This window comes from Rhinopithecus roxellana, chromosome 11 (genome assembly GCF_007565055.1).
Source record: "Rhinopithecus roxellana isolate Shanxi Qingling chromosome 11, ASM756505v1, whole genome shotgun sequence".
Taxonomy (NCBI): Eukaryota; Metazoa; Chordata; class Mammalia; order Primates; family Cercopithecidae; genus Rhinopithecus; species Rhinopithecus roxellana.
In genome coordinates, this window is record NC_044559.1 from 37,372,412 (window position 1) to 37,444,500 (window position 72,089).

At 35.8% G+C, this 72,089-nt stretch overlaps 1 protein-coding gene across 1 annotated transcript; it reads left to right on the top strand.

Moving 5' to 3' along the window:
- Positions 1 to 611: 611 nt before the first annotated feature.
- On the top strand, positions 612 to 60,055 carry CCDC172 (coiled-coil domain containing 172). The gene is made up of 9 exons (XM_010388904.2): positions 612 to 799; positions 1,134 to 1,277; positions 1,489 to 1,574; positions 17,507 to 17,623; positions 19,134 to 19,299; positions 35,162 to 35,263; positions 35,925 to 36,027; positions 58,434 to 58,521; positions 59,337 to 60,055. Exons 2-9 carry the CDS (start codon positions 1,199 to 1,201, stop codon positions 59,370 to 59,372), a joined length of 777 nt encoding a protein of 258 aa, XP_010387206.1. The 5' UTR covers positions 612 to 799; positions 1,134 to 1,198; the 3' UTR covers positions 59,373 to 60,055.
- Positions 60,056 to 72,089: the final 12,034 nt, after the last annotated feature.

Sequence of the window (72,089 nt, forward strand, 5' to 3'; positions counted from 1 at the left end):
GTTCAACCAATGTCAATTTTACCTTCAGAAATAAAGTCAAATGTTTATTTTATTTAATTTTAAATACATTCTAATAACAAGTTCAACCAATGCCAATTTTACATTCAGAAATAAAGTCAAATGTTTATTATAATGTCAATATTTCAACCTACTAAAACTAAAAATATTTTAATTTTTGATTTAAAAAATCCCACGCAAAAGTCCCAAAGGTGCCTTTCATGTTTAAGCTTTAATTAGCAACCACTTTGGTCTCTGACACATATTGCGCAGATATTGAAGCGTTAATATTACTGCAGCTTGATTACAAAAGGCAATGATTAATTTTAAAGCAGACAAAAAAGATATGCCCTGATTACAAAGGAATGATTAAGGCGGAATGTCAGACATTGCACATTTATAGCAGTCTTTGCCATCGTCAAAGGATAAGACTTTGTAAAAGTTTATATTTAGAATCACAGTTACTTTGTACTTTATAATATTCAGTGTTTGTGCCTTGGATACTGGGCATCCCAACTCCAATTGGGCCTAAGACCTTTGGGGTTCACATGCCCAGGGCAAACCTGCCCACCACAGAATGGTCCCAATGAGCCGCCGTAGTTTAAGTTCTCACAGGTAAGACCCGACCTGAAGCACTGCCTCTAGCCGTAGGGAAGGTTTTGGCCCTGGATTTTCTTGGCACGTACCATTTTGTTGAAAGACAGAGAGCACCCTGAGGACATTATCCCTAAAATGAGAGCGGACTGGGATTGAAAGGCTAACTACAGAAATGGCTGCTGCCCAGACGCCCTCAAAAGCCAAGGCCTTGGCCGCCATTTTTATTTGCCGCCGAAGCAAAAAACAAACCCACGGAGGGACAGAGGCCTGGGTCAGGGGTTCCGCCAGGGAAAAAGGCAGACCTTGAAGCTGCCGTTTTAGGGCGTGAAGGAGAAAAGCCCGGTTTGTAAACTGTAACGGGAACCAAAGGCTGAGGGCAGAAACGGGCAGCAGCGGCCAGCGTTCCTAGACCCTCAGACCCCTCAAACCCCGTCCGGCGTCGGCCTCCATCTTCTCGCTGGACTGGCGACAGAGGGTTAGAAACAGGTCTAGCTGGGAATAGTTCTAGAAGAAGCCGTCTTCTTTATTCCGCTTTCCAGGATCCTCAGGGTTGGTTATAAAACACTTAAGGGCGAGAAAAGGATCGCAGGAGCCAGGCCCTGAGATGAGCTTGGAGTCCCTGTTTCAGCACATCATCTTCACCGAGCATCAGGCGGAGGAGAGTCGCCGTTTGATGCGAGAAGGTCGGGGCATTTCTGTCCTTTGCATGGGGCTTTTGTCTTCTGGTGCTGGGTGCTTGGGGGAGAAGGAAATCCCGAAGGCAGTGGTCAGAGCCGTTAGGGGAGCTTGCTTGCCGTGCTGAGGGAAAGACAGCTGAAAGGTGGCTTGTCAGACGCCACCAAAATGGGGACTTTAGAAAGATTGATGTGTTTAAAGATTTAATTTTTATTACAGTGAGGTCGGAAATAACCAGATGTCGTGAAAAAATTAAGAAAGCAACGGAGGAGCTGAATGAAGAGAAAATCAAGCTGGAATCTAAGGTATTGAAATGTAGAGCATACTAATTATCACTTGAAAAAGCCTGCCTTAACTTGACTTTTGGGGGATATTTCACTGTTTAACCAGTTGTCTTTCAAGTAGGAAGCACATTACTCTGTGCTGGCTGTTTTGGTTCCATGGTGCCTGGTGATGTTTAAAGTTCTGAATCCAGTGACACCTTCAGTTCTAATATGAATTTGCCCTAAATAAACTAAGGTAATGAAGAATTCATTGTCCATTTTGTGGGATGGTTAAGGTTTTAAAAGAGCACAATGTCATTAGAAGAATCATTATTGTACTTATTTATTAAGTAGTTGGTGCAGTATATACATTTTGAATGATAAATAATTTGTGTGCTATGTTGATAGGACAATTGCATGTAAATTTCAAACAAGCCCCTGCCTTTCGTGTTAAAATTCTCTACCACGTTTTAGACATGCCTTGCGTCCGAAGTATACCTTTTCCATTAGCGTTTCTTTTTCCTGCAGCGTTTGTAATTTTCTGTTATTGTAAAAAGAAGCAGGAGAGTCTGATGGCTTCTTGAAGGATGGGTAGAATTTTGAAGAGGCAAACAGAAGGAAGTAGTAGGAGAAAAGTATTCCAGACAGAGGGAGGAGGCAAATATGTGCAGCGCATATTGGGAAAGGAATCTAGTCAAAGCCGAGGGCTGATATCTGAGAATAGCAGAAAACCATTGCAAGTTTCTGATCAGGGAGCAGTAAAAGTGGGTTTAGGTAGCCTAGCATGGTGGCACATGCTTGTAGTTCCAGTTACTCAGGAGGCTAAGGTGAGAAGACAGTTGTTCAGTTTAATGCCAGCCTGGGCAACATAGCGAGACCCTGTCTTAAAAAAAAAAAAAAGGTAGTTTTAGGAGGATCTTTCTGAGCTCTGATTGGGAAGATGGGAATAGACAATTAGGAAGCTAAGAACGTTATTTAAGTGTACCACAATGAAGGCCTCGCTATGGGTGGGGACAGAGTTATTCAGAAATATTTATTAAGTACCCAATGATGGACTCAACAAACACCATGTAATATGAAGTCTGTTTGAGGAAGTCTGTTTGCTTCAAATGTGTCTATTTTAACTTATCACTGTGAGGAATTTTCAGTTTTGGGGAATGAAACAGAGAACATTTCTCCATCCGGCAAATTTCAGCTCTTCTTTCGAGGTGTTGCTAAAACATCACCAATAAAGCCTTCCCATAGACATCTTGGTAAAATTTTAAAATTAAACAATGATACATACTTGTATTTGTGTTTGTATGCCCCACTATTTTGTGAGCAACATATCTGGAATTTTTTCCTTATCCATCTTTTATTCCCACTGCCTGTTATCTAACAGTATATAGTATACAGTAGTGTGTTGAATGAATTAATGAGTACTAATAGTTTGATAGATAATAAGGAGAGTCTTTTAAAATAGGATTCGTAATTTGTTCAGTGAGATCCTACCTCCTGTTTTGCCTGTGAATAGCAGGTAAACTAGCTGCTACCAGCAATGCTGAAAGCTGCTGGTATGGGCAAAACACTAAGAATGTTATGGTGCAACTTTCTTTTTCTTGAAAAAGAATTAAGACACTTTCAGGATTGGTACCTAGAAGCTAATAGAAGTAATGGGCAAAATATGAACACTTACTGTATGCAGGGGCACTGTTCTAAATGCTTCTCCTGTTAACTCCTTTAATCCTAACAGCAATCTTGTGATGAGACCCCATCATTATTCCCTTTTTATGAGTGAGGAAACTGAGAGGTAAATGACTTGTCCACGATATATAATTCAGAAACAAACTACCATAATGAAAGTAACAATAACAGCATATTTTATTAAAGTCGATTTCTTAAGCTCATTTTAAATATTTTTCTTCATGATATTCATGTATAATAATATATCTGAAGTTTTGTATCTTGTTTAGGTTAATATTTTTAAAATGTTGCTTGTACAAGTTTTTGTACAAAATGCACTTTTCCTGGATTGGTGAGGATGTTGACCTGATATAACGTATTTTTTAATGTTACTCTGTAGTATTTTCTTTGTTAGCAAAGTTTTGTCTGCAAATGGAAATATAATTCGTTGATATATACACATACATTAAAAAATGTTGATTCAGTTGTTTTTGCTAGAAAGAAGACAGAGAAAAGTCCTACCATTGTTTAGAAACATTTGTTGAACTTACTAATTAATATAGTTTCATAAGCATGCATTGCTTTTTAACCAGCTCGTATATGTGGGTAATAATACATTTGTATCTTACTAATAAAATTAACATATGAGGGTCACTGTTCATAAAATACTGATTTATGATTGAAATAGTTTGATTTATATTATAGTCAAGATGGTATGTATATATGCATAGAGATTTTTTTTTTTTTTTTTTTTTTTGAGACGGAGTCTTGCTCTGCCGCCCAGGCTGGAGTGCAGTGGCCGGCTCTCAGCTCACTGCAAGCTCCGCCTCCCGGGTTCACGCCATTCTCCTGTCTCAGCCTCCCGAGTAGCTGGGACTACAGGCGCCCGCCTCGTCGCCCGGCTAGTTTTTTGTATTTTTTAGTAGAGACGGGGTTTCACCGTATTAGCCAGGATGGTCTCGATCTCCTGACCTCGTGATCCACCCGTCTCGGCCTCCCAAAGTGCTGGGATTACAGGCTTGAGCCACCGCGCCCGGCCGCATAGAGATTTTAAAAGTGGAATTCACAATTATAATGCAAATGACTAATGGGAAGAACTGAAGAACTAATCCTAAATTGATTTCTTGTTTCTCTTATTCTGAGTTAATTATATGTCTGCCAATAACAATGAAAATATATTTACTTGAATATTTGACTTGGCATTTATTGACCTATTTATCAAACAGTAGCAGCACAAGGAGAAGCTATTAATAGAACATAATTTGAATAGAGTAGTGCTTGTGCTATTGTACAGTGATATATTCAGAAAATTTGGGGGGCATTTATTTTGGATGTTGCTTCTGGTCAATAAATGCGTTTGGGAAGGACAGTATTCATTTTTTTCTTTTATGTAAAACCTGGATAGCATGTAATTAGAACTTGAATGATAGCCTTTGCCTTTCAGGGCTCAATGAGTCTTTTAAAATATATGGTTGCAAAAATCTCAGGTTATATAGTATGAGTACTTTATGAATTGGACAGCTACACTATGCCTGGTTAGGTTTGGTAATATGAAAACAAAAAAATGAGAACATGCCCTGGATTTGCGTTCGTGCTTACCAATACACATAAAACTTCTGATAGTTAAGGAGAAGTTGTATAGTATTGATGACAGGGCAGACCAAAATTAAGGACTCACAGAACATTGGTAGTTTCTTTTAAACGCCTAAAAGAGGTTCTTCTAGTTTTAAAAATGGCGTATAATTAAAATTTTGACATTTAATTTTTATAAACGTATTACATAAAACTCAATATAATGCCATATTCCCTTGACAGGGAGTAAATGGAGAAAAATCTGAGGTTATTTTGTGAGTATTTTATTTACTTTTTCTGGTTCCAATTTTAACTTGTGTAAATACCATAACAATAATAAAAGGATATTTCATGAAATTTTAAAGGAAAATTATATTGAAATTAAAAAGTAACTTAAGCTGGCCCCATTTACTTCTACTTCTTTACCTCAATATGTATGTGTTCTTTTTTTTTAATTGGTAAAAGTTAGGAAACCTCCAGAACAGCAGGCAAAGTCATATCCTTTAGTACCGTATTTCCTAGAGAAAGAGCAAAATCACAGAGTATTATCATTTATAATATTGAAATGGAGTTTTGTAATTGAAGTACTTTTTTCTTTCTTTAAACTTAATAAAAAAACTTAGATTCCTACCTAAATTTAATTTTGTTGTTGGCAGTTACTCATTCAACAGACATTCATTGAGCAACTGCTAAATCACAGTATGAATACTTGGCAAATAAATTATATAACATCTTTCTTCCTGAATTACAGGATTAACATCAAGCAACTTCAACTATATAAACCTAACTGTAAACTCAAAATTTTTGATGTTCTCATTTAAAGAAAAAACTTGTTTCCATTTCTCTATGAAATTCTGTAGAGAAAACCTTATCACATTTGTCATGAGTAATTATCCAAAACTTGGAAGTAGGCAAAAAAGGTCACTGAGTGTCCTTTGACTATTGTATTAGGCATTGTCCAGTAGCTCACCTTCCTGAGGACAGTAAGGTTTATAGGGGTGTGAACCTTGGTACTGGGCTGTTTATTTCTTGAATATGCCAATCGTTCTTTGATCCCAAGGCCTTTGCACTAGCTGTTTCGTCTGCTTGAAATGCTGATTCCCTTAGCTGTTACTCTGTCATGCACACTCACTTCATTTAGATCTTCCCGGTAGAATCATGTGGAACTTTTAGTGCTAACATTAGGACAGCCCCATGCAAATCTTGATGGTTGGTTAGCCTAAGTCTCTGCTCAGTTGTCACCTTAGAGTATTATTCTTAAAATGTGATCTCTGAGTTTTAAGGGGTCCCCAAGACACTTTCAGGGAGTTTGTAAGGTCAAGCTATTTTTATGATAATACTGTACAAAGGTACCATTTGCCATTTTCACTGTGCTAATGCACACATTGACAGTGCAAAAACTGCAGTGAGTAAAACTGTTAGTGCCTTAACACAAATCGAGGCAGTGGCACCAAACAGTACTAGTAGTCATTGTATTCTTCACTGCCGTGCATCCTCAGTAAGAAAACAAAAACCGCTAGTTTTACTTAATGCTTTGATTGAATTGTCAAAGATATTTTATTGAAACTGATCATTGAGTATATTCATTTTCAATATTGTATACAATTACATGGGAAGTATACCTAAAGTACTTTTGTATTCCAAAGTGCTACGATTGTCTCAAGGGAGAGCATGTGTGCGGTTGTTTGCGATGCAGTATGAGCTAGCTATTCTTTTTCTGAAACATCATTTTTACTTAGATAATTGACAGTCAAGTTGTAGTTATTTAGATTTGGGTGTTTGGCAAAAATTTTCTCAAAAATAAATGAAGTAAGCCTAAAATGTCAAGGCAAACATCTGATGTTCTTCTTCTTATTTTGCCAATGATAATATGCAAGCTTTCAAACAAAAATTATAATTTTGGAGGATTCCTATCTATCTGTCACCATAAGCTTGGCAGCTTCCTGGTACTTAAAAGATTTTTCTGGTGAGTTGGTTAGTGATATTAATGAATGTAAATGTTACTTTTGAAACAGTATGTTTCAAAATGTTTCAGAATGTTACTTTTGAACGCATATTATGAAATATATCAACATTTGGAGGATCTGCATAATTCAGGGAAGCAGTAAGTAATGTATAAAGTTACAAAACTGTGCACGGAGAAAATGTAGATTCAAAGTGCAATCTAGACCAATGGATTTTATTATAACATAGAATGAAAAGTTCATTGAAATGGTTTCAGATTCCACATTGCAACTAACCTTTAAGGAGCCGCCACATGGTGAATTTTGATATAGTATCAAAGAAGAATATGCACAATCATTTCCAACTATGTATCTGTGCACTCCCTATTCTCCAATTGAAAAACATACTACAAAAGATTGAGTAGAAGTAGATATGAGAGTCCAGCTGTCTTCTTTTTTAATTTTTAATTTGTTTTTATTTATTTATTTTTAAGAGACAGAGTGTCACTCTGTCACCCAGATTGGAGCTCCGTGGCACAATAGCAGTTCACTGCAACCTCAAACTCCTGGTCTCAAGTGATCCTTCTGCTTCAGCCTCCTGAGTAGCTGGGACTACAGGCCTCTGCCACCCTACCTCGCTAATTTAAAAAAAAATTTGTTTTCTAGAGACAGGGTCTTGCTATTTTGCCCAGTCTTGTCTTGCACTCTTGGCCTCAAGTGATCCTCCCACTTCGGTCTCTCAAAGTTCTGAAATTACAGGCATGAACCACCAAACCTGGTCCCAGCTGTCTTCTATTAAGCCGGATGTTAATGAGATTTGTAAAAAATCTACATGCAACTCCTTTTCCTAATTTGCTTTTGTTTTGGAAAGTAATTTTTAAATACAAATGTGGTGTTTAAAATGCAATAGGATTATTATTATTCTTAAATTAATGTTTAAAAATTTTTCAATTTTAATTTTGATACAGAAAATATTTCTAGATATAATTCATGAAAACAATCAAACAAAAAGAAATTCTCAATAATTTTTTAGACTATGAAGAGGTCAAAAGACCCAAAAATTTGAGTCCCCCTCTCTGTAGAGGCCCTTCCCTGAACTTCCTATATAAAATAGCATTACCATCTCTCCCTCTCTCTATGCTGTGTAGTACGTACCACCTCTTGGCATGTTTTATATTGATCTGCTTATTATTTGTCTCCCTCCAGTGGAATGTAAGCTCCACAAGGGATAGAAATTAATCTATTTTGTTCACTGCTGTTATTCCCAGCATCTAGAACAGTGCCTGAATGATAGTAGGTATTAAACAGACATTTAGTGAATGAATAAATTAATTTAAAATTTTTCTCATAGAATTCTATTTTCTGTTTTCCTCTGCCTTGAATTCTACTTGTTTGATTTGATGCCTTTCTTACATGGTGGTAGACTTTCTTATTAACTTTAAGAATTTATTGATTTTATTTTATTGAACCTATCTTTAGAATAACTTATCTTTCCTGGCTGTTCAACATACTCCTTGATAGAAAAGATGTCCCTAAGAAGCAGTTTCACCCCTGCTGCCAGGGCCTCACAGGTTTTCCCTGTTAAGGACCAGTTTTTATGTTAAATTCTGAGCTCAGGATTTCTGCACTGTATGGATAAGAGATTTTGAATCTTACACCCATCCACAGATTAGGCTCAGGGTTCAGATTCACAGGATATGAGTCCTTTTCCACTCACGGCTCAATGGGATATAGCTCACTTACACGCTGCATCTCTAGGGCAACAGGTGGAGTTTGTTATCCATCTTTTGTAACTGGCATAGATATTTCTCAATTCCTGACAGTACAGTGAGTCCAACCCTGTCTCTCTTTGCCTGTGATTTTTGTTCTTATGTGGGCATTTAAAGCCTAATCCCTAATGCCTGTATCCTTTCTAAAAGATGCTCCTGTGAGCTTGAATTTTAACACACCATCCTTACCCTGAGCTGTCTTTTTGTTTCTTGCATGAAGATTTCCCTCTCTTCCTTTCTGCTTAGCTTTGTAAATAATATTTTAAACGTAGTTAGATTTTATCTAGCATTTCTCTGTGTTTGGGGTAAAAAGTAAGTCCTTTCTACTTTTGCTTTTACTGCCACATTAACCATAATTCTGCACTATAAAATTCTTCAGTGCCTCACATTGTCATTCTTGGGTTCTTATTTTTTATGTGTTTTTTGATGAGTCTGTGTAATTGTTTAAGTAATTTTGTAGGAGGAATTTGTGAATAATAGATCTTCTAAGGTATTAATATCTGAAATTTCTGTTATCCTCACACTTGCATGATTTACTGAGTCAAACCTTTTTTTACAACATTTTGTGGATCTAGCACTATCATATTCTGAAATTTATTAATGCAGAAGTATTGAAGTCAACCTCGTTTTTAAAAATCCTTTTTTAAGGTAACCTGTTAGGTTTTGTTTTCTTCCCTGATTGCTTTTATGATTTTAAACAATCTGTAATTCCAACTTTGGTACAGATATATCTATTTTTTTTTTTCTGGTACAAGGGTGAGCCTTCCATTTTAACCTCAGCTATTATTTCATAGAGTTTGTTTTCCTTTTTTATTTGTTTGTTTTTCTGAGACGAAGTCTTGCTCTGTCACCCAGGCTGGAGTGCAGTGGTGCGATCTTGGCTCACTGCAAGTTCTGCCTCCCAGGTTCACACCATTCTGCCTCAGCCTCGCAAGTAGCTGGAGCTACAGGCACCGACCACCGTGCCCAGCTAATATTTTTGTATTTTTAGTAGAGATGGGGTTTCACCGTGTTAGCCAGGATGGTCTCGATCTCCTGACTTCGTGATCTGCCCGCCTCGGCCTCCCAAAGTGCTGGGATTACAGACATGAGCCACCGCGCCCGGCCACATAGAGTTTGTTTTCAATACACCCATTTCTTATAATTTGGAAGGTCTTTTTTCTCTTTACTCTGAGTTGAGTCCTCAGAAGTCTGGGAAAACTTTGTATACTTTACATCCCTGATTCTATCTTTTACAGTATTAGTTTAGTTATTTAATGCTCTCTGCAAATTTAAATCATGTGTTGTCTTCTCTTTTTTTAACACTTTAATTTTTTGCCTTTTTAAAAGTCTCAGCTTGTTTTGTTTTATCTTTTTCTGCTATGTCCTTCCTTGCTCTTGTTTACTAGTGGACATGTCTTTGTTTGCATCCTCTTAAGAATAGTAAGTAATTGATTATAATTTTTTTCATCCTGTGCTCTTCACTGTAATCTTTTGGATAATTCTCTTTTATCTCTTCTATTAACAGTATTTTTCATAGGGTTCATGTTGTTATTCTGTGAGATTTGTTCAGGACTGCAATTTGCCCATAAATGCAATGTATAAATTGTTTTTCGTCCTGTTTTCATTTTCTTGAATACTGGAAGAATCAACTACTTTCTTAGAGCTAAAGCTGATTGACAAGCTGATGTGAGTACCCCAGGGCCAGTTTCTAATGTTGTTGTAGTATAGCTTTACTTGACTGAGATATGATTATTTCTTGCATATGTGCCAGGTTTTCTTATTTGTTGAGGAAGATGTATGTTTTAAAGAATGTGCAACATTTTATAGTTCTTCCATGAAAAGAAGTGCATGAATAAACATGTTCTACCTCAGCATCCCTTTGTTTTATATCCTAAAATTTGTGGTGATAGGTAAGGTAAGGTACTGCCACCTGAGTTGCCAAATACACAGAAGTTATGTTACTTTAAAGTTGCTCCCCAGGAAGAGTCTTTCAGATTAAAAAGTATTACAAAATGTTCTTGACCGGTCAGTATTTGTGCTTTGCTCATCTTTCCCTAATCAGATTACTATTTCACTGAAATGGGCAGCTTTGGAGGAATAGGAGTTTTATTTGAGGAAAAGAGGAATAATAATTTTTGCAGTTTAGGGGTTATTTTGAAAAGAGTTGACTTTGGACTTTGGAACAAGAGGTGAGTTCTGAAAAGGTGAGTGGAAAGGATCAAAGGCAGCTGGCGACTTACAGTTGTGCCTGTGAACTCATGCTGATAGGAAGACTTTCTCATGTAGGCTTTGCTGTATATATGGTCTCATGGATTGTTATTGCCTGAATTAATATTTCAAGATAAGTTGAAAGGCTGTATACCTCAGTTTCCTTTGTTCAGATGAGTTCCATGATTTCAAATATAGTCTAATTTCTTCTGGTTAAAAATTCCTCCCAAAAGACACAGGGGAAGGAAAGGGAGAGATGTGACCACCACAGTGAGCAAATGGATCAGATTATTACTCTAAAATATTCCTTTAATTCTGAGGTCCTGCTTCTTCCCATCTTTACTGAGATTTCTTGCTTATGTTCCTACTGGAAGACTGGGTTTTATTCCTGGGAAATTCTGAGACCTTGTACCATTATATTTGGTGAACATGCAGTAGACTACTTTTCAAAATTAAAATAGTTTTATTGTTTTAACTCTTTATAAAAGTAGTGTTTATTTATTGCAAATTATTCCAAAAATAGAAATTGGCAAAAAGCAGAGTGAAAATCACCTATAATTCCACCACACAGTTAACATTTTCATAGGCTTTCTTTCAAAATTGTTTTAATGCATTTATATTTTTCTTAAATAATTTGCTTTTTTCTATTTACTGTAACCTAGACATTTGAGCAAATATATATATAAGCAATTTTAATTGCTGCATAATATTCCATTATATGTTATACTATATTTTATTTAATTTCCTAGTGATAATTATTTACTATTGTATTAATAAATTACTGTTTCTTTCTATCATCATTGCAGTGATAATTGTATACGTACATCTTTGTGCACTTATCCTAGCTTTTTAGGGTGAAGCCTTAGAAATCAAATTGCTCTGTCAATGGGTCTATAATTTTTAAGGCTTTGATTATTTTTAAATTGTCCTCCAGAAAAGTTGTTCCAGTGTTATTCTCACAGTTTTACTACTCATACACTAGAAATTAATATGTTTTACAAATATAAAAATGACATCTTTTTAGTTTTAATTTGAATTTTTTAACTTAGTATTTTAAATTTGTATGTGTATTTACCTATTTCTATCCTGTTCTAGTCTTTTCTGGTTGGCATCTAGCTTTTTATTACAGATATTCTTTCTTTATCATTTGTTGCAGACTTTATTATTTGTATCTTGGCTTTTTATGACATGATTTCTAGTAAAAGTTTAGAGTTTTGTGTTGCTAGAATTTTTAATGTTTTAGTTTGTTTCTGAATCCATTCTAGGCTTGGGAAAGCCTGTCCCATTCCAAGATTTTAAACAATATCTTTTTCTAATACTTTTATAGTGGTTTTCTTTTTTTAAATATTTTAAAGAAAAATGTCACCTGAGTAAATGTCACATGTTCCCCATTGATCAGACATACACTCATACACTGTCTTTATGATACAGTGGTGTGCATGTGCATGTGTATGTCTATACTTGTATCTGTGTTGTATATTCTATACTACTTTATTAATCTGTTTTGGCACCAGTGTATTATTGGCTTAAATATATTAGCTTTAAAATATCTTTGACTCTCTGGAAGGGTAATTTCTTTTTCAGATTTTTCCTGATTCTTTTCGTGGTTTATATTTCTGGATAAATTTGAAAATAATTTTGTCAAATTAAAAAAGAACCAAAATCATAGGAATTTTCATTAAGATTGCACTAATTAAGATTGTTGTAATTTATGAAGAATTGATGTCTTTATAAGTCTGAGTCACATTTAAGAATATAACATATTTTTCTGTTTATTCAGATTTTCTTTTATGTTCCTCAGTAGAAGTTTTTCATACAGGTCTCAGATATTTCTTATTTGTGTATTTTGTTTGTCTTGGTTTTGCTGTCACGAATGGGATATTTTCCATGCTTTTTTCTGTTTGTTGTTGTTAGCTAGAATAGATTTTGGTATTTATTTTGTTAATAGCTTCTTTACTAAACCCTTTTTTTTATTTCTTCACAGTTTATCTATACATTTTCTTGGATTAATATATAATAATGGGGCCAGGTGTGGTGGCTAACACCTGTAATCCCAGCACTTTGAGAAGCCTAGGCGGGTAGATTACCTGAGGTCCGGAGTTTGAGACCAGCCTGGCCAACATGGTGAAACCCTGTCTCTACTAAAAATACAAAAATTAGCCAGGCATGGTGGTGTGCCCCTGTAATCCCAGCTACCCTGGAGTTTGAGGCAGGAGAATTGCTTGAATCCATGAGGCAGAGGTTGCAGTGAGCCAAGATCGTGCCACTGCACTCCAGCCTGAATGACAGAGTAAGACTCCATTTCAACAACAACAAAAATATTTATTTGTATATAATATTTAATATGTATAAATATATGTATTATAGTTTATATAATAGTATGTAGTATATATTGTATGTGATATTATATATATTATATATGATACATATGTAATAATAATAAGGCCACTGTGGCTGGAATGGGGCAAGTGAGGAGGTGACTGATAGGAGAGGTGGCTGGAGGGGGAGTGAGGAGGTGAAAATCAGGTAAAGCCTTATAAACCATTGTCAGGCGGTTATTTCCTTCCTTGCTAACTATATTAGGATTACTATGTCATAGTAAGTTATTCTTTAAGCATTGCCTCTGTGATTTGGAAAAGTATAAAGAGAGATCTTTTTTATAAAAACCTTAATGTCTGCTATCAATACAATATTCATTAATGTACCTTAGTATTTAAATGTCTTTTATCATATAGTCATAATAATGATATATTTTCCCCAATTGTTATGATTTTAGGAATGTGAAATTTTCTACATAACTCTTGGTTTTTTTAAAATGTAAAGTTGCCTATTATGCTATGGGGCAGAGTATTTAATCAGCAAAATGTCAGTTCCTCAAGGCTGAGGTTATTTTTAACAACAGCAACCACAACAAAGAGGACCTATGTACTTTGCTAGCTTGGACCCTAACATTAATTTTAAATCCTATGTCATTTTCAAATTTTAAGTTCTCCTGGCAGAAAAATACCTAAAGGCACCCAGGCAGCAAGAGTAGTGAAAAGTCACAAATCATGGCTTTGCTGGAAACTGACCTAGTTGACCAGATAAGTCAGCTCACTGGGAAAACTATAAGTTCCATTAAAAAATCAAATATCCCAAGAGGAATAAAACAAGGAAAGGAAAAACAGTTTTTATTGCTGAGAGAAGCAGAATTAACCAGGGAGTTGGCACTACTGTAAATTAGAATTTTCCAAAACAGTAATATTTTCTGACAAAGCGTGGCTATTTGATTCCAGATTCTAGAATATAACTTTTTTTTTTTTTTTTTTTTTTGAGACTGTTTCACTCTCATTGCCCAGGCTGGAGTGCAATGCCACAATCTTGGCTCACTGCACCCTCTGCCTCCTGGGTTCAAGAGATTCTCCTGCCTCAGCCTCCTGAGTAGCCGGGATTACGGGTGCCCCCACCGACCTGGCTGATTTGTAGAGGGGGGGTTTCACCATGTTGGCCAGGCTGGTCTCAAAACTCCTGACCAGGTGATCCGCCGGTCTCAGGCTCCCAAAGTGCTGGGATTAGAGGTGTGAGCCACCGCACCCGGCCTATCACTTTAAGGCTATATGCAAATGTATTTTTTCATTTCTAGTAGGAGATCAGATAGAAATGAAAAAGAGAAAATTTTATCACTGCCATTAGGAACTTCTCACCCTTTTCTTTATACTGTCTGTATTCTTTTGGGATCTTAGTGGATAACTTAGGACACAGAAGCAATGGATTTTTAAGTTTTTATTTACTATAAAATAAATGGTTCAAGCTACATAGACATAAAATATGCCTCAGTTCAAACCTGACTCAGATATGTTTAGAAATATTTTTATATCGCACTCTAACATTTTATGTATTATCTCCCCAACTCTGATCTCCACCCATTACCTTTGTAACAAAAAAGAGGTAAGAGGATTTTCTGATGATTATTTATTCATCTTTTGATCCTATCAATACATTCAGGGTTATATTTGGAATATTTACTTAAATTTTACCTATCAGTAGATTTAGTTTTCAAACACAGGAACAGAAAAAATAAATCAGTTGGGACAACAATAAGAACAAAAAGAACGATCTGAAACATTCTACGAACAGGAGACTATGAAAAGCTCTTTTATTTCTGAAGAGTTAGTAACTTACACTTAACAAAGAGGAACTGGGCAGATTCAAAAGTTTTTTTTTTTTTGTTTTCTTAGTTCCACTAAAATATAAAGTCAATATATTAACAATATAGGCCTTATCTAGCTTCTGCAACCTTGATCTATTGATGTCCTTAACAATGTGAAGCAGTATATTATAGGCCTCTATTCTTGTCCTTCCTGACTTTAACTTTCCCAAACTCCTGCCGCTTTCTCCATCATTCTACTTCTCATACTTACCAAGACTTTTTGTATTAACCTTTTTTAACCATAGATCCTATGTAAATTTGAAGATTAATGTACCATAATCTTTCTGTAGTTATTGACTCTCTGGGCCTCTTTAGATCTGGATTAAAAGAGGCAAATATGGAAGTAAATGATAAAGACGGAAGGTAAGACAAAAAGGGAATGAAGAGGAGATTAATACTAAAAATAAAAACAAAGAAGCAGAGAACTTAAAATGGATGATTTACATAAAATTTTAGGGAAGAGGAAAATTATGGATATGCCTTTTTTATAAATCTTTAGAACAGCTGTCTACTTTTTAGTTTTTGGTATATAGATTTCATTTTTTAGGTAATGGTAAAATATTCTGGTTAAGTGCCAATATGTCGCCTAGCTCTTCTTAATACTGGTTATTCTCCCTTTTAAGAAAGAAGACATGGGCTCAGTGGTAATTTAAGCTCTTAATCATTGATAGCTGAAACATAGCACCTTAATTTCTGAGTCCTTAACATAAGGCTTTTCTGAATTTGAATAATAGATTTGCTTAAGTCTGATTTAGAAATTTCTTAGTTTAGTAAGTAATATTTTCCTCATTTTTGAGTTCTGGGCTTGACGTAGGTCTTTTACAACAGACCAGTGGTATACATGGACTTACAATTCATAAATTGTGTTTCTAAAGGGTACCATACTTGAAATAACCTTAGTAGATTAAACCCACATTTATCCAGCTCATTATTTGGTCTTTAAAGCATTTTTTGTGGACATTCCTGGGCAATGTCCACAACAGTAACTCAGAGTTAGGTATATACTGCGAACACCCTTCTCAGTAAGCTCGGGTGGATCTAGGATTTGGTAATTTCCTTAAATGTTTATTAAACTTATATATTTCAACTCATTATCACACCTTAAAGTCCCTTTTTAGCTCTAGAATTACCTTTTCATTACTTTGAAATAGTTCTGACATTTCCATGTGAACATCAGGATTTAGAAGAAAGAAAGGCAGAAGACCTGGATTTTAATCCTGGATTTGCCTCTAATTAGTTATACAGCCTTTATAAGGTGTTTAACTTCTCTGGACCTCATTTTATTCTCATTTACTTAATAAGTATTAAATAGTCACGAAATATATTTTATTCTAAATAAATGTGGTGGATTTCAAGATCATACTGTAGTTTACCCTTGTTACAAATTTCTACGTTATTTTGTAGATTTGGCCACATGTTTTCTAATTTCTGTCTTCTGAGACAGAAAATACTAACCACCCTATTATTCCTTCCCCCAGTCTTTAAAATGTGACCTCAGTTCCTTTGATTATGTGAATTGCACCTCTTTAATCTTTCTCTGTTGATGCCTTTCTTAAAATCGGGTTGATGAAAACAGTACCAAGTACTGAAGATATGGGCAGATGGGCTACGATTTTACATAAATGTAAGATCATATTTTCTATTTTATTTCAGCTACTTTTTAAATGTCAATATTTCTAGGACGTTTTAGCCATAATATTTCAAACTTGTCTCTTAAGCCAACCCTTTTGCCTCTGGACTAGACTATTTCTAAGCTCTTTACTATTCAATATCTTCTGGGACAGAGATTTCACAACCTGTCTCTCACCTTGAGGAAGTTCTTATAACTACCATAAATCTTGCTTTCTGCAATTTAAATTGAATTTATATCCTTTTTCTTTTCTCTGTAGAGGTGGGAACAGCCCCAAACTGGAAATGATGCTTTCTTATGAGGGCTAGTACTGAACATAGTAGAAAAATTACAGTATTTCCAGTCCAGCATCATTTTTAGCTTTTATATATTAAAGCTTCCTGACTTCGTTTCAATATTCATCTCTCAGGAGATGTTGTTTTTTAAGGTCCAAATGAAATAACAGTTGCATGTCTAACATTAATGTTTATTATACCTTTTGCTACTTAGAACCAAATGAAGTATTAAAATAAAAAATGAGTTCTCAAAACCCATTTGATATAACTATAATCATGGGACTGAGTTTTTGCCTCTGCTTTGTAGATTTTATCTTATTATTTTATTAGTCATATTATGTACATGATTTATTCATTCATATATTCCTTATAAGCTGTGAAAATAGAAACTTGTTATTTAAAAACAAACAGTCTTAAAGCAGATTTCAATGTGTGTATTGAAAAAGTTTTAGTACCTAAGCTAAGAATTTTTCTAGGTATCGAGAGGAAAAAGAAAGCACATTCTCTGTCCTTGAGGAGCCTATAGTCTTATTGGGGGAAGAGATTATAAAATTGTAACTATAAAGTACTTACAAAATAATACAAGATAGTGTATATAAAATAAGATGTTTGATGCTGATTTTATTTTGCATTTTAAAGATTAATACAGAATATAATTTATACTAGACAAATCTGTTACCTAAGGCACTCTAAAATGCCTAATATTAATTGTATTATTCTGATTTCTGTTTTTGTACTTTGAAGGTTCAACAGTTTTTTGAAAAATCCTTCCTCTTACAGCTTTTGAAAACTCATGAAAATGCCTTAGAAAAACAGTACAGTGAAATTACAAACCATAGGAATATGCTTCTTCAAACCTTTGTAAGTTTCCAGCCACCTAGAAAAATCTATTACACTAATTATGTAAAAAAGTTTTCAAATATACTTAAGTATGCTTTTAGAAAATTATCCATGTGCATATTAGTAGGTAGTCCTGCTCAGATACAGGAAAGTATTAAGTGCTATTTAAAACCAATTGGGGCCGGGCGCGGTGGCTCAAGCCTGTAATCCCAGCACTTTGGGAGGCCGAGACGGGCGGATCACGAGGTCAGGAGATCGAGACCATCCTGGCTAACACGGTGAAACCCCGTCTCTACTAAAAATACAAAAACTAGCCGGGCGAGGTGGCGGGCGCCTATAGTCCCAGCTACTCGGGAGGCTGAGGCAGGAGAATGGCGTAAACCCGGGAGGCGGAGCTTGCAGTGAGCTGAGATCCGGCCACTGCACTCCAGCCTGGGCGACAGAGCGAGACTCCGTCTCAAAAAAAAAAATAAATAAATAAATAAATAAATAAAACCAATTGGTAGAGTAATCTAGTTTGAAAGAAGTGCATGGGCGGGGATGTAATACAGCAATTATTTGCAGTTGTAATAAGCACAAAAGAAACAGTGGAACTGATTTGAATTGCTCAAGCATTGAGACCTTGGATAAAATCCTTTTGAAAGGCAGAAAGTTTCACACTTTAGGCATATTTATGGATGTGGCTAAAAGGATGGATATTGTTAGTATTTTTCTATTAACTCAGAGCCAACAGCCTGAGCAATAGTTTTGAATGACAGTGCCAATTTAGAAATATGACTTATGATTAATTGACCTTTTAAAGAAAATACAGTTAAAGATAATAAAAATACATTTCTGAAGTCAGAACCAACACTTGGCGGTTTGAAATGACATAGCCACATTGAAAATGTGGCTTAAAATTGATTGACATAGCTTAGAAAAATATGGTGATGTTTAGATTCTAGCATTGTCAAAGAGTTTAGGGTTTCGCATTGCCCACAGGTTTTGAGAATTCTTGTTTCTCCACCGTGTTGCTACTTCATACAATGTAAACTATTATTTAAAACTGATTTTGAAGTGAATATATAATTTTGCCTTCATCATCCACATTTTAAAAGTTTTCTTGGCTATCCTTGTTTGTTTGTTTGTTTTCCTGTAAGGCAGTAATTCCTTTAAGTGTAGATTTTAATTTTTCAATTTGGTCATTTAATTACTTTACTCTCCAGTTTTATGTTATAATTATAAAATGTAATATTATTCTGAATTTTAATACACAAATAACAGATACAATGATGAGTGGTAGGATATCTACCTCAATAATTCTCCCAAAACTCTAAGGTTAAATCTTTCATCTGAAGATCGTTGTTACTATGTAAGAGCTTCAGTTTTTTATTAATATTACTATGAGAAAAAAACATTTTTGCCATAATACCAGGAAGTATAATTATATACTTTCATTGTTAATAATTCCAAAAGATTATATTTTAAATAATTAAGGAAAAATATTATTACAACTAACACCTATATTTCATCTTTTATTTATGTTTTTCAGGAGGCTATAAAGAAACAAATGATAGAGGAGAAAGACAAATTTTTTAAGGAAATTACAGACTTTAATAATGAGTATGAACTAACAAAGAAAAGAGAGCTTTTGATGAAAGAAAATGTCAAGATTGAAATATCTAACTTAGAAAACCAAGCAAACATTTTAAAAAGTGGTATGAATAAATATTATCACCTCATTTGTCTTGCATTAATGAAAATAACTTATTTTGGATGAATGAATTTTCCAAAAATTTAACTTTTTCATGAGCAAATTGGGTTACTGCATAGCAATTCTTTTACTTTAATTGATCTAATGAAGAATGTATCTTCTATTGTGAGCAGTTTCAAATGATTTAGAAGTAAATGTGACATGAGCATTTGGTCATTCATTTAATAAATAAATATCTATTATGTGATAGGCACTGTTCTAGGTCTTGAAGATATAAAAGTAAACAGTGGAGGAAGAAAATATGTAAGCAGACATTTACGGCACATGTGATGGAAGCTACAGTAGGGGTTAGGATTGGCGCCGTAATCCTCCAACAATCCAGTGTAAGCTAGGAAATAAGTTTACACAGTGGAGTGCAGAGAGTTTTATTTCAGGAACACTAGTGGTAAGGTTTGGGTCTGTGTCCCCAAGCAAATGTCATGTCAAATTGTAATCCTTAATGTTGGAAGTTGGGCCTGGTGGGAGGTGATTAACTCGTGGGGACAGATTTCCCCTTTGGTGCTATTCTCATAAGATTGAGTGAGTTATCATGACATTTGGTTCTTTAGAAGCATGTAGCACCTCCTGCTTCTCTGTGTTCTTCCTACTCTGGCCATGTAAGATGTTCTTGCTTCCCCGCCGCCTTCCACCATGATTTTAAGTTTTCTGAGGCCTCACCAGCCATGCTTCCTCTGTAGCTTGTAGAACCATAAGCTAAGTAAATCTTTCTACTTCTTTTTTTTTTTTTTTTTTTTTTTTTTTATGAATTACCCAGTCTCAGGTAGTTCTTTATAGTAGTGCAAGAATGGACTAATAGAACATACAACTAGAATGTGGGTTATTGCAGTCTTTGATGAGATCCTGAATAAAAGCAGTTGCCAAATAGGGAAAGTCAAGGATAAATCAGTTTTCAAACCTCAGAGATTCTATTATAGCATTAGTTTAACATCCAGTATTTCCTCATCTAAACTAGGTTCAGTTGCACATGAGGCTCCTTGGATGTAGTTCTTTATGTAACTCCTTGAGTACATGTCCTCTTGATCTGAAGACCTTAGCCAAAGAAACAGTTGCCCTTCACATTCTCAATATACTATGGTGAGATAGGCATAGGATAATCACTAGTGATACTTCTGTTCAGAAAGCAGAAAAACTGGAGTCATTGTTACATAGCAATTCTGAAATTGAGCCAGGCAAGTACTGGACATTCTTTGATTAGGACTCAGTCATCCTCCCACCTGGGAATGATTCCCCATGACTCTTGGCACCACTCTTTGTGCTCCTATTTCCCTTCTCTTGTCATTCCGTTTTTTAAAAAATATACATATTAAATATATATATATATATATATAAAAGATAGCTTGTGTTTTTATATATATATTAAATATATATATAAAAGATAGCTTGTGTTTTTATATATATATATTAAATATATATATAAAAGATAGCTTGTGTTTGCAATTGTCCTTCTCTGCATGCTTCCATTCTGTAAAAGTTGGGTATCATTCTTTTTTTTTACTGCCTTGTCCATTTCAGTCCAAGCTCACTGTGTTTATGTAAATACGGTTCTCTTAAAAACTTGGTGGGTCTCACATGAATCCTACTGAGGCTCATTTCATTAGGGAAAAGCCACAACTACAAATCTCTTTGAGATAAGCCCTTTTATACTTTGGCCTTCTGCTAAAACTACTGAGACAATATTCTTAAACTTCTTGGCCCTATATGGCTCTATAGTTTGACTGAATGGCCCTATCGTTTGACTGAATGGTTCTCTGAGGCATCAACTTGGATTTTTCTGAGGTCTTAGGAAAGGGTTTTTGATTTACATGCTAGATTTAGTCTTTATGATTTCTTAAGAATATTGGATTTTTTTCTTTACCCTCAAGACATTTCTTAGTCGTGAGAATGAAGGCAGGGAAGGCATCTTGTAGAAAGGCTACCAAAGTTGTTTATTTTAATTCCAGAACAACCATTAAGGAAATAATCCAAAAACAAATAGCTAAAAGGACAATATAGAAATTAAAAAGACAGCCTAAAATATACATTTAATCTGAAAGACAGTGGGAAAGGGAAAGAGAGGAACAAAAACACAGAGAACAGACAGAAAACTAATAATAAAATGATACAGTTGAATCCATTTACAATCATGCATCACTTTAATAATGGGGATATGTTCTGAGAAATGCATTCTTAGTCACTATCATCGTGTTAACATCATAGATTGTACTTATACAAACCTGGATGGGACGACCTATTACACACCTGGGCTATATGGTATAGCATATTGCTCCTAGGCTATAAGCCTGTACACAATATTACTTATACTGAAGACTGTAGGCAGTTGGAACACAATGGCAAGTATTTGTCTACCTAAACATATATAAGTCTAGAAAAGGTACAGCAAAAATGCAGTATAAATGATTTTTAAAATCTCTGTAGGGCACCTTTATAGGGTATTTACCATGAATGGAGCTTGTAGAACTGGAAGTTGCTGTGGGCGAGCCAGTGAGTGAATGGTGTGTGAATGTGGAGGCCTAGAACATTACTGTACACTACTGTAAACTTTATAAACACTGTGTATTTAGGCTACACTAAATTTGTAGAAAGAATTTTTCTTCGAAAGTAAATTAACTTCAGCTTACTGTAACTTTTTTACTTTACAAACCTTTTATTATTTTTGACTCTTCTAATAACAGTTTAAAACACATATTGTATGAATATACAAAAGAAAATTTCTTTATATCCTATTCTATAACTTTCTTCTATCTTAGAAATTATTTTTTTACTTAAAATTAAAAAAAAAAAAACCCTGAAACACAAACATGCACATTAAGCCTACACAGAGTCAGGATCATCAATATCGCTGTCTTCCACCTCTACATCTTGTCCCACTGGAAGGTCTTCAGGGACATGGAGCTATTATCTCCTATGAGAACAATGCCTTTGTATATGGAAATACAAATGACTTAACAAAAGTCAAAACAATTTTTAAAAGAATAAAATTTAAGGATTTGTATTCTGTGATTTCAAAATAGACTAAAATTCTATAGTAATCAAGATAACGTGGCACTGCCTTAAAAACAGGCATATAAATAGCTGGAACAGAAGAGAGTCCAGAAATAGAAATGCATGTTGTCAGCTGGTTTTCAACAAAGATAGAAAGGCAGTTCAGTGGGAAAAGGAAAGTCTTTTCAATAAGTGGTGCTAGAAGAATTGGACATCCATTGCAAAACAATGATCCTTAACTCTTCACACCATATTATAAATTAACTCAAAATAGGCATACACCTAAACACAAAAGCTAAAATTATGAATTTCCTAGAAGAAAACATAGGAGAAAATCTTTTCCATCTTGGAATAGGCAATGATTTCTTAGATGGGACACAAGAATCATGAGCCGTAAAAAGAAAAACAGACACTTAAGAAAATTAGAAGACCAACAACAGTCTTGGAGAGAATATTTGCACTAATATATCTTCCAATGTACTGTTACCCAGAACATAATGAACTCTAACAACTTAAAAAACAAGAAGGGCAACAAGCCAATTATAAAAGGGAAAAAAGTTGAACTTCACAATAGAGTACTAATGACCAATGAACATGTGTAAAGATAATATCTTTAGTCATTTGGAAAATACAAATTAAAATGGCAGTGATATATCACTGTATATCCACTTAATTAAAGTTAAAAAGACTGACCATACCAAATGTTGATGAGAATGTGGAGCATCTGATACTCATATGGTAGTGATGGGAATGTAAAATGAATGGTACAATCACTTTAGAAAATTGTTTTGCAGTTTCTTAACAAGCTAAATGTACATTTACCAAACAACCCAGCCACTCCACAATGAGATACTCCAGAGAAATGAAATCTATATCCTAACGTTTTGGCAGTTTTATTCACAGTAGTCAAAACCTGAACATAACTTAAATGTCCATTAAGAAGTGAATGGTTTGGGAGGCTGAGGCGGGCAGATCACAAGGTCAGGAGTTCAAGACCAGCCTCGCCAACATAGTGAAACCCCGTGTCTATTAAAACTAAAAAAAATTAGCCAGGCGTGATGGCAGGTACCTGTAATCCCAGCTACTCGGGAGGCTGAGGCAGGAGAATGGCATGAACCTGGGAGGCGGAGGTTGCAGTGAGCCAAGATCGTGCCATTGCACTCCAGCCTGGGCGACAGAGTCAGACTCCATCTCAAAAAAGAAAAAAAAAAACAACCCAGAAGTGAATGGTTAGACAAAATTGACATATCTGTGGAACGAAATACTTGGCAGTAAAAATGACTAATTCTACTGGCACACTACATGGACCCATTTCAAAATAATATGGTGATTAAAAGAAGCTAGACACATGCAAACTAATCTACAGTAATAGCAAGTGGAACAATGGTTGCCTGGGTCAAAATGGATGAACTGTGAAGGGTCACAAAGAATCTTTTGGGGTTGATAGAAATGTACAGTTTCTTGCTTGTGGGCATTTCATAGGTGTCAGTGACTGTCAAAAGTCATGAAATTGTATGCTCTAAATGAATATACTTTATGTAAGTTATTTCTCTATAAAATTAAGAAAAAAAAGTCCCTGATATCACAAATACTATAGGACCCCTCTAGTTTGGTTCCCTTTTTCCAGAAATATGGATTTATTTTAAAAGATTTGTTTTCAGAGTACCTGATATTGTTGGATTTTATTCTTTCAGAAAGTCTGTTTCTAGGTATTTCATAACATTTTCATATAAAACTTTAATCTCCTTAATAGCAGGGACTTTTATTTTGATTAATGTGCTGGCCCCAACAATATGAATGAGATAATAATAAATTGATGACTGCTTCAAAAGGAGAAGCACAAGATGATATGAGAACACATATAAGTAGACTTAAAACTGGCTAGGAAGTTAAGGAAGATTTCCCTGAACAAGTTGCCTTCAGACTGAGGTCTGAAGAATGATACTGATTGGCCAAGTGAGAGATTTGAGTATAGACGTCAATTAGATAGTTGTAATTTAAGTCAAGAACTCAGAGAGAGTTCTGGGCTAGAGCTATTACATTTTGGGACTCACCTAGAGAGAATTTATTGAAAGAAAATGGACAGTACACTGCAGAACCTCAGGATTTTCAAAAACGTGAGTGAAGAGTCTAAGAAAGCTTCATGAAAGATGGGCGGGAGCTGACGTTACCTAGGGAGTGAGTATTTGAAGGCATGATCAACCCATGTTGATTGCTGCTGAGCTGTCAACTAGAATAAGGACTAAGAAGCAGCAATCGGAGGTTACTGGTGGCCTTCAGGAAAAGGAGCAGATTGAGATAATAAGCAGGGCAAAAGCCAAATTATAAGGAGTTGAGCAGAAGGAAGAGCAGAAATGGGATATCTATTAATAAAATTCATTATATTAATAGATTACCATTGGAAAAGCATGTGATTGTTTTAAAAAAGGCGATGTTGGGGGAAGGAGGGAAAAATGGTGGAGGAGAGATGAAGGGAGAGGAAGAAGGAGAGAGAGAGAGCTTCAAACTGGCATCATGATTAACAGTGAAACTCTAGAAGTATTTCCATAACAGTAATAAGGGAGGGTATCCAATATCATCACTATTATATAACAGTGTTCTAAAAGTATCAGCCTATAAAATTAGATACACAGTAAATATTGGAAAACAAAGACAAAATTGTCATTAGTTGAAGCTGATACAACTTGATTTCACTGGGTTTTGTATGTGTAGTTGTATCCTCCACCATTCTTCCCTCCCTCCCACTACATCTCCTCTTTGAGACGTTCATATTTCCAACTGTCATCTATTAATGTAATGAATTTTATTTATATATATCCTGTCACTAACCTTACTTAGCTGTGCACTCTTAGTCTTCTAATGTATTACTAAATTTTATTTGATAATATCTTGTTTAAGATTTTTGCATCAGTATATGTGAGATTAATCTTTGTGTGTATATAATGTTGATTTCACAAAAAGCATACTGATGCTTTCTTCTTTCTCTGCTTGGAAAAATGCACATACCATAATTACCTATTCCTTCAAAGTTCAAAAAAATTAACCTATGAAACTGTTGTGGCAACTCTTCTTGGTGGTGGTGGTGGTGGTGGTGGTGGAGAAATAAGTTGTTCAAATTTTAAGTAGATATTAGAGCTGTTGACTTCCCAGAGCAGTTTAGCTTCCATTTGTCTTCTTACCTGTCAGTGTTTGCTCTTCCATTCCCACTTCTAATTTGTGCCACATCTGTTATTTTCTGACACTTGACTTTTCTCCTCTTTCTTCCTTCATTCTGACCTTGCCCACTGAGCTTTTAGCGCACAACTATGATTGTTAGTCAGCCAGTTTCATTGGTTTTGAATAATCTCCCTTTTTGTAACTTCATAGCTATTTTTATATTAATACTATTTTTGGCTACTCAGTGGTTTTTCCCACTGCCAGATGTTATCTTTGATTTACTATTTTTTAACTACAGGATTAGTGCCTGTTCTCACTCCTTGAGGTTGCCAAAATGTGAACATCCATTTTTTATAAAGATATTATTAATACTGTACTATTGTATTAAGCCTGTTAGGTTATGTTCTGTTTAAATATGGCAAACCAAGCTTTTCAACCTGTTTTGCCATCCCTGCAGCATCTAGTGCCTCTCCACCTTCCAGCCTCACCCAGCAGCTTCTTTGTGCTAAAGGCATGGTGCCCTCTTTTGTGTTACTAGATTGTACCCTGCTTCCTCCTGCCTCAGGACCATTGACTGTGTCTATTTGGAATACTTTTTTAATCCTTTATCTAGTTTATGGGTTCCCAACCCCTGGGCCAGTACTGGTCCATGGCCTGTTAGAAAGCAAGCCACATAGCAGGAGGTGAGTGGTGGGTGAGTGAGCAAAGCTTCATCTGTATTTACAGCAACTCCCCATCACCCACATTACCACCTGAGCTCTGCCTCCTGTCAGATCAGCAGTGGCATTAGATTCTTGAGTGTAAACCCTCTCGTGAACTGTGCATGTGAGGAATGTAGGTTGCATGCTCTTTATGATAATCTAATGGCTGATGCTTTGCCACTGTCTCCCATCACCCCTAGATGGGACGGTCTAGTTGCAGTGAAACAAGCTCAGGGATCCCACTGGTTCTACATTATGGTGAGTTGTGTGATTATTTCATTATAGATTATAATATAATAAAAATAGAAATAAAGTGCACAATAAATGTAATGCAATTGAATCATCCTGAAGCCACCCCCTCCCCTTCCCCCAGTCCATGGAAAAATTGTCTTCCACAAAAACTCCCTGGTGCCAAAAAAGGTTGGAGACTGGTGATGTAGTTAACTTCGTCATTCTTCTGATCTCATCTCAAATATTACATCCTCAGGAAATCCTTCCGTGATACTCCACCCTCCCAATTCCATATTAGGTCAGCTCCTCTGGTTATATTCTCTCATTGCCCTCTGTGCTTTTTCTTCAAAGCATTGTAATTACACACTTGTATGATTATTTGATTCCTGTCTGTTTCTTCCACTAAAGTATAAACTTTCACAGAGAGAGGAACTACATTTGCTTACAAATGTATTTCTGAAATGTGCTTAGTTTATTCACTCATTCGCTAATACTTGTGCACTTCTTGTGTATCAGGCATTTTTATAGGACCTGGTGTTACTGTAGTGACCAAGAAAAGAAGAAAAAAATCCCTGCCATCATCCAGTATGAGAGATGGAAGAAAGAGAGGGAGGGAGAGGAGAAAAATAAGGGAGGGAAGAGGGATAGATAGATAAGGGGTGGGGTGCAGTGGGATGTGTGGTACAGTTTTACATAGATGTCCAGGGAAAGCCTCATTGATAAGGCAAGTTTTGAATAAGACCTGAAAGAGGTAATGGAATAAACCAAGTGAATACCTGGGGAAAGAGCATTTCACCAAGAAGGAATAGCTGATGCAAATCACCTGAAGGGAGATTGTGCGTAATCGTTTTTGAGGAAAGGCAGAGCCTAAGACATTTAGAGTAAAAAGAGAGGTCCTGAGATCAGAGAGGTGACAGGACTCCAGATATTTTAAAACCTTGTGGGTCATTCTAAAGACTTTAACCGAAGTGAGATCAGAAGCCATTGGAGGACTCAAGCAAAGGAGCGAAGGGTCTCACATTTGAATAGGAATACTTTGACTGCTGTTGAGAACACACTTAAGGGAGGTAAAAGCAGAAACAGAAACCTAGAAAATGGTGGCCGTAATCCAGATGAGAGATGATGAGCAGCTGGGTCAGGGATGCAGCATAGAAGTGGTAAGTGGTATTCAGGTTCTAAATATGTTTTGAAGGTAGCAAGCAGGATTTCAAGATGCACTTGATGTGGAACATGAGAGAAAGAAGTGTTAAGGTTGACTTTAAGGTTTTTGACTTGAGAAACTAGAAAGGTGGAATAATTGATATTCAATATATCTGTTTGTAAAATGACTGAATATTTATTTTAAACATCTGATAATTCATAGATAAAAGTTCATCACTTTTGGCTTCAAAATAATGGTGGTCATAATGTTTTTCTCAAAATGTTCCTCTTAATCATGTCTCCCAGTTGTTGAATTCATTTTTCTTAGATGTGAGATAAGCAATATATGACACTTTTTCCTTGCTTGGCAATATCCTTTAATGATTGGCAACGTACATATGAGAAAAACAACTTACATGTTAAAAGATGTAAATTAATTTTGATTGTCTTAGTTGGTTTAATATTCATAACCATAAAAGCTAGCTGTTGATTGGAACATTGTGGGTTTTAGGCCGTGGAAGAAATTAAAACGTGATTACCACATCAATTATACCTAAATAAAGCTGTAAATAAAAATAACAATAAAATAATAGTGAGACAATAAACAAGTGGGAAAAAAGTTATCAGCACAAACACAGTGTTTATTCTTTTCTGTTCTATAAGCCTCATAAGAAATTGGCATATTTGTTTTATTTTTTTCTTTAAAGGGTTAATCTTTAGACTTACCTTTTCCATGTAGCCTAAAGTGTCAGGGTTAAGAAAAATATATTTCAGGGCCGGGCACGGTGGCTCAAGCCTGTAATCCCAACACTTTGGGAGGCCGAGACGCGCGGATCACGAGGTCAGGAGATCAAGACCATCCTGGCTAATACGGTGAAACCCTGTCTCTACTAAAAAATACAGGCCGGGCGCGGTGGCTCAAGCCTGTAATCCCAGCACTTTGGGAGGCCGAGACGGGTGGATCACGAGGTCAGGAGATCGAGACCATCCTGGCTAACACGGTGAAACCCCGTCTCTACTAAAAAAATACAAAAAATTAGCCGGGCGAGATGGCGGGCGCCTGTAGTCCCAGCTACTAGGGAGGCTGAGGCGAGAGAATGGCGTAAACCCAGGAGGCGGAGCTTGCAGTGAGCTGAGATCCGGCCACTGCACTCCAGCCTGGGCTACAGAGCGAGACTCCGTCTCAAAAAAAAAAAAAAAAAAAAAAAAAAAAAAATACAAAAAACTAGCCGGGCGACGAGGCGGACGCCTGTAGTCCCAGCTACTCAGGAGGCTGAGGCAGGAGAATGGCGGGAACCCGGGAGGCGGAGCTTGCAGTGAGCTGAGAGCCGGCCACTGCACTCCAGCCTGGGTGGCAGAGCAAGACTCCGTCTCAAAAAAAAAAAAAAAAAGAAAAGAAAAATATATTTCAGAAATATTTAAATTCAGTATTTCTCCATTATTCTTGCCTAAGTTTTAGAAAGATATTTTTGTTGTAGAATGTCTGATAAATCGATTAATAATGAATAAAATATTGTATCTTTTTTAATCTGTTGAATATTGTGTTATGGTATTCTGGATTCCCTCTATTAAATATTAGTGTGTAGTTATATTTATATTTTAAACTTTTGTTTATTAAGGGAGCAGAAGCATAAACGTGAATGTATTTTCTTTTCATTGAATTGTCCACTTTCAGTTACCTACATTAGTGGACAACAACATTGTGAATAATCAAAAATATTTAAAGTCAATTATATGATTTATTTTAGTGTTGTTCAACATGCTTTCTTGAGCATCTACTGTATATACTACATCAGGCACTGGACAGAAATTGGGATTTAAAGTTGAATGAGGCATAGTTCCTGTTTTCAGGGGAGCTTGTGATCTAATGTGGAAGAGAGACAAGTAAAAGGATAATTTAAATATTATGTGGATAACTTTTACTTATCGTTGTGAGGAATAATTTTATGGAATTTTCCCTTCTGTTACAACTGAAAGACTGAAGAAAATAATATGAAAAACTACTTTTAGATATTGAGGACAAGAGAGTACAGGAGCATGATCCCTGAGAGAAGGGAAACAAATGAGGTAAGCCCGAATTGTCCAAGCCTTCTCACTGGATACAGTTTTTGGATAGTAGCACTGGGAGGAGGAACTTAAGCAATGCAAAGTGATCTCAGTTGCGGAAACAAAGACTGGAATTTAGGGAGGCCAAGTTAGCTAGAATTTTCAGGACAATGTACTTGAGAGAACAGATCTACACAGAGAAAAAGCTCCGGAAATCTGGATTGAGATCCTCTTGAGTCTTTGGATATACTTGAACCTGCGTATACAGATGGGAAACTCCACTGAGCTGAATAAAGAAAAACTACTGGGGAGCAATAAGGTGGACAATTCTAAGAACTCGTATGGGAATGGAAGACATTCATGTTCCATCTTGTCATAATAGAAATATTTCATTAAACAGAAGAGCTCTGCCTTAATAGCAAGATTAAATTAAATTAAATTAAATATTCTTCTAGACCTACCCTAAAAAACTCTTATAAACAAGATTTGCACATGATCCATAAGTAGCTTACCTGCCTGCTAAAACAAACATCAACATCCTTTATGGGAAGATAACAAAACTCATTTAACAAAATAGTAAACACAATGTCTGGTATACAGTCAGAAATTACTAGACATGTAACGAAGCCGCAAATTATAACTCAGAGCAAGGAGGAAATTTGTTCAGTAGTAACATACCTAGAAATGATATAGATGATGCAATTAGAAGGAAAAATAATTAAAACTTCTAGAATATTCTAAACGTACTCAAGGACATGAGCATAATGAGGAACTAAATGGAAGATATAAAAATAACCAGAGACACAGAAGAAACATTTGACAAAATTCAACAACTTTCATAATAAAACCACTCAATAAACTAGGGATAGAAGGAACTTTCGTCAACCTGATAGACGGCATCTATAGAAAAACCCACAGCTAATGTTGTTCTTAATGACAATGGAATGAATGTTTTGCCTCTAAGATCAAGAACAAGACTACTCTTACAACTTCTAATCAACATTATAGTGGGGGTTTTAGGCAGAACAATTAGGAATAAAAAAAGAAAAAAAAATCCATGTTGTAAAGGAAGAGGTAAAACTATGTCTATTCAAAGATAACATGATCTTGTATATAGAAACCATAAGGAATCTACTGGAAAACTATTAGAGCTAATAAACAAGGCCAGGCACGGTGGCTCATGCCTGTAATCCCAGCACTTTGGGAGACCAAGGTGGGTGGATCCCTAGGTCAGGAGATCGAGACCATCCTGGCTAACATGGTGAAATCCCATCTCTACTAAAAATACAAAAAATTAGCCAGGCGTGGTGGCGGGCACCTGTAGTCCCAGCTACTCAGGAGGCTGAGGCAGGAGAATGGCATGAACCTGGGAGGTGGAGCTTGCAGTGAGCCAAGATCACGCCACTGCACTCCAGCCTGGGCAACAGAGTGAGACTCTGTCTCCCAAAAAAAAAGAATAGATGTGTACATCCACCTCTAGCATACACAAAAATTAACTCAAAATGGATCAGACACTTAAATGTAAGAGCTAAAAATGAAAAACTCTTACAAGAAAATACAGGTGTAACTTTTCATGAGCTTGGATTAGGGAATGGTTTATTTTAGATATGCACAAGCAATAAAGTGTAGATAAATTGGACTTCATCAAAGTTAAAAACTCTTGTGTTTCAGAGGATACTATCAAGGAAGTAAAAAGATGACCACAAAATGGGAGAAAATATTTGCAAATCAGATGTAAGGGACTTGTATCCAGAACATATTAAAAACTCTTACAACTTAATAAAAAGATAACCCAATTTAAAAATGGACAAAGGAATTAAATAGACATTTCCCAAAAAAGCTATACAAAGCCCCTTCCAGTAGGGGCTTGTCTTCCAGGACAATACGTGGAGGAGAAAGACAGTGGCATTGATAATCCTGACCTTGTGTAGGCCTAGCCTAATTATATGGGTTTGAGTCTTATTTACAACAAAGTTTAAAAAGAAAAAAATATTTTTATACAACTGTACGACATATTTTTTTGAGCAACATGAAAAGTTGCTCACATTATTAGTTATGAGGGAAAGGCAAATCAAGACCGCAGTGAGATCCCACTAGTGTGGCTATAATAAAGGTGGACAGTAATAGTGTTGGCAAGAATATGGAGAAATTGGAGAAATGTAAAATGATGCAACTGCTTTGGAAACAGTTTGGCCATTTCTCAAAGCATTAAACCTAGAGTTACTATCTGATTCAGTGATTCCACTTCTAGGTATTTAAGACAATTGCAAACATGTCTACACAAGACCTTGTACAGTCATGCACCACATAACAGCATTTCAATCAATAAAAGACCATGTATGACAGTGGTGCAATAAGATTATAATGGAGCTGAAAAAATTCCTATTGCCTAGTGACGTTATGGCACAACATATTACATGTTTTTGCAATTGTAGTGTAAACAAACCTATTGTGCTGCCAGTCATATAAAAGTATAGCACATACAATTATGAACAGTACATAATATTTGATAAAGGTAATAAATGACTATATTATTGGTTTATGTATTATTATACTTTTTATAATTATTAGAGTATATTTCTCCTACTTATTAAAAAAAAGTTAACTGTAAAACAGCCTCAGGCAGGTCCTGTAAGAATTATTCTAGAAGGCATTATCATAGAAGATGACAGCTCCGGGCCAGGCTTGGTGGCTCACGACTAATCCCAGCACTTTGGGAGGCCAAGGCAGGCAGATTGCCTGAGTTCAGGAGTTCGAGATGAGCCTGGGCAACATGGTGAAATCCCGTTTCTACTAAAATACAAAAAATTAGCCAGGCATGGTGGCATGCACCTGTACTCCCAGCTACTTGGGAGGCCAACACAGGAGAATTGCTTGAACCCAGGAGGCGGAGGTTGCAGTGAGCCGAGATCATGCCACTGCACTCCAGCCTGGGTGACAGAGCGAGACTCCGTGTCAAAAAAATAATAATAATAATAAAAGAAAATGACAGCTCCATCCATGTTATTGCCCCCGAGGACCTTCCAGTAGGGGCTTGTCTTCCAGGACAAGATGATGTGGAGGTGAAAGATAGTGGTATTGATGATCCTGACCTTGTGTTGGCCTAAGCTAATTGTGTGTATTTGTGTCTTAGTTTTTTACAAAACAAAAGTTTCAGAAGTAAGAAATACAATATTTTACACCTGTACTGTTTATTTGTTTTAAGCTAAGTGTTATTACAAGTCAAAATGTTTTTAAAAAGTTTATTTAAAAAGTTAAAGAAAGGTGAAAGTTAATTTATTATTGAAAAAAGAAAAATATTTTTAAAGTAGTGTAGCCTAAGCATAGTGTGGGTAAAGTCTAGAGCAGTGTACAGTAATGTCGTGGGCCTGTGCATTCACTCACCACTCACTTATTGACTCACTCAAAGCAACTTCCAGTACTACAAGCTCCATTCATGGTAAGTATCTTACACAGGAGTACCACTTTTTATCTTTTATACTGTATTTGTGCTGTACCTTTTCTAGGCTTAGATATGTTTAGATACACAAATGCTTATTACTGTGTTCCAGTTGCCTCTAGTGTTCAGTACAGTAACATGCTGTATAGGTTTGTAACCTAGGAGAAATAGGCTATACAGTATAGCCTATGTGTGTAGTAGGCTATCCCATCTAAGTGTGTGTGAGTACACTTGATGTTGTTCTCACAACAATATAATCACCTAAGGACTTACTTCTCAGAACATGTCCCTGTTGTCAGACAACACATGGCTGTACGTGAATGTTCATAGCATTACTCATCGTAGCGAAAAAGTGGAAACAACCCAAATGTCAATCACCTGAGGAATCCAAAAACAAAATATGGGCATATCTATGCAGTGGAATTATATTCAGGCATCAAATAAATGAAACACTGACACATGCTACAAAAGAAAGGATAGTCCTTGCAATCATTATGCTAAGTGATAGAAGCCAGACGCAAAAGACCACATATTGTATGATTCCATTGTTGTGAAATGTCCAGAATAGGCAAATCTGTATAGACAGAAAATAGATTGGTGGTTGCCTAGGGCTGGCAGAGCTAGGGGAAATTTGGAGTGACAGGTATGGGGTTTCTTTGGTGGGGGGAGTGAAATGTTCCAAAATTGTATAATGGCAATTGGATGCACATATCTGTGAAAATACTAATTCCCAATGAATTGTACACTTTAAAAGGATGAATTATGTGGTATGTGAATTATATCAATAAAAATTGTTTGTAAAAGGAACCAAAGGGGCTCTAAAAGTTAGAAAATACAATATCTGGGCCAGGTGCGGTGGCTCACACCTGTAATCCCAGCACTTTGGGAGGCCAAGGCAGGCAGAACACGAGGTCAAGAGTTCGAGACCAGCCTGGCCAACATGGTGAAACCACATCCCTACTAAAAAATACAAAAATTAGCCAGAGGTGGTGGAAGGGGGGAGGAGGAGGAGAAGGGGGGAGGGAGGGGGAAGGGAGGGGAGGGAAGGCAGTGAGGGAGGGAGGGAGGGAGGGAGGGAGGGAGGAAGGAAGGAAGGAAGGAAGGAAGGAAGGAAGGAAGGAAGGAAGGAAGGAAGGAAATCAGTCTGATATGAAAAATTTCCTGAAAGAGATTAAGGGCAGATCAGAGGCTGCAGAAGAAGAGACCAGTGAATTTACAGATAACTTAAAAAATTGAAGCACAGAGGGAAACAAAAGACTTCAAAAAACTACAAAGCTCCTCAGAGACATGTGGAACAATATAAAAGAATCTAATAGATGTGTAAGTGGAGTTCCAGAAATTATGGCAGAAGACAAATAATATTTGAAAATTTAGGAGATATGAGTCTTAAAGGATGAATTGGGATTTGTCATGAGAATAAAGGGAGCAAGGGCATTTTAGGTAGAAGAAACAATATTAGCAATATTGTGAAAGCTTGTAGCCATATTGTGAGTACTATGCAATGTCATTTTAAATGTGTTTTAGTTATGAAGGATAATTTTCTTATTTGGAACTTTATTTCACTAAGTAATATTACGTATTTTGAATTCTCTTTTGGTAGACTAACCATCTACTAACTTATCTTTTTGTATCCAGCTGGTGATTAATAAGTTCTGGTCAGTTTCTTAAAAAGAGTTACTAGTTGGCCAGCTGGAAGCTAGTTGGGGCTTAAAATTAACCATATGCTGCTTAGATTTTTACTACATGAGAAAATGTTAATAATTGCTGACATGTAAGGCAAAGCCTAAATGCTTAAAATAGATTTTTTGCATTTGTTTATTTTTCTATTTCTTTTTAGAGTTTTTAGGATTGATTTTTTTCTATTTCTGTGAAGAATACCATTGGAATTTTCATGAGGATTGCATCGACTCTGTATATTACTTTGGGTAGTATGGATATTTTAACAATGTTAATTCTTCCAATCCATAGACATGAATATCTTTTCACCTATTTGTGTTGTCTTCACTTTCTTTCATCTATGTTTTATAGATTTTAGTGTACAGGTCTTTTACTTTCTTGGTTAAATTTATTTCTAAGTATTTTATTTTTGATGCTTTTGTATTTGTTTCTAGAAATGAAGTCAATGGAACATGATAGTAGCCAGCTAAATGAACTTCAAAAACAAAAGAGTGAATTGATACAAGAATTATTTACTCTCCAAAGAAAACTTAAAGGTATTACCTTCATGAGTTAGCTTATTTTGCTGATGAATATAGTTATATACACATGGTAAGGGCATATTATTATTTTAAAATATATTAACCTGTTGTGATATAGTGCTATTGTTGGTACTAAAAAAGAAATAGATAAAACAGTCATCAGTGTGAGATCTGGTATTTTCAATGTCGCAAATCTTTTTTTTTTTTTTTTTTTTTTTCTTGAGACGGAGTCTCACTCTGTTGCCCAGGCTGGAGTGCAGTGGCCGGATCTCAGCTCATTGCAAGCTCCGCCTCCCGGGTTTACGCCATTCTCCTGCCTCAGCCTCCCCAGTAGCTGGGATTACAGGCACCTGCCGCTTCGCCCGGCTAGTTTTTTGTATTTTTTTTAGTAGAGACGGGGTTTCACCGTGTTAGCCAGGATGGTCTCGATCTCCTGACCTCGTGATCCGCCCATCTCGGCCTCCCAAAGTGCTGGGATTACAGGCTTGCCGGCCACAAATCTTTTAAAGATCTTTTTTGTGCATGTAATTGCTACATTAAAGTAGAAAATAAAAATCATTAATATATAAATTTTATATGAACGCACCAAAAATTCGAGTATTTTTCTTATGAGTGAATAAAGGTAATCTTTATGTTTAATTTTCAAAAGATTGCAACTATTTTTTAATTTGTTTAGTTTTTGAAGATGAAAAGAATGAATCCATTTGTACTACCAAACATCTAGAGGCAGAAAAAATAAAAATCAATGAAAAGCCTCAAAATGATGCAGAATGCTTAAGGTAAGAGTTTCCTATTATATTTTGGCATAAATCAGGTAATTTTTCAAGTTAAATAGATTTCGGTATAAAGCTAAGTGCGTCAATTATTAATTTAAAGTTCCAGATGAAGACATTATTTTCTTCTCTGTGTATTCTGATGCGTGCTAATAAGGAAACACTTCAGGGGCTAGAAAGTGCTACACATAAGTTCATGATGCATTGGGTTGATGATTGATAATAGTGAAATTAAGTTTATCTTTTCTTGAGACTCAGTATTTTTCACATCCCAAGAGATAAGACAACTCTCCTTTCTGTTATTCCTAACTTTTGGCGGCAAATGATTGAAATTACTTTTCATCTTTCTAGATTCCAGCAGTGTGAGGAAATCAGACTGCTATTTTACTTGACATTTGTTTCTCTGGTTTTGTTCTTAAAAAGTGAAAATGTGTTTTCTGTATGAATTGTTTAGATGATTTTTGTGCATTTGGATAATAAATGTATGATATTTGAAATGACATAGTCATAAACAAGGAGAAAAGACCTCAAGTTTTAAAATTTGACTCTCATTAATTAACAGTTTAGTGTTACATTTGCTGGCTTAATTTTAAAGAAGTTCCTGTACTTTCTAGGTTTCATATAAGAAAAGAAACCTCATTACTGGATCTATGAAGAAGCAAAAGAAGGCTTCTTTCATAAATTGTATAGTAAATATGTCCTCTAGAGCTGAACAAATGCTTCATATTAGCAGTGTATTACCTTAGGCAGTAATTTTAGTAGATTGTGAGAAAATATTTGCAATTTAATTTTATATTAAGTTTTATAAGCATAAAATATCAATCTCTTGGGTGATATGTGTGATGCAAAATGGGTTTCGATAATGACAATCTGCTCATTGATTTTTTTGCACTTTAAAAAATGGTGATGCCTACTGGTATCATTAAAATTAGTAGTGTGAGGGCTTCCAATCTGAACTCCAGTTTTGTGGGTTTATCACACAGTCATAAAAAATGTGCTCTGGGTTAAAATTAAACACACAAAGTCTGTTAGAGAATGCTTTTTCCTTCACAAATGACGACTTAGGAAATTTGGATAGAAAGAAGTATCAGTGCATGTATTTAGTCCATTAATTGCATTTTAGCAGTTATTAAATTAAATGCCAATATTTATCAATTCCTACTTTTCATTTATTGATATGTATACTTAGTTTCCCAATTAGCATGTTTCATAAGTTTTCCCAAGTGTGAAGAGTGAAGTCAAAGTACTGAGTATAAATATTTTAGGAAAGAGGACTATCAGTCTTACAATTAATGCAATAACAAGAAACTAATGATGTCAAAAAACAATAAGACATTCAGCTTCATCATGAAGGCCAAAATTAAGTTGACTTTGTTATTGAATTTTGGGATAGAATAGTCTTTTTCATCTCTGTGTTCAAATGTATATGGAATTCCATAATAGTTGCATTTCTCTTAATTTCTCAGGTTTGACTTCTAATGGAATAGATGTTATTTTTATAGCAGGATTTCTCAAACTTGGCCTTGTTGACATTTTAGACCAGATTATTCTTTGTTGTCGGGGGCTGTTCTATGTATTGTGAGATGTTTAGTAGCAACCCTGTCCTCTACCCGCTAGATGCAGTAGCACTCTGCATTCACCAGTTGTGGCAACCAAAAAAGTCTCCAGACATTGCAAAATGTCCGCTGGGGGAGGGGGTGGCAAAGTCCCCCCAAGCTGAGAACCAGTTTTATTTTAAGGTTATTATGACTTCTATGTTCCTTAACTTTAACCAGTAAGACAGCAATTACAGAGGAAATCTGTAATATTAGTTCATCTCTACAAGCTTATTGTTTCTAGTTTTAGTAATTAGACAACTTTAATACATGTTTTATTTTGTGTATATTGAAATTCTTTTATAATGATTATGGTTCATATTTTAAAGCTTAATATGCCATGTTCAGGTTATTTGTTGGACTCTATCTTGATGTTATCCATTAGTGTAGAGAACCAGTGTTTCACAGTTTAGTGATCTCTGCTTTAGGTAACCTCTGCATTCACAATGGTTTAATGGTTCACATTCAGAATGATTTAATAGTCTCTGCTTTAGATAATCTGTCTTTATTTATAAGTATCAAGATGTTTATTTAAAAATTCTGTTTTGAAGAGTAAATGTGTAACTAACACACATTTAAGCAGCTAACTTAACAGAATATTGCTATGATTAACACTTAAGCCATAGATTAGGTGAATTCATCAGAGACCTCCCAAAGAGGTGTGACTGATTAATTATGACTGATGTGTTTTTTTTCATATAGTGTAGGGAGAACAGAAATAATACAGATCAGAGTCTTAAGAGGCAGTAAGCATAGTGGTTAAAGCCTTTTGAATCCCAGCTCTCCCTCCTCTTCTGGTTCATCTTTCTTTCAGTCTTTGCATCTTGCACAGTCCAGGGCACATAGTGTTCAATAAATATTTGTTCTGGTAATTGAGTCTACATATAATTGAATTTTCACTACGAAAAGATGAAAGTTCTTCTTCATATATTGTCAGTGTTACTTGCAAAGAGTTGGTGTATTCTAACCACTGGGATAGTGCCACTTTGAAAGGGATTATTTTCACTCCTGTGTTTTTCTTCAATGTGGAAAAAGCTTTACAAGTTTAATCATGCTGACCTCCCCTTAGTCCCTCATTCTCTTATCCTAATATGGAGAGGAGTGACACAGTCTGATCGGTGAATTTGGAAAAGCAAACTGGGAAATGTGGAGCCCAGCCCCTTTCTTTTCCCTGTCTCTTTGGAACATGGCCTGCCTCAGAGCGTGTTTTCCCACTCTGCTTCTCCATCTCTTAAGTTTTATCGTTGCTGGACTCCACAAGAGAAAGCCTGTGGAGTCCACTGCTACCTTTAATGGAGTGAGTTAAGTTAGTCTAATACTGGGGTTTGATATTAGCAAACCCTTTCCTACATATTTAAGCCACATTTTCCAGTGTCTGCTGTATCAGTAATAAATGTGGAATTTTTGCATGCTTTCTGCCTTTCTTATTTTTTGATTGGGCAGATTTCAGGCAGGAAAGAAGAGTGTTATATATTGGGCCTCAGTAAAGCCCCAAACCTATTTTTCTTATTATTATTATTTGAGACAAAGTCTTGCTCTGTATCCTAGAGCAAGGGATTACAGGCATGCACCACCACGCCTGACTAATTTTTGTATTTTTAGTAAAGACAGAGTTTCACCATGTTGGCCAGACTGGTCTCGAACTCTTGACCTCAAGTGGTACACCTGCCTCGGCTTCCCAAAGTGTTAAGATTATAGGCGTGAGCCACCGCGCCTGGCCACAAACCTATTATTTTTTATTATTACCCAACACCAGTGTTACCAAAATGCACGGTTCTTGATCATTATTTTTTTTTTATTTACCCCAAATTATAGCATAACAGACAACTTTAAACATTTCAGGAATTTTCTTTCACCACAAAACTTCTTTCTTGTATATCTTGTATTACTGATATTTGTGTTTGTTTAATGCATTAGGAAGCTTGTTTTGGGAATAAATCTGCATAGGCAACAGCATGAGATTTTCTTTCTGAGCACTTAAAGATAGTGTGGTTTTGTTTTAGCACCACAAGACAGGGCAACAACAACAAAAAGAAAAGAAAAAAAAGATAGTATGGTTTGGGAAGAGCATATTTGCAGTGTAAACTGCACAAAAGTTAATATGCACCTGCTACAAGAGACTCTAAATGCATTAATGTCATGTGGTAAAGCAGTGCAGTGACCTCTTCAGTGAAAAAGTCATCTAGTTAAGTTGGTCATAGAGGTCACACTGTTGGTCCTTAGACTTGTAAGAAGGCATAAACTCAGTATGGTATTAACGTGTTTTCAAACTCTTTCAAGGATACACAGATAAATATGTATGTTTACACATGTATATATGTTTTATTTTACTATATATATATATTTAAATTTTGAGAATAGCCTATGTTGATTGAATAAAAATTTAAACACTCCAAAGATGTGAAGTGTCAAAATCTCCGTTTTCATACCCTTGCTCTGACACCCCTAAGTGTGACCACTGTTAAAAGTTTGATGTGTATACTGTCAGAATTTATTTCTGTTTGTGTGACATGTACATAGGTATGTCTGTGTGTATTTAGCAAAAATGGGATTATGGTTACTGGTCTGCAGTTAGTTTGATTATTTATCAAAATGTAAACGTTTTCATTTTAGTTTGTACTAATCTTCATTCTTTTTAATGCCATTATATGGAGACGCCATGTTTATGTAACCAGTCTCTCATTAATAGATGTACAAGATAGTTTATAAATATTCATAATTAGGCACACTTTTATAAATGTATCCTTAAATACTTGCAAGAGTCTTTCTGTAACATTATTTAGAATAAGCAGCATTTAGTAGAGTAATATGAATTGTTATCCAGTCTCCATTTGTAAAATAGTCTACATCATCTTTGCTCTTTGTTTTCATCAACAAAAAAGCTCAAAGTAGACAAGAGTAACAAGATCTCAGTTCTACAGTGTCTTCAAAATATTAGTCAAATAGTTGTGTATCTGTGCCCTACCTATATCATCTCCATCTTTTTTAACATTTATAAAATATGAGAATCCCCATTTAATTCCAGGATTGTTTTTTAGCTCTATATTTTGCTGAATATTTCTGTTGACTCTGCATCTTTTCTGGTAAAACTTCATCATTTATTCACTAACAGAAGTGTCTCTACAGCATTGATTATGTAGCCTTCAAGCTAATAGAGATCCCCTGTTTTGTGAATCCTTGGCACATACTGTAGTTATTAAGCTTCAAAGCAAATACAGAGGAAATTTTTACGGTAGACTCAATTGATTATTTTAAAAGTTATATTCTGATATAAATGTAACTTTTCCCCTAAATTGTGAAATAATTTTATGATACAAGCCATACAAAATGTTACAGTGATTATTTTCTAAATTCATTGATATCTTTAATATCATACAGATTTCTTTTTTCATATTCCTGTGTTTGCCTTTATAAATCAACCCCTTTTGGTGTGGGTTTGGGAAGATGACAGAAAATATGTGGTAAAAAAGAGATACCTACCCCAACCAACCCAGGATTCGGAGGAAGGGAGATGCTGGCAGGACCGCTCCCTCTTCTAGCCGTTTTTCCGCAGATTCCTCTGGTCTAGCGTTACACACCTATGAAGGCTCTTACCTATCGGCTGGTGGCCTGGACTGAAGGAAAGCAGAATTAGAAAACTGATAATTCTACTATCACACATTCAACTTTCATACCCACTTTCAGAATAAATTATATATGAAATTGGATTACTGATAGTACTTTAAAAAGAGTAATTTTGTGTTTAAATGCCACTAAAATAATTTATATGAATTAATATAGAGATAGAGAAATAATATGTAAAAAGTCAATCCATAGAAAAACCAGTGGAAAGTAGAAAGAACTACTTATTAAACCTCTAGTGTGATTAAGAAAACCAAAAAGGACAAGATTAATAAATTTAACATACAAGGTTTAGAATTCCGGCTGGACACAGTGACTCACACCTGTAATCCCAGCACTTTGGGAGGCCGAGGCAGGCGGATCATGAGGTCAGGAGATCAAAACCATCCCAGCTAACACAGTGAAACTCCGTCTCTACTAAAAATACAAAAAATTAGCTGGGTGTGGTGGCGGGCACCTGTAGTCCCAGGTACTCGGGAGGCTGAGGCAGGAGAATGGCGAGAACCCAGGAGGCAGAGCTCCCAGTGAGCCAAGAAAGTGCCACTGCACTCCCGCCTGGGCAACAAAGCGAGACTCTGTCTCAAAAGAAAAAAAAAAAAAAAAATTAGCTGAGGGCAGACACCTGTAATCCCAGCTACTCAGGAGGCTGAGGCAGGAGAATCTCTTGAACCCAGGAGGCGGAGGTTGCAATGAGGAGAGATCACGCCATTGCACTCCAGCCTGGGCGACAGGAGCAAGACTCGGTCTCAATAATAATAATAATAATAATAATAATAATAATAATAATAAAAGATGTAAAGTTTCATGTGTCAATAAAAGTCATCAAGATTAAATGGTAAACTGGAATAAAATTATAGTCATTATGATAAAGGATAACAGCTTATTTAAAAAATCAACTGATAAAAATCCATTAGAAAACATTAAAGTAATGGTTCTTTATCCGTGCATTTATCAAACATGCATTAAACACCTACTTTGTACCGTATAATATGCTAGTTGCTGGGGATACCAAAATGAGTAAGACAATGTAATTGAGCTATGCTATCAATGAAATGCAAATTAAAACCACTAAATATTATTTATTCTGTCAGTTTTTGAAAGACCAAATGATCATAATCAAAACTGGCAAGTGTGTGCTACAGAGATGACTTATACATGGCTGGTAGCAGTATACATGCTTAGATGTATTTGGAATGAAATTTAATACATACAAATTATTATAAGCATCTTAAAATGTTTATGCCATTTGACCCAATAATTCCTTTTATGAGCTCTATTCTAGGAAGACAATGCTAAGTACAGCAGAAGCTTTATGCTCACAAAGGTGTTCATAGTGATGTTATTTATGGTAAAAAAAAAAAAAAAAAATAGGAACAACTGAAATGCCCTACTATAAGAAATGATTATTGTTAATTAATGGTGTAACCACTGGGATTACTACATATTTATCTTAAATAGTATTAATTGGTATGCAATTAATGGTTAACTGGGGGAAATCTATAGAACAGCATTGAGCACACACACAAATACACACACACAAAACCAAAACTAGGAAGCAACATTGTATAATCACTTCTATGAAAACTAGAGACTGCAATGAAATATACATACATTTTAACAGTATTGCATTTGAGCACTAGGACTTTGGGTGAAATCTGTCCTTTCTACTTTAAATAGTAGTGTGTACAATTCTGTAGCTAAAATGAGTATGTTGTTAGTTAAGGGTTTCCTATGTCTCTGAGAGATAACTGAAAAAAATTTATAATGATGCAGGAAATTATAAAAATACATGGAACATAAGTTTTTCTAAACTAATTAGCAATGTTGGCCTATCATGGTCATTATTTCATGAGTCGGAGAAAGGTGACAATAACCAGTGCAAAGTGCCCTTAGTTCGGTAAGTGAGGGAAGTCCTTCTTGACTCCTGTAGGCAATCAGTCTATGCACTGAAGCATGAGATCTACTTACCATTATATTGCTTTGGCTAGCTGCAAATGTATTAATATTCATGCTATTATCATCTGGCCTCTTTTGAAGCTAGCAACAGCAATCTTTTCTTTAAGTGCAGATCTAAATTCTACAGCTTGATTATAAGCTAAATAGGGAAATACTTCCTATAATTTGCTCTGAATGCCCTCCTTAATTTCAGCAGTCTCTCATTCTTATTTTTAGTTAACTAAGTGGGTGAGTGGTCACCACGTAATTCTGATAGGCATGAGAAGTCACACAGAACCTGTAGTCAATTTGAACTGAAGAGGTGGATGAGCACGTGTTGATGGAATGGTGGGAATATCTCTACCATTTTATTTGAAAAATAAATTTATTAAAATGAAGGCTTATGTACATTTCAATAGCAGCATCCATAGTATATTGTAACTCTCCATTTAACTTTCCACTTTTTAAAAATATTTATTACAAGGGTTTTTATACATGTGTAAATATCTGATGCTTAAAATTAGTCACTTGTTATCTTTCCTTTTTAAGCATTCCTTTAGGTTTCTCATTTACTATTAAATTCCTAAAAGTTCAGACAGATGACACAATGAACTTCAATATACATATGTGCTGCATAGTGATATTTCAGTCAGCAGCATATCACATATCTAACAGTGGTCCCATAAGATTATAAGACTGCACTTTTTATTCCACCTTTTCTATGTTTAGATACACACATACTTGCCATTGTGTTCCAGTTGCCTACAGTATTCAGTACAGTAACCTGCAGTACAGGTTTGTAACCTATGAGCATAGGATATACCCTATAGCCTAGGTGTCTGGTGTGCTATCCGATCTAGGTTTGTGTAAGTTCACTCTATGATGTTTATACAATGACAAAATCACCCAACTATGCATTTCTCACAATATATTCCTGTTGTTTAGCGATTATGACTGAATAGGGTATTTCACCATCCACCCTTATTATAAATATTATGTTTTTATTCCCCAGTGGTCCTCAAAATAATATATGTAAACTATATGTAATTTCTAAAGTATACAAATATAATGAGCACCTGTGAACTAAATATGAGCTAAATATGAGCTAAAAATGATTGTCCATGAAATAAACTAGAATATTACCAATAACTTGCATTAGCTGTGGCTTCTCCTTTATCCCATACTCCCTTCATTACCCCAGATATCATTGATGTCCTATATTGTATTTCATTTTCTTGTGCGTGTCGTTCTATAATGTGATTCATTATATAATTTGAATTATTGTGTATATATAATTTTCTTTATTGTATTATATAACTAACTTTAGTTTACAGTATGCATTTATCATCTGTATATACATGCACAATCTGTTGGTTATTTTTATTTGTTTTTGAGTTGTGTAAAAATTATAGTATGTGGGACTTGTATTTTATTCAATGTTTTTTCTAAGATTTACCCACGTTGGTGAGTGTAGATGTGTGCTCTGGGCACACATCTAGTCTCTTTTTAATGGACATTTGGTTTGTTTCCAGATTTTTGCTGTCACCAGCAGTGCTGCTGTGTACATGCTGGTGCGCATATGCAAGAGTTGTTCCAGGATAGATGCCTGTTGGAATTGCTGAGTGTAGGGCATGTGAATGTTGAACTTCACGAGATGACGAAAGACTATTTTCCAGTGTGATTAAGCCAGTTTATATTTTCATTAGCACATTATGAAATTTCCTGTTGATCTCCACCCTTGTCAGTGCTTTTTAAAGACTTTTTAGTTTTTGCCAATCTTGTGGACATAAGATGGTATTTCATGGTCTCTAATGGCCTTGCACTGACTACATATGTGATCGAGCATCTTTTGTGTTTGCTTATGACCCATGCATTTTTTTTTTCTGGAAAGTGACTCTTATTTTTCTACTAGATTGTTTGAGTAATTTGTCTTTTTCCTATTAATTTCCAGAAGTTTTAAATATTTGGTCTTTCAATAGTTGTGAATCTTGCCTGTTAACGAATTAAAAATATCTTCTCCAAGTTTATGGGGTTTTGTTGTTTGCTTTAGGCTGTTCTAGTTGAAGAGTTCCTACTTTCGCTGTGGTTGAAATTTTTAATCATTTTTTATAGTTAGCATTTTTGTTTCTTGGTTAACAATATTCTATTGTGTATTTCAGAATAGTCACAAGAGAGGATTTCGAATGTTCTCATACATTGATAAAGTAATGATAAATGTATGAGGTGATGGATATGCAAAATACCCTGATTTGACTGTTGCCCGTTGTATACATGTATCAAAACATCATACTGTATCCAAAAAATATGTGCAATTATTATGTCAGTTAAAAACAAAATTAGAGGCTGGGCGCGGTGGCTCATGCCTGTAATCCCAGCAGTTTGGGAGGCCGAGACGGGTGGATCATGAGGTCAGGAGATCGAGACCATCCTGGTTAACACGGTGAAACCCCATCTCTACTAAAAATACAAAAAAATTAGCTGGGCGTGGTGGCGGGTGTCTGTAGTCCCAGCTACTGGGGAGGCTGAGGCAGGAGAATGGTGTGAACCCAGGAAGTGGAGCTTGCAGCCTGGGCGACAGAGCGAGATTCTGTCTAAAAAAAAAAAAAAAAAAAAAAAAAAAAAAAAAAAAATTAGAAAATTAACAAACAGGAAATTTAACATTGGTACAGTACTGTTACCTAATATTCTATATTAGTATTTCCTCTGTTATCTTAATAGTGTTCATTGTAGTTACTTTTCTTCTTTCTTTTTCACTTCTTTTCTGTCTCTTTCTTGTCTTCTTTCCCTTCCTCCTCTCTCTCTCCTTCTTATACCTGGGAACCAATTGAGGATTACAAATTATGTTTTCTTCTAAGCTCTTTTATTCAAGAACAATTCCTCTCCTTTCATTAAATTGACACTTTTTCTGAGGTGTCAAGGCTGGTTGTTCTATAGAATGTTCTTCAATTTGTACTTATTTGTTCCTTTGAGATTATATGCAAGTTAAATTTTTTTAGCAAGAATATCATGTAAGTGATATTGTGTCTTTTTCAGAGCGTTATATCAGGAGGCACATAATGTCAGTTAGCTTCATTTTTGGTAATGCTAAGTTTGATCCCTTAGTTGAGATTGTGTCTGCCAGATTTCTCTGGTGAGAAAGCACTATTTTTCCATTGGTAGTACTAAGTAATATATAGGATGATCCTTTGATACCTTGTACATATCCTTTCCCCAATAACACTTCTCTCTATCATTTATTATCCACTAATGATTCCTCCTTGAATCAGTTATTACAGTGGTGACTGCAAAATGGTAATTTCTAATCATGGCATTCTTTATTTATTTATTTATTGGTAAAATTCTTTTAAAAAGAGGTTTCCTTTTCCCCTCCTTCCCCCACCCTTTTTATTTCTTCTTTTAAAAAAAATTCTCTATGTACTCATGCACCTTTTAAAGTTACATGTGTAACTGTAACATTACTGTTATTATTATTTTTGATACCCCAATTGTCCCAAATTTGGCCAGAGGCAATCCCTCTGAAATTGATTTCTGTGTGGTTTTTTAAAAACCACGTTCTTTCTGGTGCAAGAAGGGGTTCCAGGCTCTTCTTATACAGACCTCCCTCAATCCTGGAACCGATTATTTTTGTCAAGAAGCCCTATTATCTTTGAGTTGGGAGTAGTATTTAGAAACTCAGACCACCTTACTAGATGTGCTCATTGCTACTGAATATCATTGCTTCTAAGCGATTTAAGTGGACAGAACTAAAATTACCATTTTTAAATGGTAAATTTACACAATCTCCTCCAACTCAAATCCACAATGACTGGTTTTTCTTCTCCTCCCTCCATTCTGTGTGTATATCTTCTTTCTAGTTAAAACTCTGGTTCTCAATTATATCAATGTAATTATTAATATCCTAACTCCTACAAATATCACAAAATAGTTTTAGAATTACTAACCGTGTACCCCCACTAACAACAAGCCTACTAAATAAAATATGAGATTCCTCTATAATTCTTAGTGCCTTACTACACATCCCACTGAGGGTGTATAGACTATTGTGTTCAAAAAATCACTTTAATTATTTTTTATTTTTTCCTGTGATTACAAATTTGAAATGCAGTTAGGTTTATGCATTTCTATTTGTGTTTAACTCAAGTGTTCTTTTCATCTAACTTTAGGGCTCTTTTTCTCAGCTTTATTGATTGAATTTTATTTGATAAATAAGTAAAACATCAGCATAATTCAAGAGCAAAAGTATATAAAAAGATACATCCAGAGACGTTTCATTCCATTCTCTATCCTGCTGCATTTTCACTCACTGCTGTAGGTTACCGTTTTTGCTAGTTTTTGATTCATCCTTCCTGTGTTTCTTTTTCCAAAAATAAACCGATATTTAATAATATATTCTCATATCCCTTTCTCTTTCACAAACGTTAACACATTGTATATATTTTGTATCCTTCTGTTTAACAATATATCCTGTAATTCATTTATAATAGTTAAAAGAGATTATCTTCACTTTTATAGCTATATAATACTTCATTGTAATAGATGTACTACAGTTTATGCAACCAATCTCATATGAATAGGCACATTGTTTCCAATATTTTGTGATTACAAATAATGCTGCAATAAATAATCTTGTGTATGTGTTGTTTTGTATTTATACAGTATCTTACTGGATATGGAGTGGCAGTGTCAAAGGGAAAATGCAAATGTTGTTTTGTTGGATCTTGCCACATTCTCCTCCATTGAGGTCTTACCATTTTGAATTTCCTCTGGCAATGTTTGAGCACAGTTTTTTCCCATAATCTTGCCAAAAGCATTTGTTGTCAAGTTTTTTAAGTTTTGCCAGTGTGATAGATTAGAAACAATATTCCTGTGTAGTATATTTGCAACTCTTTATTATGAGTGAATTTGAGTGTTTCTTTATGCCTTTAAGGACTATTTGTAAAAAAATTTTTTAACTACCTCTGTATGACTTTTTCCTATTTTTCTATCAGGCTTTTGGCCTTTTTTTGTCCCTGATTAGAAAATTTATTTATATATTATGGAGGTTAGTCCTTTATCTGTGACGTATGTGGCAAATATTTTCTTATGGCTTATCATTTATCTTTGAACTTTACTTATGGTGGTTTTTGCTACACAACCTTTTAAACATAATTGAATTTAATACTCTTTTCTTTTATTGCATTTGTGTTTTGAGCCATAGTTTAAAAGTCTTTACCTACACCCAGTTTATCAAATAATTTATTGATGCTTTCACTTTGACCTTCTATGGTTTCATTTTTTACATTTAAATCTTTGATCCATTTCTAGGGTATTCTTATATATGCTGTGTAATGTAGATCCAATTTTAGCTTTGGCAGTCCATTTACATCCATTTGCAAATGACTATCCAGTTTTCTCAACCCAATTTAATGAAAAGTCTATCTCTTTTTCCCAGTGCTTTGAGGTGTCACCTCTATTATCTACTAGATTTCCATTTGTACTTGACTCTGTCTGCCTTCTACTATATCCTACTGTTCTATTTATGTGCCAGTATTGCACTGTTTTAATTATAAAAGATAAATAGTAGGATTTAGTGGTTGGTGGGGCTAGTCACTCCTCTTTGTTTTTTCTTTCTCAGGGCTTTCCTAAAAAGAAAAATGTTAAAGAACCTTACTTGAATGTTTATTTTTTCCATATAAACTTTAGGATCAATTTGCCTAGCACCAAGGAAAAAATTTGTATTTTTATCAGGATCATATTCAATCTGATGTAATGTAGAAATAATTAACATTTTTATGATGTCCTATGAAACAAAAAGTCTTGTTAGTTATTATTGATGAAAATGAAGGCTATGTTTGTATGCTAATTTTATATCTTGTCACCTTACAAAATTATTTTATTATTTGAATTGCTTTCTTTCATTGATATTTTTGAATTTTCAGTTATGTCATATTACCTGAAAATTAAAATAACTTTATTTTGTCTCTCAAACTCTTGTGCCTCTAATTATTTTCTCTAGACTAATTTTAATGACCAGTTTTTCAAACTTAATGCTAAAAAGTAATAAAGGTAATGGGCTTCCTTATTCCTGACCTTAAGGAGATTGACTCTAGTGTTTCCCCAGCAATAAGATGCTTACTTTGGGATTGACATATGTATTTTTTATTGGGTAAAAACGTATCTATTAATTCTGATTTTATTGAAAATTTTTTTATCAGGGATAAGTTTTAATATTTTAAACACCCTTTCAGTACCTCTGAAGATAATCATTTTATTTTTCCCTTGGAAATATTAATATGGCCAATTATATTAATGAATTTCTAATATTTAACCATACATTAATTCCTGGAACAAATCCTAATAGATTGCAGTATATTATTTACTTAATGTGGTATTGGATTCTTTTTACTAATATTTTATTTATAATTTTTGCATTAGTATTCATAGACGTGTATGTGTGTGTATATGTATTCACTATCTTGATCAGGTCTGGTATTAATGTTATGCTTGCTTCAGGAAAAGAAATTCACTATTTTCCTTGTATCTTTATATTTTAGATCAATTTATATAGTTTTTGGATTATCTGGTGTCTCAAAGTATTTTTGCTTTTTGTTCATAATACAGTTTTTAAAAAACTTCATCAGCAAAACAGAACAAAAACTTTCTTCATTTCAGCTATGGTTATTGGGTGAGAAATAGACAAATTTGCAGGGGCTGTGAATTTAAAGACAAGGAGGAATCAAGAAATGGAAACGAAAAGCACTGGAAAGACAAAAAGAACATCATTAAACCACAAAACGCCACAACTGTCTCTCCCCAAAAGATAAGAGAGCCATTGATTGAAACAAACTTCTTCCGCCCTGCAGAAGCCATTACTTTCTTTTTCTTTTTTTTTTTTTTTTAAATGAAAGTCAATTTATTCAGAGAATTGAATGGGAAACTAATATCATTTAAGCCTTTTCTTTTTTTTTTTTATAACTGATTCTATTTTATTAAATATATATACCACCCAGATGTAGTTTTGTTTTTGTTTTTTTTTTTTTTTATTATTATACTTTAAGTTCTGGGGTACATGTGCATAACGTGCAGGTTTGTTACATATGTATACTTGTGCCATGTTGTTGTGCTGAACCCCTCAACTCATCAGTACCCATCAAGTCATCATTTATATCATGTATAACTCCCCAATGCAATTCCTCCCCCCTCCCCCCTCCCCATGATAGGCCCCAGTGTGTGATGTTCCCCTTCCCGAGTCCAAGTTTCCTCATTGTTCAGTTCCCACCTATGAGTGAGAACATGTGGTGTTTGGTTTTCTCTTCTTGTGATAGTTTGCTAAGAATGATGGTTTCCAGCTGCATCCATGTCCCTACAAAGGACGCAAACTCATCCTTTTTTATGGCTGCATAGTATTCCATGGTGTATATGTGCCACATTTTCTTAATCCAGTCTGTCACAGATGGACATTTGGGTTGATTCCAAGTCTTTGCTATTGTGAATAGTGCTGCAATAAACATACGTGTGCATGTGTCTTTGTAGTAGAATAATTTATAATCCTTTGGGTATATACCCAGTAGTGGGATGGCTGGGTCATATGGTACATCTAGTTCTAGATCCTTGAGGAATTGCCATACTGTTTTCCATAATGGTTGAACTAGTTTACAATCCCACCAACAAAAAAAAGCAGGGGTTGCAATCCTAGTCTCTGATAAAACAGACTTTAAACCATCAAAGATCAAAAGAGACAAAGAAGGCCATTACATAATGGTAAAGGGATCAATTCAACAGGAAGAGCTAACTATCCTAAATATATATGCACCCAATACAGGAGCACCCACATTCATAAAGCAAGTCCTTAGAGACTTACAAAGGGACTTAGACTCCCATACAATAATAATGGGAGACTTCAACACTCCACTGTCAACATTAGACAGATCAACGAGACAGCAAGTTAACAAGGATATCCAGGAATTGAACTCATCTCTGCACCAAGCGGACCTAATAGACATCTATAGAACTCTCCACCCCAAATCAACAGAATATACATTCTTCTCAGCACCACATCGCACTTATTCCAAAATTGACCACATAATTGGAAGTAAAGCACTCCTCAGCAAATGTAAAAGAACAGAAATTATAACAAACTGTCTCTCAGACCACAGTGCAATCAAACTAGAACTCAGGACTAAGAAACTCAATCAAAACCGCTCAACTACATGGAAACTGAACAACCTGCTCCTGAATGACTACTGGGTACATAACGAAATGAAAGCAGAAATAAAGATGTTCTTTGAAACCAATGAGAACAAAGATACAACATACCAGAATCTCTGGGACACATTTAAAGCAGTGTGTAGAGGGAAATTTATAGCGCTAAGTGCCCACAAGAGAAAGCAGGAAAGATCTAAAATTGACACTCTAACATCACAATTAAAAGAACTAGAGAGGCAAGAGCAAACACATTCAAAAGCTAGCAGAAGGCAAGAAATAACTAAGATCAGAGCAGAACTGAAGGAGATAGAGACACAAAAAGCCCTCCAAAAAATCAATGAATCCAGGAGTTGGTTTTTTGAAAAGGTCAACAAAATTGACAGACCGCTAGCAAGACTAAGAAAGAAGAAAAGAGAGAGGAATCAAATAGACGCAATAAAAAATGATAAAGGGGATATCACCACTGACCCCACAGAAATACAAACTACCATCAGAGAATACTATAAACACCTCTACGCAAATCAACTAGAAAATCTAGAAGAAATGGATAATTTCCTGGACACTTACACTCTTCCAAGACTAAACCAGGAAGAAGTTGAATCCCTGAATAGACCAATAGTAGGCTCTGAAATTGAGGCAACAATTAATAGCCTACCCACCAAAAGAAGTCCAGGACCAGATGGATTCACAGCTGAATTCTACCAGAGGTACAAGGAGGAGCTGGTACCATTCCTTCTGAAACTATTCCAATCAATTGAAAAAGAGGGAATCCTCCCTACCTCATTTTATGAGGCCATTACTTTCAACTGTGAGGCCTCCGACCTTTTCTCAGTGTTTCCCCACATGGGGAAGGACTTTCACTTTCTGAAGGTCATTTAATCTGTATTTCATCACCCTTAGGCACCCTTTTTCGGTTCTTCTCTCTACCATTGAATTCTTACTTAATTCTTTCTGCATTGGTGTAGGCTTCAGAGCTTACGTTGGATGTTTATTTCCCTACTTACATGTAATTTCAAGTTTTGCAAAATCCTCTATTTCCTTCTTAGCTTGTATACACAACTTATAGGTGGTTTTATTTGGTTTTCATATTGAGAGGTCTTTTTTACATTATTTTTCCTTTTGGAAACTTAAAAAATTTTAATTAAAAAATTTTAAATTAAAAAATTTAATTGTTATTTTATAGGAAATTTGACTTCTGTCATTGCCTTTTTAAAAACTTACATACAGTAAATTTACCTTTTAGTATACAGTGAATTGGCAAAAATATTCAGTTATGTAGCCACCACTGTAATCAAGATACAGAATACTTTGATGACCCCAGAATGTACCCTTCTGCCTGTTTATACTCAGTGCCTGCATTCCAGCCCCAGCCCCTGATCTGTTTTCCTAGTTTTGCTTTTTCCAATGTGTCATACAAATGGAATAATATGCTATGTATCCTCTTCGGTCTGGCTTTTTAGGTTTAGCATAATGTATTTGAGATTATATTGTTTCATATGTCAGAAATAATGTTAGAGAATTCTACAAAAATAATGAAATACTTTAGAGCACAGATACAAGAAGCTCAGAGAGCCCCAAGCAGCATTAAAGAAAAAAGGCAAACATCTATACACATCATATTCGAACCTCTGAAAAACAAAGATAAAGAGAAAATCTGGAAGGAAGGCAGAAGGAGAAAAGACAAAAAGACACATTATATATACAAAGGAATGAAGGTAATAAATATAGAAGACTTCTCATCAGAAATCATGCAAACCAAAATACAAGGGAATGACATCCCAAAGAGTGGAAGTAAGAGCTGCCAGTTCAGAATTTCAGTGAAATCTCCTTCACAAATGGAGGCAAATACAGATATTTTTAGACAAACTCAAGTTGATTGAATTTCTTGCCAACAGACTACATTACAAAAAAGGGCTGTGTTAAGTTTTTCAGAAAGAAGAACTATACCAGATAGAAATTTGGAGCTATGCAAAGAAATAATAAAACTTCAGAAATGGTTCAAATAGGCCAGGCATGGTGGCTTACACCTATAATCCCTGTACTTTGAGAGGCTGAAGTGGGCAGATAGCTTGAGCTCAGGAGTTCGAGCCCCGGAGTTTGAGAACACCCTGGGCAACATAGAGAGACCCCATCTCTACTTAAAAATAAATTAATTAATGAAGATAAATATAAAATTGAAAATGAAAATGAAGGTAAACATAAAGGCCCCTTTTTCACTTTTAATTGATGTAACAAATAAGTGATAAAAGCAAAAAGGAATATATTTTAGGTTTATAGCATATGTAAAAAGAAAAATGTATGATTATGACCGAATGAAAAATGGGAGGGAGAAATTGTAAATAAACTGTTTTAAGTTTCTTATCCTGTAAGTGTAGCAAGTGTTATTTTATTTTTATTTTTTTGAGGCAGAGTCTCTCTTTGTCACCCACATGGGAGTGCAGTGGCACAACCTCGGCTCACTGCAACCTCCGCCTGTGGGGTTCAAGCTATTCTCATGCCTCAGCCACCTTAGTAGCTGGGATTACAGGCGTGTGCCACCATACCCGGCTAATTTTTGAATTTTTAGTAGAGACGGTTTTTCCCCATGTTGGCCAGGTCAGTCTTGAACTCCTGGCTTCAAATGATCTGCCCACCTTGGCCTTCCAAAGTCCTGGTATTACAGGCATGAGCCACTGTGGTCCGGCCAAGTAACGCAGTGTTATACTATTTGAAAGTATACAGTAATAAAGTGAAGATGTGTGTTAACCCAAATGCAAGCATTACAGCTTTTTAAAAATACAGTAGTCCCCTCTTATTTGCAGTTTCTTTCTGCAGTTCCAGTTACCCACATTCACCCATGGTTCCAAAATATTAAATGAAAAATTTCATAAATAAACAATTCTAAATTGCACACCATTCTGAGTAGCATGATGAACTCCTGTGCAGTTCTGCTCCATTCTGCCCTGGACGTAAATCATCCCTTTGTCCAGTGTATCTGCACTGTATATGCTACCTGCATGCTAGTCACTTCATAGCCATCTGAGTTATCATATCAAGTGTTGTGCAATCATAGTCTTTGTGGTAACCCTTATTGCACTTAATGATGGGCCCAAATCACAGGAGTAGTGCATATATGCCCAAAAGAAGGTGTAAAGTGCTTACTGTAAGTGAAAAGATGAAAGTTTTTGACTTAATAAGGAAAGGAAAAAAATTGTATGCTGAGGTTGCTAAGATCTACAGTGCAATAAGATATCTTGAGAGAAAGAGACTACATTCATATAGCTTTTAGTACAGTATATTGTCATAATTGTTCTATTTTATTATTAGGTATTGTTGATAATCCCTTTCTGTGCCTAATTTTTAAATTACAGTTTATCATAGGTATATATGTATAGGCAAAGTCACAGCATATAGAGGGTTCAGTACTGTCTGCAGTTTCAGGTGTCCACTGAGAGTATTGGAGCATGTAGCCCCCATGGATAAAGGGGGACTACAGTAAGTATAAATAATAAGTCAGTAGAGGAGATAAAATGCAATTATTAAAAAAAATCCAAAAGCAGGTAGAACGAGAGGGAATGAAAAGAGCAAAGCACAGATAGAACAAATAGAAAATGATTAGAAAAAACTTATATTTTAAATTCAGCCATATGAATAACTATATTAAATGAAAACGGTCTAAATATACCAAGTAAAAGACAGATTATTACATTAGATAAAAGAGTAAGACACAACTATATGGTTTCCACAAGAAACCCACTTTAAATGTAAAGATGTAGATAGGTTAAAAAAGAATGGAAAGCAATATCCTGTGCTAGTGGTCTGGAAGTTATAATTTCTTCATATCCTTATCAATACCTGATATTGCCTATCTTCATTTTAGTTATTCTGGTGAATGTTTAATGGTATTTCCTTATGCTTTTCTTTGTATTTCCCGGATTGAGAATGAAATTTAATACCATTTCCTATTTTTATTAGCCATTGGACATTTTATTTTGTGAATAATCTGTAGTTTTGTGAATAACCTGGGTGTAATCTATTGCTTCCTGTCTCTGCTTTTACTTTATAATGGCTTTCCTTGTTGGGTGCTTCATGGAAGTTTGCTGCAAACTCATTGTTCACAATCTATGAGAGGCCTGTGGGTCTAAATTTGTTAAGGTTTCCTTTAGAGAATATTTTCTTCTTATTACTATACTTTTAGGTTCTGGGGTACATGTGCAGAACGTGCAGGTTTGTTACATAGGTATACATGTGCCATGGTGGTTTGCTGCACCCATCAACCGTCATCTACATTAGGTGTTTCTCCTAATGCTGTCCCTCCCCTAGGCCCCCAACCCCCGACAGGCCCTGGTGTGTGATGTTCCCCTCCCTGTGTCCACGTGTTCTCATTGTTCAGCTTCCACTTATGGGTGAGAACATGTGGTGTTTGGTTTCCTGTTCTTGTGCTGGTTTGCTGAGAATGATGGTTTCCAGCTTCATCCGTGTCCCTGCAAAGGACATGAACTCATCCCATCTGACAAAGGGCTAATATCCAGAATCTATAAAGAACTTAAATTTACAAGAAAAAAACAACCCCATCAAAAAGTGGGCCAAGGATATGAACAGACACTTCTCAAAAGAAGACATTTATGCAGCCAAGAAACATGAAAAAAGCTCATTATCACTGGTCACTACAGAAATGCAAATCAAAACCACAACGAGATACTATCTCACACCAGTTAGAATGGTGATCATTAAAAGTCAGGAAACAGATGCTAGAAGGATGTGGAGAAATAGGAACACTTTTACACTTTCAGTGGGAGTGTAAATTAGTTCAACCATTGTGGAAGACAGTATGGCCATTCCTCAAGGATCTAGAACTAGAAATATCATTTGACCCAGCAATCCCATTACTGGGTATATTCCCAAAGGATTATAAATGATTATAAATAATTCTACTATAAGGACACATCACACATATGTTTATTGCGGCACTCTTCACAATAGCAAAGACTTGGAACCAACCCAAATGCCCATCAATGATAGGCTGAATAAAGAAAAATGTGGCACATACACACCATGGAATACTGTGCAGTCATAGAGAAGATTTTTCTTTTGCATCTGCTGGTATCCAGGAAATGCCACTGATCTTACAACTCCTTCCACTTCCCCTTGAGGGTCAGGGCTCAGCAAAGGTTCAAATCGATCTATATTTCTCACCTTGTTGCTGGCCCAGGAGTTGCTTAGGTTTGGGAGAGCAATGTTCCTCATATCTCCTCTCAGGGCAGCTTTAACCTCCTATCTGCCCAATTTCAGCCTCTAGCTTTGTACCTCTTCAATCACAGCTCCTAGCTTTTATGTTTTTCTTTTCAGGAAAAAACATTAGTCCTAATGCCAAAAATGGAAGACTTATTTTTACTATTTTCCACATTAAATACAGGCATAAAATAATTCTTTAAAAATTCCTCAGAGTCCATGCTGATTTGGCAATAAATTTCCAGAGCACATTTATACTCATCAAACTTGTATGATATTAGTACAATTGTTGACTCTTTGTTTAAACTTATTGTTTCTATTGCCTATCGGAGCTGCTTTGAAGGGACCAGAATATACCACCCTGAAATTATGCCACATTTTCTTAAGGATTATCTTGGCAATTGATATTCAATAAATACAGGAAAAATTCTCTACCCTTTTAGGCTTTATCTGCTTAAAAGTAAGGCATGAGAAGGGTGACACTCTAATACCAGGGAGAGAGGAAGTACTGTTACCATAGAAGACAGAGCCAATACTAAGATGAGTATGCATAAATAGATTTTAATAAAAATAGCCCTTATCTTCCATTACTACACCCATATATTTCCATATAGTGTCGTTCCTTTAAAAGTCTGATAAAAAAAGAAAAACCGAAAATACAAAAAAAATCAGCATAAACATTTAATTGGATTTTTCTAGAATCATTTCAAAGTTAATTTCTTATAGTCATAATTCAGAGGACACTGCCTTATGTTGGTTCAAGGCCCCTTTGATTGTTTGCTATGAGTCTCCTATTTTTTGGGAAACTGGCCCATTTTCAAGATAGATCACGTGGCACCTAGCTCCAGAAACTCCATTTTGGTTTGATCATGTCAAACGACAGTCTCTCGTAAACTTTACCAACTCCAAACCCTCTTTCCTTCATTAAGAGGGTAATAAACCTGAATCTAACCTCTTCAGTTCTAATCAACCTTTTCTTTTGTGATTCCCAATGCATGTTAATAAAATTTATGTGCTTTTTCATGTTAAAAAATTCAAAATATTCAAAAAATTAAAGACTTAATTGGGGAAAAGAAAGATGTTGCTTTCTCACTCCCAAATTAAGGTATATTTTAATTATGCATGTATATTATAAAGTTATAGTTTAATTTTACATCAAGAAGAAAGCTCAAGGGTCGTTTTTTCCCCTACACTTAAAAGTTTTCAGGTGAGGTTCAGAGAAGCTAAATGTTTCAACTAAGCTTATTCAGTTTGCTAGTGGCCAGGACTCAAACAGATGTTAAGACATAGTACTATATATTTGCTATCCACCAGCTCATGTTGCTCTTTTAGTTATGATAAAATTATTAAATGTCGGCTGGGCATGGTGGCTCATGCCTGTAATCCCAGCACTTTGGGAGGTTCGGGCAGGTGGATCACTTGAGGTCAGGAGTTCAAGCCCAGCCTAGCCAACATGGCAAAACCCCATCTCTACTAAAAGTACAAAAATTAGCTGAGTGTGGTGGCAGGTGCCTGTAATCCTAGCTACTCTGGAGGCTGAGGCAGGAGAATTGCTTGAACCCAGGAGGCAGAGGTTGCAGTGAGTAGAGGTCACACCACTGTACTCCAGTGTGGATGACAGAGCGAGACTCCATCTCAAAAAACAACGACAACAAAAATATTAAATGTCTATTAGTCAGTCTACCTTTCTTTATGAAAATTTTTACCACAAAATTTTATATAATCTTTATGGAATTATAGACAAAATATGCAAATTATTTAGTCCTGAAATTCTGATTATAGAAACTATAAGCTTGTCCCTCTCTGTACAGTAATAAAATTACAGTTTATTATTAAACTAATAGGTGAAATTTTATTTTAAAATAGACTTAAAAAAGAATTAGAACTTTATAAGGAAGATGACATGGAAAGTGTTTATGAAGCTCTCCAAACAGAAATAGAATTTTTGGAGTTGGTGAGTTATCATTGATTGTTTAACTTTTGTTCAGCATTTTTTTACCTACTGGTAAGACTGGTTTTACTGGTGTACAAATCACTGAACTAGTGTTTCATCCCGCTGCAAAAAACAAAAAAGCAATAATGAAGATAACTAAGATCAGGATATAAATCTATGAAGTGTTTTGAGTTCCTGGAGAGTTAGGTGCTACACGAAGCAAATTATATTCAAAGAGAATATGTATGATTTCAAACTAAGTTAAAAAAACTTCAGATCTGACCTCATAACATTTCCTTGACTGAAACTGTTATTAGAGGATTAATGCACTGAAGGAAATTTAACTATCATAATGCCTTAAAAGCTTTTTGTTTTTGATAGGCATAAATTATACTTTTATTATATTTGATCCTAAAATTTTCTTATTGCATATTTGTATGATCTCAAAAACCTCGAATTCAGTTATTGGAAACGTATTTTCAGATTGTGTAGGAGCACTTTAAATTGCTTTAACCTCTTACTTTGGTTGTTTATAAAATGAACACAGTATTTGCTATACTCTATTTTAGTGAAAGGCACGAATAGCTTTAAACTGTCTTAAAATGTAGTTTTAATTTGATACATTGCATGTTGTTACGTGTTTATTTTATGTAAACATTTTCTTGTTCAAAAATGTTTCAATAAGTTATGTTCAAATTTATATTTTTTATAAAAACATGCAAAAATATAAGAAATGCCTAGAATTTACTGTCATATTAAATTTAGGTACATTTTATGTAATTCTTTTATTAAGAATTTACTTTTCCTCATGAGTAATTACTTTGTTTTCTTTTCAGACATTGGCACAGAAATATCTTCAGGAAAGCAAATAACTTACAGAGAATTGATCAGCCATCTGAGATTTGATCAGAATATCTTAGAATCAAATCTTAGTGATACATATGTGAATGGTACACGTTACAACAGATCCTTGTGGAAAATATGAGGTTTAAAATATTCAAATTGTTAATATCTAGAAATGGTGTGTTAGCCCTTTAAGGTAATTTTTGTCGTTACTCAAATTTTAAGAGTTCTTCTGTGGTTTGATTTTGTTTCTAAAAGGAAGGAAAAGGAGAAGAAGTAGATACTGTGCTCCCAGGCTTCTTATATGCCCCTGAACCTCAAGCTGTCTTGTTCTTTCTAATCTATATGATTTGGTTTGGATCTGTGTCCACGCCCAAATCTCATGTTGAATTGTGATCCCCACTGTTGGAGGTGAGCCCTAATAGGAAGTGACTGGATCACGGGGGTGGGTTTCTCATGAATAGCTTAGCACCGTTCTTCTTGGTACCGTCCTTGCCATAGTGAGTGAGTTATCCTGAGATCTAGTTGTTTATTAGTGTATAGCACTTAATCCACTTTGCTCCTGCTGCCACCATATGAGATGTCTCACACCCCCTGTGCCTTCAGTCATGATAGGAAAATTCCTGAGGCCTCTCTAAAGGCAGAAGTCACTATGCTTTCTGTACAGCCTGCAGAACCATGGGACAATTAAACCTGCGTTCTTTATAAATTACCCAGTCTCAGGTATTTCTTCATAGCAATGCGAGAACGGACTGATACACTCTACTTTTCATTTTTTGTTGTAGCTTAGCTTGGGTCCAATGAAACACACATAGGAAGAAACATTCAGTTTATTGGCCCAGTTATGTTGGTGCCACTTCCACTAACAAAGGTGCTTGCTTTCATTGTAATTCTTCTCTGATCATAAAATGTCTGTTGACAGAGTTCCTCTGAGGACCTTCATATATAAAAGTTTTCCTACTTTTCACTGTGTGCCCATAAAAGTCTGGGGCACCTGAAGCCATTGTCTGGTTAATGCCAATGTTGGTTATAAGGAAACAAATTATCCATAGGGAATCCCCAGTGGATTAGTAGGTATATAATCTCCTTAACAGCCATCAGGATTCATTTTCTCTGGGTGCCTGAAACACTGCAACTGAAAACAGTGTAGTTAGGGTTAGATCATACTTAGTGTTGCTACCAAATTTCCAACATCACTTATCTTTCTGCTGTTACCATTTCTGACTAGACAGAAAGTCTATTGTCTAAAAGTGTATTGACTGATATAAGAATAGCTACTCCTGAAGTCATTATATGAAAAAGATACTTGCACATGCATGTTTATAGCAGCACAATTCGCAATTGCAAAAATGTGGAACCAGCCCACATGCCCATCAGTCAACAACTGGATAAAGAAACTGTGGAATATATATGATGGAATACTACTCAGCCTAAAAAGGAATGAATTAATGCCATTCACAATGACCTGGGTGAGACTGGAGAATATTATTCTAAGTGAAGTAACTCAGGAATGGAAAACCAAACACTGTATGTTCTCACTTATAAGTGGGAGCTAAGCTATGAGGATGCAAAGGCATAAGAGTAACACAGTGGACTTTGGGGACTCGGGGAAAAGGTAGGAAGCGGGTGAGGGATAAAAGCCTACAAATTGGGTGCAGTGTATACTGCTTAGGGGATGGGTGCACCAAAATCTCACAAATCACCACTAAAGAACTTACTCATGTAACCAAATACCACCTGTTCCCCAATAACATGGAAATTTTAAAAAATCACAAATAAAAATAAAAGTGTATTGCAACAATTCAACAAGGCCCTAGATTGGAGTAGGTTAGGGAAAGGAAGAAAACTTACTTGGGGACATATTTCAAAATACTGAGGGCTAATGTTAGAACCATGCTTTCTTTTGTGGTTGTAGTTGAATTTATTTATCTATTAATGTTAAGGTAGAATACTTAGGCTTATCAAAATCTCAGAGCAGAGCCTCAGCAAGTCTTATTTCAGAGCAAGTCTTATTTAGACATAGTTTTTTTTGTATATGTTAACACCCTTATTTTTCAGAAATTAGCAAAGTTGAAACACTGTCCTTCAGGATATATAGCAATTGCCATGTGTTTAAATAATTTGCAATTTTCAAAAGTAATTTCTAATTTTATTTTTTTAATATTGAAATTAGTAATCAATTATTTTTGCTTAAGGAAGAAAAAAATGAATGGTGGCAGAGAATTGCAATCTATTTTATATGCAAATACAGAGTGGGAAATGGTTATTGGGATTTGTCAGGACCTCAGTTCTGTCTTATTTTAGTCTATTTGTCTACTCTCATTCTAAGTCCTGTGAATCTCTATTGTTATATATATTTAATATGCAGAATTTACACATAAAACCTTTTCCACTTACCAGTAATTTTTGCCCATTATTGGTTTCGTAGCTAAAATATTAATGCGAACTAGAGGTCGGCCACCTATTTGAATTACTAACACAATGGCATATATGCAGAATAAACTGCTACCGATACAACTGTTCTTTCACGTGTGTGTCATATAGAATATCTAGATTAAATATTCAGTAACAGAATCAGTATTCAAATGCATTGAATTTGAGAATAAAACTGCAGGTTCAGTACGTTTATTATTTTAAAATGCTTAAAATGCATAATTTAAGATTTAAACTCATTTTCGTATAATCAAATAATTATTTTAGCACTGCATGGTAGAGTAATAGAAAGCAGTATCTGTATGATATCAGTCAAAATAACTGAACTATTAGACTCAGTGTAATTAAAGGAACAAGTTATCTGAAACAAAGGAAGTACAGCAATCGATAGAAATCACAGTGTGTGGAACTAAACTGCACATCAAGATAAAACATTAGGAGTAGATTAAGTCTGTTTTTAGATTTTTTTTTTAAAAGAATTCGTAAGTCATAAAACTCATAAGTAGGAAAATTAACTGAACTTATCTGGGTAAAAATATGTCTCAGGCTGAATTCAGTTACTCTGGAAGTAAGACTTTGGCTATACTGAAAGGCAATTTTTAAACGAATGTCCATTCCTTAAGTAAAGTCATTAAATTTTCCGTATACTTAACTATGATCAAAATGCAAACTAACCCAAAATAACACTGATACTGCTCTGAGGTTTGTGGCTTGCCGCCATAGTTCTTTAATGTAACTCAAGTTCTTTGAGAAGCAACTTTCTAACTCTCAGTACTCCACTGAGGATAATATTAAAATGTATAGATAGTTTGCTGCAAAATTTTCTGCCGATTAATGGAGCTATTACGCTAGGGGAAAAACAGCGGCAAAATCATAGGATGTGGAGCATGACCACTGGCCTAGAAATTCCTTTCTTCCTTCCCTGGCCTAATTATTGAAATGGGAGGAAAAGTAAAGAAAAGCTTTAAGGTATCTACAGTCAGAATGATTTCTATTCTATCATTGTTTTGTCAATAGTAGTAGTTTCTTTTTTAAAAGAAAGAAACAAAAATTGCCTGCCTGCCTTTTTTTTCTTGGAACTTGAAAAACCATGATGAGATTCTGAAAAGGCTAAGGTAAGGTAGAGGTCATTGTATTATAATGAATTGGAATCTAGAAATGCCTTAAAACAGAATCAACTGGGATTAGTAATTTTTTGTAGAATGGAAATTATGCTGTGAAAAATCCACTGAGTCCATTACCAGAAGGGCAAGCAGTAATTTAGCTGGGTAGCTCCAGATGGACAGACAGCATGCACTGGACAGGCCCTGTTCAAAACTCCTGTGGAGGACAAAGTCCCTTTCTATTTTATACCAATCAATCATACATAACTGTGTCACACTATAATGAATAAATCATTTATTTGCAGCCCAGGAAACAGTAGCTGTTCAGTGACATGATTAGAAATAAATATGAGACTATTTTAATGCTGGGTGTATCAGGGTAAGGTGTTCTGTGATTCAAGTATTTATAGTATAAAATTTGAAATTTAAGAGCTGTTTAATGTACTAAAAAGTATTTTAACATTTGAAGCTGATCTATTTTAGGTGAACTTTTATGTTTCTTTTTTGACCCCTCTTCTCTCCTTTTGTCATCCGGAAAAACTTTAGTAAAGGAAATGTTTGCCTCTCAGAATCTAGTTCAGAACATTTTCTGTCAAGGGAATTTTTTTCAGGATGTGAACTAAAAATAAAAAATATTTTTTGTCATTAGCCTGAAGCAGGGATTACGTCTTGGGGTTTTGTGGCTCTTTTATCTTAAGACAATAGATTTTTTAAAATGTAAGAATGAAAAGGATGAAGTTATCTTTGAAAATATTTGAGGTCGGAATGTACAGTCAGTTTCTGTTGTGCTTTCTAAACATTATATTTTCAAGTTAAGTAAGTTTTTTCTTGGTTTGCTAATGGTCAAATCATCATAGCAGTAAAGAAGCTTTATTTGTTATTTTACTGACACTTGGCAAAAGACTAACATCAAGACAGCATTGACTGCTACATGAGGGAAATCAAGTAATAACTTTCCCCTGCTTTAAAAGGGAGAAACAGGATTTTATCTGTTTGTTGTTAATCATATGTAAGATCACATTTATTAAACATGAGGAAAAAAATTTGCAGGGCAATGCTTATGGTAGTACATATATTTTGATTGGAGGAAAAAAAAAAAAAGCTATGACTGATGGTAAAGTGCTCTCCCAGCTGCTGCTATGAAAAGTATCAAGAGCAAAGCTGTCAGAATTGAATGCTGATTTAAACAACTGCTTTTGATACAGAGTGAATTTGTCTTTAAAAGGCCTCTATGAAATAAACAGCACTAGAATTCTAATGTCTGGGAAAATAAAGAGTAGGTGAATATGTGAAATTAATAACAATGTCTGATATAAGTACCTGTTCCAAACAAGGCCCATTGATTGAGTGGGAGAATGATTTTATTTTTGTCTTACAACCAGAAGAACTGCACTACTTGAATAATTCTAAGTTAATTATTTTCATACTTGTAATAAATTGTCATTCTAATTAGTTGGTAAATAAAACCTTGTTAAAATAAAATCCTCTTAATCTACGTTTAATAGATGCAAATACAGCTACTAATGATATTTCTGGATATGCCTTTGTGATTACTGAGAGAAAGTATTTACAAATTTAAGCCACCGTTAAGTGATGTGGTTGTTGAAACAGTTTTGTAGACGAAGAAGCTCCTGATTGGGAATGGGTGACCTGAGGGTAGTCATAGGGTCAGCATAATATCAGCTCTACAATCTGGAGCCAATTAACATTAGTAAAATATCAAGATTATATTTATAAAAGTCTTTTTATTCAATAAAATCCAAGCTCTTTATCAAGATTCTAATTGTAGACCAATCAGATATGCCATTTTTAGAGGGGGAACTGAGGTTTTGATTGATGATCTGATTTGCTCTATGTGAGGTTACATAGAGCAGAGGGCCTCTTAATTTACAGTTTAATTGCTTGGGTTTCATTTCTAACACAGCTTAAATATGTATTGCTTTTGAAAACTTGCTTACAATAAAATCTTACACAACAGGTAAATATTAGAAGATAAGAGAAATTTAAGAATTATTTAAATCACCCTTTGGTACCAAAAAACATTGATTAATCAGAATCAGCAAATATGAATCTTTAATTAACTAAGAATATCTTTCTACACTCCTTGAGAAGAAAGGGGCACATCAGAATAAAACAGACTCAAATCAAGTGTTATTGAAAATTCACCTTTTGGCTTGTTATTGAAAATTCACCTTCTGGCTATCTCTTGAAAGTAACACCTATTCATCCTGCTTTATTACACTTTCTACAGATGTGTTTGTTTGTTTGTTTGTTTGTTTCCAGCACTACCCTGTGGTCATTGATATTTAAAGTGATAATCTGAGGAATGGCACCTTTTTACAATATCAAATAATAAAGGTTATATTCATTCTTCAGTACTTGCTAAGGCAGGTACTGAAGACTAATAGAAAACATCCAGAAAGATCAACATGTAAAAGAATCTCTGATTAACCTGAACTTAGCGCTCTTGCTCATTTCCTTTCTCCTTGTATTCTTCTTTCTATCCATTCTTTCATCCGTCCTCCATCCACCCTGGCTCATCCCTACCTCTCAGAACTCATGCCATACCCGCTCTCCTCCTTGTAGACTCCTCTCCAGTCATACAGATCTTTCTGCCCCCCAAATAGGCCTGACTTGTTCTGGTCTTAGGATCATTTCATGAGCTGTGTTCCCTCTACCTTGGTCGCTCCATCCCCTGATCTCTGTATGGTTGTCAGCTTCTGTCATTCAAATGTCAAGTGAAATGTCACCTCCTCAGAGAGGCTTTCCTTTAAACAATCAATGTAAAGTAGTCATGCAGTCACACTATCACATATCCTAGTTATAAATTCTCTTCATACTTCTTATAATTTCTGACATCTTTCTTGTTTTTCTTTTCTACTTATCACCACTAAAACAGAAGTTCCATGAAAGCAGGATATTCTTTATCTTGCGCATCGCTTATCCCTTAGAGCCTGGAACAGTGTGTGGTATACGGGAAGTGTCCAATAAATATGTGTTGAAATATGGCTTGAATTAACTTGTTCATTTAACCTATATTTATTGCTTAAGGATTTAAGTATAAATTATTGATTCTCTAGTTAAAGAAACTGGATTCATTTATTGTTGTTTATCTTTCTTGGGTGAATTACCCTGTCTTATTTCTTACTCTTTCTGAGCATGTTTACTTAGCTGAAAAATGGTAGTTATGTTTGCTAATTTCAGAACCTCTCTATGTCGAACAAACAATAAAAACATTGGAAATAAACCAGAAGCAAGTAATGATCCCACATCCCATCATAGAAAAGTTTGTAGGTCTCTCAGTGGTCACTTATAGCTTTCTATTATCAAACTGTTGATTGGCAGATAATGGTTATGAATGCTAACTTTCCACCACCTGCTAGAATAGGAAGTGAAACTTGTAAGTTACTTGCAAGCTATGAATGTGCGTTAGAGTACCTTAAAAGCATTATCTCTCCATGGTAACAGAAAATTTTGAAATGTGTTTGCTTCTGCGATTTATTCAGTCTTTCTGGTCTGAAATACAAAGTGTAAGCAATCCTGTTTTTAATTCAGCATCATATGTAGAAAAATATATGAGTGCCATCTTGTGGATTTCTCTGGTACCACATTGAAGAGAATGACAAATCCTTACAAAAATGTGACCCACCCTTCCTTCCTTCCTTCCTTCCTTCCTTCCTTCCTTCCTTCCTTCCTTCCTTCCTTCCTTCCTTCCTTCCTTCATTGATTGAAAAAAATCATTAGTAGTTCATGATATTTTACTTTTTATGATTCTCTGGCCCATCTACGGGTCTGAAATAAAGTTAAAACATGATGTAGTTGAGTGATGTCTCCATTTCCAGGAGACAAGGGGACTACAGAGACCTATCACAAAGACAAGGCACTTTACGGGGCATTTTAAGTTAGTGTTCTCTGCCCCCATCTCCTCCTCCACCACCTTCTAATTGTTAAAATCTCTCTTTTTCTTTCTGAGCTTCACCCAAGCACAATTTTATGATTTTTTTTCTTATATTTTACTTCCACTCATCTTATCTGTTTTACAGAATTTCTTCCACTCTTGGTTAGCAAGTAAAGCTGTGTTTCCTTTCTTTTTAAATGTTAAAACATGATGATTACTCCCTAGCTGAGTATCCCCTTTCTGGTTAAAAATCTTTATTCAGAAGTCTCCCTAGAGAATCCAAAACCTCAGAGTGGTCTATATAAACTAAAGCAAAAATATGCACCCTCAGCGTATCATTTGGGAAAATCATCTTGTGGGTTCAAATGTTAAGAATCTGCTTTTATTTTAAAAGATGGGATATTGTGAAATAATACTACTTCTCTGTGTCTCTGATGTGTTTTTTGTGGTGTTGAATCCCTTGGCAGAAATCCATCTAGTGACTTACCCTACCTGTCTATAGTAAACTTGAATGAATTTGTTCTTATGCAGTATTCACAAACTATTAAATATAATAGTCTTCTGTTTAATGAGTATTTGTTGAAGTTTTCTTCTGATAGTTGCTGTATGAGTCACAAATAAGAAGAAAAAAGAAAGAAGGAGGAGGAGGAGGAGGAGGAGGAGGAAGAGGAGGAAGAGCTGATGAGCAACAGTAATTCCACCTAGAACTTTAATTTCATTGCCATGCAATATAACATATTCGTAGTTTTGGAGATTAGGAGGAGATGTGGAGGAGGAAGAAGGAAGAAGGGGAAAGAAGGAGGAGGAGGAAAGAGGAGGAGGAAGAAGAAGGAGGAGGGAGGAGGACACAGGAGGAGGAGAAGAAACGAGTAGAAAGGAGGAGAAGAGAGGAGGAAGAGGAAGGAGTAGGAGGAAGGAGAAAGGAGGAGGAGGAGGAGGAGGAGAAAGGAGGAACAAGAAGAAGGAGAATGGGGAGCAGAAGGAGAAGGAAGGAAAAGAGAAGGAAGGAGAAGAGGAGGAGAAAGGAGAAGGAGGAAGGAGGAGGAGGAAGGAGAAGAGAAGGAGGAGGATAAGAAGAAGGGGAAGGAGGAGAAAAGAAGAAGGAGAAGGAAGGAGAAGAGGAGGAAAGAAGTTGTCCATATCTGTAAAAAGCTTAAATTGTATTATGAAATCCTCTTGAGTTTTGCATTCAAAGTTAATATATTTATTTGCTGTTGCTTCACCTTATTCAAAATGGTCATATGGTGGCTTTCGAATGAGGCAGATGTACAGTTCTATTCTGGCTCTGCCTTTCCTGTGTGGCCTTGGGCTGGTTACTTAACTCTTGGATTTCAGTTTTCTAATTGCTAACAAAAAATAAAATAAAATAAAATGACACCCATTGTGTTGGGCTGTAACAGCTGTTGCGTAATTCTGAAGATGTACATATGCTCGGTGAATCATGACCATTGTAATTATTGTTGGGCAAAGACAGTATGGAATAGATAAAGTACCTTAGCATACTATTAGCTTTTTAGTGTTGCTCTTTATATTCAAAATGAACTTACTAGTTCGTATACTTTGATTTCTTGCTTTGAATCACCAGAATTTCATATGTGTGGCTTGTTTCCTAGACCCATGATATACTTGGCTGTGGTGGAGGTGTAGTCTCCAGCTGTGAAACAGAGTTTCCTATGCAAACATAATTGGCATATTTTGCCAGGCATAAAACAACTGAACTGACCAGCCTAGAGGAACTTTTAGAAATGGTTCAATTTTCTTTCAAGACAAACCTATTTGTTTTATACTCTGAGATATAATCAGAATCTGGGAACATGGGTTTTTGGAAACTAGATGCTCTTCTGAATTCTAGTTGAAAGTGGCAGAAATCTTTACCTCAACTCCTTTCCTCAAAGCCCACTACTATGATAGTAAAATTATTTCATTTTAAAGACCTAGAGTGCAAAGAGAAAATGATACAGAGGAGTTGATAGCGATACAATTTTGAAAGCTGAGTAGTAGAGGGATGAGTGGGGAATGACCTAGCAAACTTAAAAAAGTGGATCCCAGGCAGGGTGCGGTGACTCACGCCTGTAATCCCAGCACTTTGGGAGGCCAAGGTGGAAGGATCACAAGGTAAGGAGATCGAGACCATCCTGGGTAACATGGTGAAACCCTGTCTCTACTAAAAATATTAAAAAACAAGCCAGGCATGGTGGCAGGCGCCTGTAGTCCCAGCTACTTGGGAGGCTGAGGCAGAAGAATGGCATGAACCTGGGAGGCGGAGTTTGCAGTGAGCCGAGATTGTGCCACTGCACTCCAGCCTGGGTGACAGAGTGAGATATCGTCTCAAAAAAAAAAAAAAAAAAAAAAGTGGATCCCAAACTGGCAGAGGGAAAAAGAAAAAAATTTTTGATTTGCCCCTATAGAACCCTGAAAATTACAAGTGGCAGTACTAGAACCTCTAGAAGTAAAGATGAAGATGGGAATGAAGACTAAGGGACTGGTTGGTTGTGCATTTAAGAAACATTCAGGCCAGGCAAGGTGGCTCACACCTGTAATCCCAGCACTTTGGGAGGCCGAGGCAGGTGGATAACAAGGTCAGGAGTTCAAGACCAGCTGGCCAAGATGGTGAAACCCCGTCTCTATAAAAATACAAAAAATTAGCCGGGCATGGTGGCACGCACCTGTAATCCCAGCTACTCCGGAGGCTGAGGCAGAGAATTGCTTAAACCTGGAGGTGCGAAGGTTGCAGTGAGCCAAGATCGCACCACTGCACTCCAGCCTGGGCAACAGAGCGAGACTGTCTCAAAAAAATAAAAATAAACATTCTGATCCTCAGGCCCTATTCCCCACTCCAGCTGGGGAACAGCCTCTTCCTAACCTTGGCAGAAGATTTTATGTTTATTTTCCACAGAATATAAAACAGAAGGTCTCTGGACAGAGAACAGCAGGTACTGCTTAGGATGGTAAGAAAATAGAGAAGTTAAGAAAAATTTATATTCTCAATGTTGCAATCCCAACTGTACTCAGGTCTCATTTGGGGCAATCAAATTTATATCCTCAAGGCCTCTCAATATCATCTAGGAACTAGTTAGAAATGCAAATTTTAGGGCCTTATCCAAGACCTACGGTATCAGAAACTCTATGGATAGGGCCCAGCAATCTGTGTTTTAACAAGCCCTCCAGACATACCCTTCTCTGAAGAGGCTCACAAGCTGAAAAGAAACGACTTATGAAAAGGGAGTTTTCAATGAAACAGTCCAGCCAGAGTGAAGCCCAGAACTGACAAGTATCATCCATATGGAACTTTTCACTTAACTTAGCCTCATTCTTAAATAGAGGCAGTCAACATTGATAAAACATGCCTTTAGCATGAAGAAGACCTATCCAAAAAAAAAAAAGGGTTGGAGAAGCAACTTAGAAGAAAGACATTTTGCAGGGAGATTAAAACTTTGGAAAAAAAAAATCATGGATGTCCTCAGAAAGATAACAGAAAGTACTTGCCATTATAGGCTGTTAATAAACTAAAATATGTTAGTAGAAGTTTTCTAAAAAATCTGTAAAAGACTTAGAAAGTTGAGGGAATCTCCCACAAAGTAGAGCAAAAAGACAAGTGTAAAAATCGGAGAAAAAGATAAAAGAATTAGCTCATTCTGCCCAATGTTTGAATACTAGTTTAGAAAGAGATAGCAGAAAAAGCAGAGAAGAGAACATTTTCAAGAATTAAAGGACAGAGGTTTTTAGATTCAGAAAAGCCATTAAGGACCCAGTGGCACTGATGCATTGGTCCTCTGTGCAAGTGACATCATCACACAATTTTAGAATGTGGAAGACAATGAAATGGGAAAAGTTCCCTTGTCCGACTTTCAGGGCATGTGATGGGGATGTGACTCGCTTCTTCAGAGCCCTACTGCTCAAACCTCTAGAAGAGCATACAGATGGGTAGGCTGTGGGGCTCTGACCCCATGGCATTGTCTAGGGGTGAATGTTTACAGCTAAAGCCCCAGTGGGCGTGTGTTACAGGTTGCTCTTTTAGTTTAACTGTCCATAGGCAACTTGTGTTAACCAGCTCAATCATACCCTCTACCTTGCCGCAAGGACAGAGGACTTTCTGTGTCCCGGGTTCTTGCCTCGGTGTACCAGAAGAATCGGATCACACCAGGGCTTGTAGAATGACTGCAAGGTTTTATTGAGTGGGATTAGCTCTCAGCAGATGGCGGAGCCAGAGGGAGATGGTTTTCCCCTAGAGTCGGGCTGCTCAGCGTCTGGACTCTCTCTGACTGCCCCAGCCAAACTCTGCATTGTTCTCCTGGTCAGTGGCCTGCAGGAGTCTGTCTGTGTGCTCTTCCGCTGGTGTGCTCCTCTGGACGTCCTCTCCACGTCCAGCCGCTTGTGTCTTCTTCAGATGATGTGTTCCCCTTGATGTCCAGCCGCTTGTGTGTCTGCCTGCTAGGATCTCAGGGGCTTTTATAGGCACAGGATGGGGGCGTGGCAGGCCAGTGGAGGTCTTGGGAAATGCAACATTTGGGCAGGAAAACAAAAATGCCTGTCCTCACTTAGGTCCGTGGGCACAGGCTGGGAAGTGGAGCCCTATCCAGGGACCACGCCCTTCCCTTCCCCCTTCCGTATCATTTAAGGGACCATGCCCTTCCCAGCACTTCCCTTCTGTATCAATAAGATCCTATAAACTTCTCAAAGTAGGTCACCTCTAAAGGATCAGGAATCAGAATAGCTTTGATCTTCCCAACAGCAGTACTTGGATGAGCAGTCCAACAATTGGTTTACCAATTCACAAGGGAGGTGATGAGAATCTCCTAGATACAGGGCAGATAAATCCCAGGATCATAGCTTGGCACCAGGCCTAGAGAGCAACCAATCCAAACAAGAGCAGCTTCAAGGGAGATGTTTTTGAGAAGGTAAAATAGCTAGAATACATGATATGTTTGAACTATTGAGAGGAATTTTAAACAATTGGGATAGCGTTTTGGTATGAGTCTGTTATAAGTACATAGCAAACTAAGGAAATGAAAAATAAATAAATAAGAATATCAACTCCAGAGGAAACAAAAAGTTGTGCAAGGAAAGAAAAGTAATCCTAATATTAGGATGGCTCAGCTGCTAATTTTTTTGATACCGAACCAGGTTCTTCCTTCCTGTGCACAGTAAGTCAATCACTGTGATGACAGGTTTGCAAAAGAAAGCATTTTAATCACAAGCCTGCCAAGCAAGGAGATGGAAGAAAAAATTTCAAATCTGCCTTTCTGAAAATAGGGCTTGGGGGACTTATGGGATAAAGGAGTGGTGTAAAGCATTGGGAAAGGTGCTTGGCG

Bases quoted from the DNA above. Each gene is read 5' to 3' on its own strand.
- CCDC172 (XM_010388904.2), top strand. From the start codon at position 1,199: ATGAGCTTGGAGTCCCTGTTTCAGCACATCATCTTCACCGAGCATCAG. The intron at 19,300-35,161 runs GTATGAATAAAT...ATTTGTTTCTAG, and splicing joins AGCAAACATTTTAAAAAGTG to AAATGAAGTCAATGGAACAT. The intron at 35,264-35,924 runs GTATTACCTTCA...TAATTTGTTTAG, and splicing joins TCTCCAAAGAAAACTTAAAG to TTTTTGAAGATGAAAAGAAT.